The 51,147-nt window shown below is 43.2% G+C and overlaps 1 protein-coding gene across 1 annotated transcript; it reads left to right on the top strand.

The window, feature by feature from the left end:
- The first annotated feature begins 494 nt into the window (after window positions 1–494).
- On the top strand, window positions 495–30,059 carry DERL1 (derlin 1). The gene is made up of 8 exons (XM_003903124.4): window positions 495–1,238; window positions 12,696–12,807; window positions 17,546–17,610; window positions 18,859–18,885; window positions 20,599–20,694; window positions 21,876–21,928; window positions 24,075–24,185; window positions 27,819–30,059. Exons 1-8 carry the CDS (start codon window positions 1,086–1,088, stop codon window positions 27,955–27,957), a joined length of 756 nt encoding a protein of 251 aa, XP_003903173.1. The 5' UTR covers window positions 495–1,085; the 3' UTR covers window positions 27,958–30,059.
- Window positions 30,060–51,147: the final 21,088 nt, after the last annotated feature.

The raw sequence follows: 51,147 nt of genomic DNA, 5'->3' as shown, positions 1-51,147 counted from the left end.
GGTTCAAGCGATTCTCCAGCCTCAGCCTCCTAAGTAGCTGGGACTACAGGCGCCCGCCACCACGCCCGGCTCATTTTTGTATTTTTAGTGGAGACGGGGTTTCATCATGTTGGTCAGGCTGGTCTCAACCTCCTGACCTCGTGATCCGCCAGCCTCGGCCTCCCTTAGTGCTGGGATTACAAGCCTGAGCCACTGCGCCCGGCCAGTATCTTTTCTTAAAGATTCCTTTTTATACAAGATGAATTAGACAAGATGGATCATTTTGGCTTTTAGTTTTTCCAACGTTCCAACCTAGTTAGAGCGGCTGTTTTCTGTGCACGGAAAATTCTTTCCGCAGATCTTTGCCCGGCTGGCCCAGTTCACACCTAAAGTGGCCATCTGTCCTCACACTGCCGCACCCCGACCCCGTCACTCTACCTCATCATCTCATTTCATTTTCCTATTTTTCCAATCACTCTCTGAGATTATCTTACTTCATTATCTATTTGTTTATAAATTATCCCAATGAAGATGCAGGATCAGGAGAGAGGGTACCACGACAGCGCTGACAGCCGCAGCTGCCCGGTGTCTAGAACTGTGCCCGACGAACACTTGTGGAATGAGTGAGTAGACGAGGAACTAGACACTTCGTTTGCCTTCGTCCCCTTTAAATACCCTCCAAGTGGATCCAGCCGTATTAAAACTCTGAGAAATAAGTGAATGGCATTTGGCCTCGCCATTGGCTGGAACTTTTGCCGTTGCTCCTGGCAACCACTGTTTTCCCACCAGTCGTGTCGTCGCCCTACCTGGCTCCGCCCCTCAGGGCGCCGAGCCTCGACCGGGCGGTAAAAATCGGCCCTTGCCCTTTAAGCGGCGGGACTTCTGGTCACGTCGTCCGCGGCCGCCGGAAGGGGAAGTTTCGCCTCAGAAGGCTGTCTCGCTGGTCCGAATTCGGTGGCGCCACGTCCTCCCGTCTCCGCCTTCTGCATCGCGGCTTCGGCGGCTTCCACCTCGATACCTAACAGTCGCGGAGCCGGCCGCGTCGTGAGGGGGTCGGCACGGGGAGTCGGGCGGTCGTGTACATCTTGGCTACCTGTGGGTCGAAGATGTCGGACATCGGAGACTGGTTCAGGAGCATCCCGGCGATCACGCGCTATTGGTTCGCCGCCACCGTCGCGGTGCCCTTGGTCGGCAAACTCGGCCTCATCAGCCCGGCATACCTCTTCCTCTGGCCGGAAGCTTTCCTTTATCGGTTTCAGGTACTTACCAGAGACGGGGGGACGTGGAGACTACAGGCCCCAGGAGGATCCGCGGCGGCGGAGCGTAGGCCGGCATGTTGCGGACGAGCGGTGCCTGCTGGGATTTGTAGTGCGTCCGGAGCCGGCGGTTTAGGGCGGGGTCCTTTGGGCCGGGGGAGGCTTTGGGAGCCGGGTCCTGGATAGCTGGAGTTGTGGGCTTAGCCTGGTGGGGAGGGGTTGACTTAACTAGTTTAGTGAGATTGTGCTTCCCGCTCTTCGCACTCATGAAGGAAGCAGTGAGATTAGTCGGCGGTAGTTGTCAATCTGTTGGACGCTGGCAATTAGGTCTGCCTGGAGCATTGCCCTCTGACCTCCCTCTGGTCACCCACGTGGGTGGCCTGTAGGTGTCAACTTCACCAACTTCTAGCTGAGTTCCTTTCACGTTAATGGAGTTTTTTTGTTTTGTTTTGTTTTTCCTATAGGAATGATTTAAAGTCAGAGATACAAAGAATTAGTGTATTTTTCTGCATTTCCCTCTAGCCCTAATTTAGTATCCCCCACGTAGTAATAGAATGTACGAAGGAGTGGGGCAAAGAGTAAATTTGTCCAGAAATGGAAGGCCTTGTTATTTTCTTAAGCATGAAGGAAACGGTCCAGAGTAACATTTGTGTCAAGAGAGTGCTAGTTTTCAGAAGGTTATTTGTATTCACCAATTTCTGATTTAAAACTTTAATCAGCGGCAGGTCAGATAGCAAGATCTGGCATTAATTTCAGCCCTTTGCTTGGCCTGTGGATAACGTTTTCTTGTCTTTCTCTCTCTTCACTGGGTATTATTTCTTGGTTTCCTTTGCTGGTTCCTTATCCTCCTGACTTTTAAATGTTAGGATGTTCCTTAGGAAACAGTTATAGGACTTTCTCTATAGACTCTCCCTAGCTTTAGATGGTCTCATTCATTCAGCCTCAGGGCTTTATGTTCTTTCTGTAAACTGGAGATTCTGAAATGTCAATATAAATATCTTCAGTCCAGATCTGTCTCCCTATTTCCAGATTTGTACATCCAACAGTTACTTGAAATCACGACTTGGATGACTAAGAGTCATCTTCATCTTAACGTGTCCAAAACTGAATCCCCTTTCCCCCTTTGCCTTAGAAGTGAATAGCAACTCCATTATTAGAGGAGCTGAAGTTAATTGTCAGAGTCATCTTTTATTTTTCTTGTTTTTCTCACACGCCGCAATCTGTCAGTAAATCCTGTTGACTCTATTTGAGACATATATCCAGAATACAATCCCTTGTCATTCTCCATTGCAGATCATTATCACTGCAATCTGGTTCCTTTCTGTCTTTTCTCTAGACAGCTAGAGTGATCCTTTTAAAACCTAAATCAAGCGCTGTCATTCCTCTGTCCAGAATCCTACCATGCCTTCTTAATGAGTAAAATCCAAGTTCTTTCAGTGGCCTGCAAGGCCCCTGCTGCCTCTCTGACCTCATCTCCTACTGCTCTCCAAAGTGTACCTTAGGCTCCACAATGAGATCCTTGCTGTTACTTCAGTGCTTATCTGGATCTCTTCTTAGGGCCTTTGCACATGTTGTTTCTCTGCCTGAGGAAGATAACCGTGGCTCACTTGTTTACCTTCTATCATTCTTCAGGTCTGTACCCAAATGCCCTCTTATTGACAAGGCCTTCTCTGATGGCCCTATATAAAATAGCCCCTCCTTCACTCCACTCCCTTATCCTTCATTTTTCTTTTCTTTCTTTTTCTTTTTTTTTTTGGAGACGGAGTCTCGCTCTGTTGCCCAGGCTGGAGTGTATATGGTGCAATCTTGGTTCACTGCAACCTCTGCCTCCTGGGTTCAAGCGGTTCTCCTGTCTCAGCCTCCCAAGTAGCTGGAATTATAGGCGCACACCACCATGCCCAGCGTATTTTTGTATTTTAGTAGAGACAGGGTTTTGCCATGTTGGCCAGGCTGGTCTTGAACTCCTGACCTCAGGTGATCCACCTGCCTCAGCCTCCCAAAGTGCTGGGATTAGAGGTGTGAGCCACCACACCCGGCCTTATCCTTCATTTTTCTTGCTGCATGTTACCCTTTGGTATTTGTCTGCTTCCCCTCAGAGAATAAGGCTCCATGAGAGCTGGATCTTTACCTTGTTCACCACTGTCCTTGTTACCTAGAATAGTGCCTGGCACATAGTAGGTGCTTGTATATTAACTGAGTTGTTGGAAGTAATTGTTCACTTGCTGTATGTGGGCACTGGGGTACAATAGTAAATAGGACTGAAAAGGTTTCAGATCCTGTGAAGACATAGAGGCACGTGATTTAAGGGGTATAATATTTGATAGGGTGTTGCACCCAGAAAGGTCTCAGAGAAGACATTTGAAGAAATTGGAATACTGAGGAACCAGCCAGCTTTGAGTGGATCTGGCTCTGGAGACAGCCAACCAATTCTGTGACTCAGCCTGGTGCTTATATTTGCCAAGCTTTTGCTTACATATCACATTTAACCTGATGACAGTACCTTAGGAGACTGACTTAAGAATGTATTGGGGAAGAGAGACATTTCAATATAGCAGGGAGGAGAATGAACTTGGACTATAGGCTGAGCGTAGAAGTTCTATATCCATCACTAGTAGTTCTAGATTCTTTCACTAGTAAGTGAAAGACTCAGAGGTAGGAGCTGGGAACAGGAAGAAGACTGGGTTGCCAGCTGGCACAGGGTCAGCTGTAGGATGAGGATTGGTAGATGAAGGCAGGGAGATAGCCAGAGCTGGGTGCAGTAAAGCTCAGATGGAAAGGTGGGTGAAAGCTAGATCATAGTTGAGCCTTGTATGTCATGTTAAGAGGTTTGAACTTTATTTTGAGGGCACTACGAAGTCTTTGGAGCCTTGTGAACAAAGGACTGACAGATTGCCCCGACTACTCTGTGGAGTGGACTTTGTGTGTGTATGGAGGGGGTTGAAGGAGGAAGGGCTAGGTGATGAGATCAGAGAGGTGAATCCAGTTAGGAGGCCAGAGAGATGGTGGTTTGAAACTGTGGCTGTGAAGATAGAGAAAAGGGCATAGACTTGGCAGAGGGGACAAGATTACAGCTGAACGGATATGAAGAGTGAATGGCTGAAGCAAGCAGGACTGAAAGATACTACTGTTTTCACAGGAGCAGCTGAGTGGATGGCGGAGCCCTTGACTGAGATGGGGAATGGTCAGGGATGCCTAGGTTGGGAGTGGGGGCTGGTATGGATGAAGAGTTGGGTTTTGGCCATGCTAAGTCTTGAGATGCTTTTTAGGCATCCATGTGGAGAGTCCCAGGGAGCAGTTGGAAATAAAAATATGATTCTGGAGTGCAGCCGGAATTGCATACTGTTCTGGGTTTATTACTTTAGTAAATATTTGTTGGCTGAGTTAATGTTGTGCACTTTGTTCCTTGTGGCTTGTTGGGTAATGTGTGGTCATGGGGAGCAATGGTGGCATATTAATGTGTGAGAAGGAGCTGGTCAAAACCGGCTCGTTGTCCTTGTTTGCAAAATCCTCACTTGTGTGGTGATACTAGTGACTACATGACGTAAATAAGCACGTTGTAAAGAAGTAATGTAAATAAGCCTCTCTAACAGGCTGTGAGTGTATAATGTTAAAAGTGGTGAACTGATTAGAAAAAGTCATTGTTCTTGTCACATCTTCCACGATTTTATCATCTTCCCTGTATTATTTCTTCTCAGCTTGTTATCCCCAGGCTGGGAGAAGCTACCGCAGGAGGCAGGACAGTGGACTGCCCAGGTGTGGAAAGACCAACAGCTGTACCTTGTCTTTTTTTCTTGTTACTCTGATTCTTGCCTATTTTGGACACATGTAACTTTTAGACCCACCTGGAGGAACTCATTTGCAAATGAAGCAGTCAAGGAAAAACTGCATTTGAAGGCTGCTGTGCACGGACAGCGTGAGGTGTGTTTTAGCAGAATTCTGCTAGAAAGCTCCTCTTTTCCTTAGAAGCTGAATCTTTCACAGCTTACAAAAATAGGGGAGTGATTGATTTAGAATTGTGTGCTTATGTTGGAAGTGACAAGTTATTTTTCCTCCTAAGCTATCGATTCCTGTGTGTAGCTTGTTGGTTTGAAACTCTGAGGTTTATAATGTTATTTCTTTAGGTTGGATAGGTTGAAACAGGTGTGTGTCAAGACTCATTATACTGTTGTCTATGATTTCTCCCTCTTCTGAGTCCCTCAGATTTACATTCATCAATCAAATAGTTCACAATAATGAAATGTCTTCATATTAATCCTTGATTACACAAGAGGTGGCAATTCCTGCTGCCTTTGTGTTTTCTAAGGTTATGTCTCCCAGGGCTGCCTGCTTGGTGGTATTTCTTCATTTCTTTGGCCAAAATAACATCGCCCTGTTACAACTTCTCTGAGGTTATGTCATTGAACTCCGACAATCATCCTGAGATAAGTGTTACCCCCATTTTGTAGACAGCTTCAGTTTCAGTTTCTATTTCATTGAGTCAGAGATAGTTCTAAGCTGTCTTGTTTAACTCCTTTGCATAATATCTACGAAAAAAATAAGTATGTAGCAAAACATTTTTGAAGGTGATTTCTTCCAAATCAATCATAGCAAATTATTTTTCCTTTTCTATTAGAGTAGAAAGACTGTTAGATTTCAAGTAGTTGAATCATGGTCTCAAGGCCTGGCTCAGCCCCCTGCTAGTTGTGTATCCTTAGGCAAGTTATTTATCCTGTCTGAGCCTCAATTTCTTTAGGATCTGAGGATAATATAATAGCATATTAACTTTGTTCTAAGACTCCATTGATTATACAATGCACCATCAATTTAATGCAACTTTTTTGGGGGACAGGTTTGGTTTAATGTAATTTGTAGAAATTACATTAAACCAGTGTATTGATTGTAAGACACTCTAATTTCAGAAACACAAGAATGAGTACCTTCAAACTGAGGAAATATGTTATCTACTTCTTGCCTGTAATATGTAGAACACATAGAAAAATGTTTGTAATACCCAGTAAATAGCCTGATAAATAGGCTATTCAAAAATAGTTGCCTTGTTTGTAGTTAATGTGGGGAAAAAAAAGTTGCCAATTTTTATTTATCAGCCAATACTTTATGCCTTATTTCCTTCTCTCCTGGACAGTAAGATTCTAATTTTAATTAGTAATTGAAATGTAACTGCTGGATGATTATTCTGCTTTGTCTCCTTAAAAGCATCCTGACTTGAAATGGGAAGATGTGAACTCTTGATTTCTCTAATTTGTTTCCAGGGATAAGAAATGGTACCGACCAATTCTGTGACTCAGCCTGGTGCTTATATTTGCCAAGCTTTTGCTTACATATCACATTTAACCTGATGACAGCAACCTTAGGAGACTGATTTAAGAGTGGATTGGGGAAGAGAGACATTTCAACTTAGCAGGGAGGAGAATGAACTTGGGCTATAGGCTGAGCATCGAAGTTCTATATCCATCAAGGTTTGGCTATAGAACTCTAGTGGCAAGTGTTTTGGTATGTATAGTTGAAAATCTTTCCTTAGTAGTCCTGTCCACGTTGAACAGTTCAGCTGTGGTCTATAATAACGTTGCCCATTGGATTGTGGCTTTTTAAAAAACTTTTTATTGAGTTATAATATATAAGCAGGAGAGTGTATGTATAATAAGTTTATAGCTGAGTTTTTAAAAATTCAAAACATGTGCATAGCCAGCATTCAGATCAAGAAACAGAATCCCTAAAACCTTCCTCCTGCTTCCTTCTGGTCACTGTCCTCTCTAAGGGTGACTGTGCTCTGGATTTTTAATACCATGTATTGTTTTTGCCAGTCTTTATGCTTTCTATAGATGGAATTATGAAGTATGTTCTCTTTTGTGTCTAGCTGCTTTTATCAACATTATGTTTGAGAGTCACCCATGTTGTTGCATGTGGTTATAGATTGCTCATTGTGAGACCATGCCACAATCTATTTACTCATTCAGCTATTAATGGACCTTTTGGGCAGTTTCCAGTTTGGCTGTTATGAATGGTGCTGCTATGAACATTCTAGTACATGTCTTGGTGAACATATGTATTTCTGGGTGAGCATGAATAGTCATTTCTGTTGCTTATATATCTAGGAGTAGATTTGATGGCTTCTAATTGCTCTTTTTAAAGATTAAGTGCGTTTCATTTGTTTAAATGAGTGGAAGGGGCCTTTTCTTGCCTACTCGTCGTGTCCCCCCCACCCAGCAAAAAAGGCTACAGTTTGCTAAACCAGCATTTGTCACACAGGTGCTCATCATCTTTCTTGTTTGGTGGCTGATACATACTTAAGTTCAAATCAAGTGATCCTTATTTCAGACAAATCTTCACTTTTCATACTTTAAAAAAAAAAAACAACGAAACACTCTAGACTCTGGATGGCAAATTATTTCAGTAGCAGATTGTTTAGAAGATTTTAGTTAAAGGATGGCTGCAACCTACACTCTCAAGTTGTTGGACTAATAACTGAGGAACAATGTCTTACATCTTCTTGAAGAGTGTGTATAGCAGTGAGCACATGGGCTACATGTCCTTGTTAAGTGAGGAACTCTGGGTGGATTACCGGAACTCTAATTAGGGCCCAGCTTTCCTCTTGAAAAAAACTAGGATCATTATGGGCCTAGTCTTGGGGTTGCTGTGGACTTAAAATGAGATACTCCCCAATGAGTCCTCTCAGTAAGTGTGAGGCAGGCAGTCCTCTGTCTGCAAGTTTTGGCTCTCTGTGCTGCAGCTGGCAGCCTCTTAGGCTCTCCAGGGTTGAAAATGGGCCTCTTTACTCCTGGCGCTGAACATAAAGCCAATTCCTTCTCCTTACTGTTTACATATCTGGTAGAGGAAAAAATGGGATTTAGTTGGATACTTACAACGGGGATTTCCGAAATATGTTACACTGTATCCTTCTAAAGAGATAAGCTGTCTTCTGGTGTTTTTAGATTATAATTTTAAAGTAAAACAAAAATAATATTAAGTCTTTTAGATCAATGAAAGCAAGTATAACTCAAGGGTAGGCTTAATGAACAGGGAAAAGAAGTGAGATATTTTGACAGACACTGATTTCCAAAGAACAGGTGCGCACAGTGACTAAAAATAGTCTTGTGTCATCAGCATTAGAGAAAATGTAGTCAGACAAAAACGAGGTTTCTTTTCCACACCAGGCCTTGAGTAACTTATAGGAATATGGGGGTAGTTGAAATATGAATTTATAAAAACCGGTTAGCAGGTGTTTCCGAAAAGATGGTGATAATACAATTAATACACCCACACATATTAATTCTTTTTACAAAGCATCTTTTTAATTCACTGTCTTAATTCCAACCTTTTACAAACCCTGTAAGATAAGGAAGGCAGAAGTCATAGGATAATGTCATTGGGTAGATGATGAAGCCAATTTGACGTCCATACGTTTCTAAGGTTCCAGGGCTACTTAGGAGGTTTTGCTTCTGGTCTTTACTCCCAGTGCTTTTCTGAAGCACAGAGAATGAATTAGTAGGTTTATTCTGAGTCCATTTCAGGATTATACATGTCTTAGTAGTGAACACTTACACTAATTATAGTTGTACCTCATAATACTGATGCCATTTGTGAGAGGGATTGTAAAAATAGGGGCTTAATATCACAAACTCTGGAGTCAGACTGTCTGGGATAAAGTTCTAGCTTCACCACTTACTGGCTGATACTTAACCTTTTCTCATCCTGTTTCCTCATCTATGAAATCCATCTCCTGAATCAGTGCATGTAAATAAGCAGAGTAGCACACTAATTTAATGATTTATTTAAAAAAACCATTAACTATGGAAATTGAGGCTCAGAAGTGGTGACTTGTAAGCAAAAACTGAAACCCAGGCCTTCTCAAATCATCTCCAGTTTCTTTCCAACAAACTATCCTGTTTCTGTGATAAAGTTGTGAATAAATCAAAACAAATGTTAACCTATTTTATTTTTCTGGTTTAATACAAGTTTCTTGGAAAGTCACTTTTTCGGTATGCACATCGTGCTTCCCTCTGCAAGGTATTAAGCTCTGAGGGTTACATTCCCATACTTGGAGAATGGAGCTGGCCAGTCTGTATGTGGCCAGTCCCCGTGACTGATGTCCTCCGTTCCAACCACACTCGAATTGTTAGCAGTACTCGTTCAGTTATTGTGCTCTTGCAATTCTTGGGGCCTTTGTAACAAGTCCACATGTCCCCTCCCTTCTGCCAACTCTTTCTTCTTTTGACAGCCTTCCCCACTACTCTGAGGAATTCAGGGGGCATATCTTTTGTGCTTGGTATATGCTAGTGTGCAATGAGATAGACATATAGCTCTCATACCAAAAGCCAGCATTTCGCTGCCATTTCCAAAAGTTTAGGAAGGCCGTCTATTTCAATCATTATTTAACATTGTTCTGGTGGGGGTGCCAGCCAGTGAATTAAACAAGAATGAAATAAGATACAAAAGTTGATTTACAGCTAGGGTTGTATGCTTAGAAAGCCCAAGAAGCTCAATTTTCTTTTTTGTTGAGACAGAGTTTCACTCTTGTTGCCCAGGCTTCAGTGCAATGGCGTGATCTCGGCTCACTGCAACCTCTGCCTCCTGGGTTCAAGCGATTCTTCTGCCTCAGCCTCCCGAGTAGCTGGGATTACAGGCATGCGCCACCATGCCCGGCTAATTTTGTGTTTTTAGGAGAGACGAGGTTTCTCCATGTTGGTCAGGCTGGTCTTGAACTCCCAACCTCAGGTGATCTGCTCGCCTTGGCCTCCCAAAGTGCTGGGATTACAGGCATGAGCCACTGCACCTGGTCGAAGCTCAATTTTCAATATTGTAGGCAGTAAGATACTCAACTTTTGTGGTTAGATATAAAAAGATAGAAAGAGATAGCTCTATAGACAACTCTAAGAGCTATGAAAAACTTTTTGGCTGGGAATTATATCAATATCACATGGATATAATGAAATAATGGTTCTAATTCATTTAGAAAAATAAAATATTGAGACTAACCAAGAAAATTGTGACAATTGTTGAAGAAAAAACAGGTGGGGGGATATCATTTAGCTATTTAACTTCACCAGGTATTAAAATATATTATAAAAGTAATAGAAATTAGGCTAGACACAGTGGCTCATGCCTATAATCCCAGCACTTTGGGAGGCTGAGGTGGGAGGATCATTTGAGGCTGGCAGTTTGAGACCAGCCTGGACAACGTAGGGAGAGCCCGTCTCAAAAAAAAAAAAAAAAAAAAAAAAAAAATTAAACAGGTGCGATGGTACATGCCTGTAGTCCTAGCCACTTGGGAGGCTGAGTGGAGAATTGCTTGAACCCAGAAATTTGAGGTTACAGTGAGCTGTGGTCATGACACTGCACTCCAACCTGAGCAACAGACTGAGACCTTGTCTCAAAAAAAAAAAAAAAAAAAAAAAAAGAAATTAAAATAACTTGATATTGGCATAGGAATCAATTCCAAACAGAATGGTGTTAAAATAGACCTTAATATAAAAGAAGCTAGAGTATAAATGTTCAATGAAAGTAGTTTTACAAATAATTGGAAAAAATGAGGGTTACTCTGTAAATGGCATTGGGAAAACAGGGCGACCATTTAGAAAAACAGTTGGATCTCTTCCTCATTCCTTGGATGCACCTTGAAAGTGCTAAAATAAAACCGTAAACACTTACATTCTTGGAGCAAAAAGACTTTCTAAACATGACATATCGTGGACACATTTGCTTACATTTAATTAAACCTTTGTATGCCAAAATATGGCAAAAATACCATGAAAGTCGAATGACTGATCAGAAAATGCTTGCAATGATGGGAAAGAGAAATACATAATGTCTGAAGAAATACAGCCAGGTGCGATGGCTCATGCCTGTAATCCCAGCACTTTGGGAGGCCAGGGCAGGTGGATTGCTTGAGCTCAGGAGTTTGAGACGAGCCTGGGCGACATCATGAGACCCTGTATCTACAAAAAATATAAAAATTAGCCAGGTGTGGTGGTGCGTGCTAGTAGTCCCAGCTACTCGGGAGGCTGAGGTGGGAGAATCACCTGAGTGTGGGAGGTGGAGGTTGTGGTGAGCTAAGATCATGCCACTGCACGCCAGCCTGGGCATCAGAGCAAGATCCTATCTCGGGGAAAAAAAAAAAAAAAAAAAGAAATGTAAATCCAGAAGAACAGATGAATAAAGGAAATGCTCAGGTTTTTAAAACATGAGAAGGTGCTTGACTTCTCATAATGCAAATAAAAATTAGTTTTCAGATTGGTGAATATATAATACATGAAATGGTGAGAGTATGGAGAGAAGACAGGCAGTCATCTACTTTTTAGGAGGAAGTATAAATCGAGCAGACATTTTTGTAGGCATTTGGCAGTATCTACCAAAATAAATGCTTATGTCTGTTGCTCTAGCAGATTTATTGACAGGAACTTATTCTGTATATGCACATATAAAGAGGATTTACAGGAATATTCATTGTGGCATTGTAACAGTTTAAACAAAAGTTTAGACATTCACATACAAGGAATACTGTGAAACCAATTAAAATATTTTGTCGGGAATGAACCAAGGTATAAAACAGTGCCATATAGAGTAGAATAAAGAAGAATGAGTAATAGTAACATGTGTTTCTTAGAGGAAATACAGGACACTGGTCAGCTGTTGTTGGAACTGGGAGACTGGAAGTTGGGAATGAGGCTTACTTGTTACTTTATTATTTAATTTAATTTAATTTAATTTTTTTGAGATGGAGCGATTCTCCTGCCTCAGCCTCCCAAGTAACTGAGATTACAGGCGCCTGCCACCACACTGGGCTAATTTTTATATTTTTAGTAGAGATGTAGTTTCACCATGTTGGCCAGGCTGGTCTTGAACTTTTCATCTCAGGTGATCTGCCTGCCTCGTCTTTCTAAAGTGCTGTGATTACAGGGCATGAGCCACTGAACCTGGCCTACTTATTACTTTAGACCCTTCTTATGTTTTGTTTTTTCAGGGAAATGTTTTTAAAGAAAAAGTGCCCCTATTGCCTATTTAGTGCATTGGTTTGAATAAAAAATTGTTGTTTTACTTCTGCCTTTGTGGCATTTTTGGACAAGGTTTGTCATTCTAGAATATTCTTTCCCTAAATAGAGGCATTACTGTACTGTTGGAAATTAAGCCTTTGTAATTCATTTTTTGATGTAGGCTTACTTGTATGCCTGATCTTAGTAAAGACTGATCATGTACTCATATAGTATTGATTTTGTTTCAACTTGTTTAGAAATATTTGTTGCTTATTTTATGATGTCGTTTTATTCCATTGATTTGCAGATTGATGTGATCGTAACTGGTGTGAACACTTTTCTTCAGCTGTTTTCTTGAATTGTGTTGGTAGTATCACTTTCATACCTCTCATTGAGGAGGATGCTTTGCAGGGGTTAATTTTGTTTAGTTAAAAGGGAAAAAAATAACCAGGCTTACAGAAACTAACAGCTGTGTTTATTTTGATCTGGACAGATTTGGAGGCCAATCACTGCCACCTTTTATTTCCCTGTGGGTCCAGGAACTGGATTTCTTTATTTGGTCAATTTGTATTTCTTATATCAGTATTCTACACGACTTGAAACAGGTATGTTACCCATAGTTGTTTTAAGTATTGTTTCTTTCTCATTTACTAATCTATGTGTTTTCTTTGGAGGAATTTGGAGGGCAGTTAGCATTACAAAAAGAAACTGGGTATTGATAGTAAATGCTCAGTGACTGTGCTGGGACTGCACCAGGCACTTAGCTTATTCAATTTTTAATCCTCACAACATCCTGAGGTATAAGTAGCAGTGTTACCATTTTATAGATGCAAAAAGTAGCAGATCAGAGGTTGACATGTCTTGTCCATCTCCTTAGTGGCTAAGCTGTATGCCTCTCATTTATTTTGGCAGTCTCACTCATTTCTTTTGCAGCAGTCCTTGTCCTTCAGTGCAGAATTGGGCTGGAGTATATATGTCTCCTAGATTGGGGTTGAAGAACACTAATTTATGTAATTAAAAGCCTAGATTTGTTCTCCAATTGAAAAACTCAACTCTAAAGTACAGTATATAACCAAGATTTAATGATATATAATAGTTTATCAGGTATGAATACCAATGTAATATTTTATTTATTTATTTATTTTTTGAGGCAGTCTTGCTCTGTTGCCTAGGCTGGAGTGCAGTGGTGCCATCTCAGTTCACTGCAGCCTCTGCCTCTCGGGATCACACAATTCTCGTGCCTCAGCCTCCTGAGTAGCTGAGATTATAGGCACCTGCCACCATACCTGGCTAATTTTTGTATTTTTAGTAGAGACGGGGTTTCACCCTGTTGGCCAGGCTGATCTCAAACTCCTGACCTCAAGTGATCTGCCTGCCTCGGCCTCCCAAAGTGCTGGGATTACAGGTGTGAGCCAACGCGCCCAGCCAACCTACGTAATATTATGGATAAATTCGAAAAATCTTACTGAATTGTCATTTATTTCCTACAATACCTTATATGCTTTTCTGAGTTGCTTACACTAAAGAAACAATGCATCAGTACGCTGTGTTACAGTATGGATATAATTTTGTTAAATTCAAATGATTTTGAGAAGGCTGACTGACTTCAGAGACTTTATAAACTTGCTGGCTGTTACCTCAGGGTAGAGAACTCTGAACCACCCTTAAATGTAAGTCAGTGTTCATGTGGTTGAGAATTGTGAATCAGCCTCATCACTGCAGGGAAATAGTAGGATGGCTATTTGATGTCAAGTAACATTTTTCCTTAAATTGGCATTTGCTACTAGGTTCTTTTTCAAAATAAAGAAATTGTATTAATACAAAGTATAAGGTCATAGACTATTATATTACTATTGGGAGAAACCTAGTTTATTTCCTGAGTTTTACCAAAAGATGAATAGGAGATTCAAGGAAGTGAAGTAACTTGGCAGAAGTGAAACTGACGACCAGTCCTCTCACCACCATGTCAGGGGTTTGATCTTTAAATCTACCAGAATATGTGATTTTTATTCTCCTTTGTTCCAGTTGGACCCATTGTGATACTGAGTGCTTAGCAGTCTACCTTTCTGGTATAACTTAATTGAGGATTAATTTGTTAGAGTAATTTTTTTTTTGTTTGTTTGTTTTGAGACAGGGTCTTATTCTGTCACCCAGGCTGGAGTATAGTGGCACGGTCGTGGCTCCCTGCAGCCTTGACTGCCTGGGTTCAAGTGATCCTCCCACCTTAGCCTCCCTAGTAGCTACAAGTATGGGTGTTAAACTGCCACACCTGGCTGACTTTTGTATTTTTGTAGAGATGGGGTTTCACTATGTTGCCCAGCCTGGTCTTGAACTCCTGGGCTTGAGAGATCTGCCCACCTTGGCCTCCCAAAGTGCTGGGATTACAGGTGTGAGCCACTGTGTCCAGCTGGAGTAATTTTTTTATATTGATAGTAAATGTTATCTCAGTAGTAAAATAGATTAAGTGTGGATGATCTATGATCAGTTATTTAAAATTTTATTCTGGAAAATTTTCAAACATATGAAAAAGTGGAGGGAAAAGTCAATGAACCTTTTTTCTTTTTGTTGAGACCAAATTCGCATAACATAAAATTCGTCATTTTAACCATTTTAAGGTGTACAATTCAGTGATCTTTAGTATATTCACAATGTTATGCAGCTGTCACCACAATCTAATTCTAGAACATTTTCATTACTTCCTAAAAAAGCCAAAGCAGTCACAGTTTACCCTCCTCTTTCCCTCCTCCCAGCCTCTGGCAACCACTAAACTACTTTCTGTGTCTATGGATTCACCTATTCAGGACATTTCATATGTCCTCTGGTGACTGACTTCTTTCACTTATCACAATGTTTTTAAGGTTCATCCCTGTTGTAGTGTATGTCAGTACGAACCCTGCTTAACCATCTAATGGTTATCACCTCTAATAGTTACCTCATAGCCAATCTTGTTTTATTTATATCTATGACTGTCCTCCACCCCTGATTTTTTGAAGCAAAATGCCAGACATTTCATTGGTAAATATTTCAGAATTTAACTCTGAACTATAAGGACTTGAAAAATAATTCTAATGCTATTTTTAAACCTAAATTGTAATAATTCCATGGCCACTCTTTTTTTTTTTTTTTTGAGATACAGTTTTACTCTGTCACCCAGGTTGGAGTGCAGTGGCATGATCTCAGCTGACTGCAACCTCTGCCTCCTGGGTTCAAGCGATTCTCGTGCCTCAGGCTCCTGAGTAGCTGGGACTCCAGGTACGTGCCACCACGCCCAGCTAATTTTTGTATTTTTAGTAGACAGGGTTTCACCATGTTGGCCAGGCTGGTCTCAAACTCCTGACCTCAAGTGATTCGCCCACCTCAGCCTCCCAAAGTGCTGGGATTATAGGTGTGAGCCACTGTACCCGACCAAAACCACTGATCTTATTGACTCTTTAGATTTGCCTGTTCTGGGCATTTCTTAAAATCATTTTGTTGCCTTTTGTGACTTATGTCTTTTACATAGCATAATGTTTTCAAGATTCTTCCATATAGCATGTGTCAGTACTTCATTCCATTATATCGCCAATTAAGATTCCATTGTATGGACATACCTCATTTTGTTTATTCAGGCGTCAGTTGATAGACATTTGACTTGGTTTCATTTTTTGGCCATTATGAATAATAGCTGCTATGAACTTATGGAGGGGAGCTTTTGAGATCATTCTACTTAATGCTCTTATTTTATAGATAAGAAAACAGTGATCTGGAGTGGTGGTGACATGTCTCAAAAGTCGCAAAGCTTTTTGAGTTAATGCAGTTAGGACTGGAACCTAGGTTCACGGATCCCCAGTTTTCTCTCAGCCACATAGCTTTAAGTTAACATCTTGACAAAATGTTTGCCACCTGCATATTTTCCCTCCTGGCTAAATTGTTAGGTATATAGCAGAGTTGACTTATTTATGAGGTTTCTGATTTGAACTGGAAGACTGTAATTTGAAACCAGTTAATTTGTAAATTCTGAGTTGCAAGCATGTCAGATAATATAGTACTGTAATTTATATGATTACAATATTTTAAGTACTCAGTCTAAAGACTCCTTAGGAATCAGACAGCCAAAGCCACATCAAAAGAAGCACAGCTATTATTAAAATTCAGAAATTGTGTTAGAATTTCAGCTCTGATTCATCATTGTGATCCTCTAGCATTAGGCCTGCTTAACACTGTGACTGAAGTGTGCTTTGAGGTATCAAGGGAGAAATAAAGGAGAGTAGAAGACACTTTTGCTGGAAACCTATTTTGTTTTAGATATATCTTTCTGCCTTGCTGACACTTGTTGGGTTTCTTTTTTTAAATTGACTAGCTATATCATGTAACTGTGAGGGGGTGTGGAGTGGGGAGGGAAAGTAACTTTCAAGCTAGAGTGATCTTACAGTCATTTCTGTTTTTTTTTTGTTTTTTTTTTGCTTCTCTTAAAGTCTTCTAACCGAAGGCATTAGGAATCATGCTTATAAGAGAGCCCGTTGTTGATTATTCTGCCCAGTAAGGCATATGGCGCAGTGACAGCAGCACTGTGCTAGTAATTTGATGTCACTCTGCTTCTAACAAGCTCTGTGACTCTGGTCATGTGACTTTAACTCCACATCTGTAAGAAGCAGGTCATAGGTCTTTCCGTTCTCCCTTCCAGATGCAGTATGAGGACTGAGTCAGAGGCTATGGAAAGGTTTTGGGACGCTTTATTCCCTCCTTCCCCCACATTGTTTTCCCGTGGTAGAATGTTTTCAGTATCTAAGGCCAGTGTGGTACAGGGGGTTGTGTGTGTGTGTTTGTGTTTCTAATAATAATGGTAAGTACCTCCCAGCATAGCCATGCTGGAGGAGACACAACAGGAGACAAAACAGCCATGGTTCCTCCTCTGACAGAGCTTACAGTCTAGTGGAGGAGGACAGGGATCAAGCATGTCATCCTGAATGCGGCCTTCAGGTCACGGTGAGAGCCAAGAAGGAAAGGCTGACAGGCTGGGAAGGAGCTTGGGGGGCCTCACTGGTCTTTGGGATGCAGGGCTCAGTAGCCGTGGAATTGACTGTACTTTCTCTGCATCTGTTTTAGCCTGTGGTAGTCAGAGCATGTCACTTACTGGAATTCAGTTAGGAGAGCATAGATTAACCTTATTCAGGTAACTTTGATTCAGGGCTTTATTGGGGACATTGTTTAGATATTTTAAAAAATTCACTTTTCTAGAGACGAGTGGTTTTTAAAATGTTCTCATTTTGGCTTTTTCTATAACTTTTTGAAGTGTTTCTCTATGTAGATGTTACTTTGTTCTGAAATTCTGAACCATGACATTTGGCTTGTTTTTGTTTCCAGGAGCTTTTGATGGGAGGCCAGCAGACTATTTATTCATGCTCCTCTTTAACTGGATTTGCATCGTGGTATCCTTCAGTCTGTGATTTTGGGCCAGAAATAAAACCAGTTTTTTCCAGGTTTGGGGAAATAGACCGTATTATGTAAACATTTCAAATTACAATATTTGCATCTTGGTTGACTGCAGTTAATAAGAATAATTAAAGTTTTTTTGAAAAAAAGCTGTAGTAAATCATATAGCCCTTGAGTTATGCGTTGTCTTACCATTTGTGGGATTTTTTTTTCCCACCTTTGGTTGAGTAGTTTTATGACTGTTCCCTCTTCTTGTTCCCAGTTCTTTGTGTTCTCATGTGTGACAGCTTGTTGACTGAGGCACAAAGAGAGTCCGTGCCATGAAACAGCTTTTGAAATCTGTGGTCCTTATCAGAAAATTAATTTACAACCAGCATCCTTTTCTGACTTCATTTTTGTCCTTCTCTGGGGTCCTACATAGTAATTCAGTCCCTCTATAAAGTACCCAGCTCTGGGAAGGGACACAGTACGTTTCTCTGCTTTGTATCAATAGCAGTTGTCAGCCGCCCTCCAACTGCAGGACTCTTACAGATGGTGAGAGCACAGCAGCTCTTGATGTCTCAGGTCCTGTGCAAAATTGGTGAGCTCAAAATTGCCTTTGGGCTCAGCTTCCATTTAAACTTGGCCAAGGGCCAGAAAATGTGGTACTGTGGATGCCCTTTGCCCTCCTTTAAGGCAAGGAAAAAAATGTTTTGGACTTTAACCATGCTATAGAGCCCTGAGAATGTAAGTAGAATGATTATTTCCTTCAAAGGCTACAGACATCTTTATCCTTTATTTGAAGGAGAGACGTTAAAATGCAATAGCAGAGGAAAAGAATGCCGGGTGACCAGACTAAGTCATAGGCTGAAGCTGTCGATTTCTACTGTGTTCTTGTCATGGTATCGTCGAATGAAATATGCATAATGAAGATTAGATACCTTTGTGTTGTGGACCATTTTAAGCAATCTGAACTATAGAAAAGTATTTTCCTTCAGAACACTGGAATTAACTTAAAAATTTTTTAAATAAAAAAATATGTATATAAATTAGAGATGGGGTCTTGCTGTGTTGCCCAGGCTGGTTTGGAACTCCTGGCCTCAAGCAATCCTCCCATCTTGGCCTTCCAAAGTACAGAGATTACAGGCATAAGCCAAATTACACCTGGCCAAGTGAACTTTTAAGTGGGGGGAAAATAAACACATCAGTCTTGACTAGGTACAGAATGCTTCTTTTATGTCTGATCTTTAACTTTATAAACCAAGATTACTGGCTTAACAATGGATATGCAGGTAAGTGTCCCTTTAAACTATCTATTTGCCCTTTTATATGTTTCAAATCATCAGTCGCCATCAGAGAAATGCAAATCAAAACCACAATGAGATACCATCTCACACCAGTTAGAATGGCAATCATTAAAAAAATCAGGAAACAACAGGTGCTGGAGAGGATGTGGAGAAATAGGAACACTTTTACACTGTTGGTGGGACTGTAAACTAGTTCAACCATTGTGGAAAACAGTGTGGCGATTGCTCAAGGATCTAGAACTAGAAATACCATATGACCCAGCCACCCCACTACTGGGGATATACCCAAAGGATTATAAGTCATGCTGCTATAAAGACACATGCACACGTATGTTTATTGCAGCACTATTCACAATAGCAAAGACTTGGAATCAACCCAATTGTCCATCAGTGACAGACTGGATTAACAAAATGTGGCACATATACACCATGGAATACTATGCAGCCATAAAAATGGATGAGTTCGCGTCCTTTGTAGGGACATGGATGCAGCTGGAAACCATTCTCAGCAAACTATTGCAAGAACAGAAAACCAAATTCTGCATGTTCTCACTCATAGGTAGGAATTGAACAATGAGAACACTTGGACACAGGAAGGGGATCATCACATACCAGGTCCTATTGTGGGGAGGGACGGTGGAGGGAGAGCATTAGGAGATATACCTAATGTAAACGACGAGTTAATGGGTACAGCACACCAACATGGCACATGTATACATATGTAACAAGCCTGCACATTGTGCACATGTACCCTAGAACTTCAAGTATAATTAAAAAAAAAAAAAAAAATATATATATATATATATATATATATATATATACTGTTAGTGGCCTTTGTCAGAAGTTGAAATTGCATTAACTATGGGGTTAATTACATGGTATTTTGAAATTATAGAATTACAACTGTTTTATTTATTTGTTTATTTTTGACACAGAGTCTTGCTCTGTTGCCCAGGCTGGAGTGCAGTGGCTCGATCTCGGCTCACTGCAGCCTCCGCCTCCCGGATTCAAGCGATTCTCCTGCCTCAGCTTCCCAAGTAGCTGGGATTACAGATGTGTGTCACCACGCCCGGCTAATTTTTGTGTTTTTAGTAGAGATGGGATTTCACCATGTTGGTCAGGCTGGTCTTGAACTCCTGACCTCATGATCTGCCTGCCTTGGCCTCCCAAAGTGCTAGGATTACAGGCGTGAGCCACTGTGCCTGGCCTACAGCTGTTTTATTTTGAAGATCTTAAGTCAGCTAAATCTTTGAAGCTCTTACATGAGTTATCTAAATCATTGCTTTCCTTGCTCATTTCTGGCCTCTTTTTGGTGTTTGAACATTGACAATAATGGTTGTCTAGTATTTTCTAGGCATGTGACGGTAATGGTTGTCTAGTATTTCTAGGCATGTATATGGATGTTTTTTAAAAATTGAGATTATATGGTAATGCTTTGTTGCTTTTTGTAAATAACAGAGCTTGACTCTTACATTTCTGAATCCATCTAAAATGATGTAGTTTTGTTGTATTTTATTATAGGATTTTGTAGTATTCATTGTATGATAAATAATAGGATCAATTTATAGTTCTGATCGGTTGAGTTTCCCTTTACCCAGGTGAGGATTGTTGTGAAGAGGAGGGGTAAAAAGCATAGTAGATGTACACGGTTTTACATGCCTCTGGAGCTTGGTTTTTACATGTCGACTTCTTTTGCAGTTGCTGATGATTCCTCTGATCATGTCAGTACTTTATGTCTGGGCCCAGCTGAACAGAGACATGATTGTATCATTTTGGTTTGGAACACGATTTAAGGTACTTTACCTTGGTTGGAAAAGTGTCCTTTTCATTTGTCTTTGCAGAAATCCCTCTTCAGTCCAGAGATGTACTTTCTGACTCACCCAGAAGAGGTCACTGCAGAGCAGTGTACCATAGGCAAGCCCCTTTCTGCCCTCCTCAATCCCAGCTCTATTTAATTAGCCAACCTGGAATCTGTTGCTGGCCTTTGTTTCTTCACTCCCTCTCTACCTCAGGCCCCTCAGGGATATGTCCCTGAGTGATCTTATGTGTCTGTGTTAGAGAGAAGGAGAGAGAACTCATGTGAAACCCTGCCTTTACAAATCAGTTCTTATCACTCCCTCATTCCCTGTTATTTGCTTTATACTGTAGCTGAAACAGACTGTTTTTGCCCCCAAACACTTCTCTTTGTACATTCTTTCACAGTTTTCCACCTGTAACATCTTGATTCTCTTTTTCGTATAAATCGTACCCATTCTTAATTTGAATTGGAACTGAACATATTTCCTGAGTCTCCTGCCTAGAATTCATCTTACCTTTGGGCTTTTTCAATACTTTGTGTTTCTCTTTAGTACTTACCACATGTAGCTGTAAAGTTATTTAAGTATAACCCTCTCTTTCCTAGTTTGTGAAGTTTCTTGCAACTCCTTTAGCTCTTGATATGATGGCTTGGATTTGGTAAGGGGCTCAAATGTTCATCTGGAGAGCTTTCTTATTTGGGACAGTATTAGTTTAAGATATCAATATGTGATGAGATAAAAATTCAGAGTGATTTGCAAGATATATAAAAGAAGGACTTGAAAAGACGGGGTATGTTTATTTTATTTGTAACAATTTGTTGGCTGGAATCTTAGTGTGATTCTCTCATGGGCCTTGCTTTTAGTAGCATCTGTGGGACACTCATCTGCTTTTTGAAGCTGTTTGTTAATAGCAATTCAGCAGGGCCTGTATTGCAGCAGACCTGTGGGCAAAGTACTGTGTCCTTCCAGTTACAAATACACAAGTAAGTCTAGTTTTAGATAGGAAGGTTTAAGTATAGTGAGAATAATGCTAGATTGATCTGAGAAATTTTGCAGTGACCTTCCAGAGGATTTATATAAAGCCCTTGTCAGTGTATCCTTACCCATATTAGTCCCAGTAGTAGCTGTGTCCTCGTCAGGTGTGGCTACTCACATTTGCATATATTTATTCCATCCTAGGCCTGCTATTTACCCTGGGTTATCCTTGGATTCAACTATATCATCGGAGGCTCGTAAGTGATATTAAATTTATTTAATTGGAAACTAATCCTTGGGAAATTTCCATTAGTTTTTATCTTTCTCTAACCTTTATACAACTTTAAAGAATCCCAACATTGATGCATTAGAACCTTGTACTTATGGGATAATTTTACTTCGATGGAATTGATTAGATTGCGGGGCTTTAAGCACATTTAACATTGAATGGTTGTGATTTTGTTAACTTATTGTTACACACAGTGTGTTCCTATGTGTATATAGGAATAAATATGTATTTCTGGATTCACTATTCAGATTGACAGAGACCTAATTTTTGTCTGAGTTGACTCCTCTAAGAGCTATGTATAAAATTACTATGTCTTATATTCTTAAGGCATTTCCAGAATGCCTTGGAGACTGCCGATCAGTCATAGAAATCCAGATTCTTAGATAGGATATAATTTTGCAAGTGGTTTCATAATATAGAACCTTTTTTTAAAATTTTTTTTGAGATGTAGTTTCACTTCTGTCGCCCAGGCTGGAGTGCAATGGTGCGATCTTGGCTCATTGTAACCTTTGCCTCATGGTTCAAGCGATTCTCCTGCCTCAGCCTCCTGAGTGGCTGGGATTACAGGCACCCGCCTCCACGCCCGGCTATTTTTTTTTTTTTTATTTTTTTTTTTATTTTTAGTAGAGACGGGCTTTCACTGTGTTTGCCAGGCTGTTCTCAAAATCCTAACCTCAAATGATCTGCCTGCCTTGGCCTCCCAAAGTGCTGGAATTACAGGCATGAGCCACCGTGCCTAGCTGATAATACAGAGCTTTTGGCCAACCAGGGTCAAATATCTAGTCTATTGGTCAGGAATTAGAACTAGACCTAGGAATACCTTTAATTCATCCAGTCAGAATTTTAAAGGGAGGATACTAAGATGGAGCTTCTCTAAGAACTCCCATTTCTTCATATTTTCTGTTTATTTATTTACTTATTTATTTATTTTTTTTGAGATGGGGTCTCGCTCTGTCACCGAGGTTGAAGTTCAGTGGCACGATCTTGGCTCACTGCAACCTCTGCTTCCCAGGTTCAAGCAATTCTCATGCCTCAGCCTCCCGAGTAGCTGGGATTACAGGCGTGCACCACCACACCCAGCTAATTTTTGTATTTTTTGTAGAGATGAGGTTTCGCTATATTGCCCAGGCTGGTCTCAAATTCCTGACCTCAAATGATCCTCCCGCCTTGGCCTCCCAAAGTGCTGGGATTGCAGGCATGAGCCACTGCACCCCACCAGAACTCCCATTTCTTATACTACAAACTACTTTTTAATATTTCAATCGATTTTTATAGTGCTGGTTCTTCATGTATCTGACATACTTGCTCTGTGTGATCCTGACTTCTTCTGCATATTGTTGGGGAGAAGAGAATGAATGGAGCGGACTGTTCAGAGCAAAGCATGTTCTGAACTTGGTAAAGCTGCTCTTCCAGCCAGGAAGGCGAAGTCTAAAGTAGTTGCAGGTGTTGATTTGTCCCTGACAGGAATCATGTTGCAGGTGAAGACAAACAGGATATGTAATAGTAATAGTAGATCTATACACTCTTGAGGTGACCTGTGTGTAAGCCATGGGAAAACTGAAGAAGGTCAGCGTTGATTTCAGGGTGCAAGTCAGCTTTCCTAAGTGATCTCTGTGGTGTCTTACACTCAAGGGTACAAGACGCAAGAGAGAAGTGCTTAATAGTTCCAGGAAAGGGGGAACAGGCATTTATTGTTCCTCTTTTCCTTACTCCCACGCTTCTCTCTTGGTAGCCTTCATGTTTGCCCACATTTTATCAATACAGTATTCATGACTGAAAGCATTCAGAAGCATGCTTTACAACTTCCCCAACTCTTGAGGCAGGAAGTAGCAAAAACAATATTTTGAGGATGGGCTGGTGCTTGAAAGAGATGTCGGAGGGGCTGCTGGCCTTGAAGAGTGGCAGGCCTCATTGGTTCAGCAGGACTGATTTCCCGTTTCCCTCAGAATGCATTTGCCACTCGGACTACAAAAGGGCTCATTGTCAGCTCTCACAGACTCCCAGGGACTAAATGGTCTGCCTTGAAGGCTCTCTTCTTTATGATATTAGTTAAAACTTGGTTCGTTTCACTATATTGCTTGAATGTCTTTAAACTCATTTGGCTCTCTTTGCAGGGTAATCAATGAGCTTATTGGAAATCTGGTTGGACATCTTTATTTTTTCCTAATGTTCAGATACCCAATGGACTTGGGAGGAAGAAATTTTCTATCCACACCTCAGTTTTTGTAAGTGTTTTTGTCCTGTCTCATCTAACATTTTAGTGCCTGTGTTCTTAATGCATCCTAATAAGAGCTCCATGAGGAGTATGATTTAGCCCCATGCCCCATCTGATGGAGTAACCTAAGGCAACAAATGACTTATCCTCGTCACATAGTCACAGGAAGTCAGGCATTAAAGCCTTGGCTCCATTGCCCTCTTGTTACTCTTTTAGCCAGGGACCACTGACAGCTAGGTTCCAGCATTACAGGAGGCTTCTCAGCCCACCGAGCCTGCCGAGGGACCCGATGCAGCTCCAGAGTGCGAAGCAGTGGGCTGGGGAATGGGCAGAGTCATAGGATAGTGGGGTGTCTTTTCTTGGCCCATCAGTTTTTTACCCATGATTTTGCCCAAGGAAGGGTAAGTTAGCTTGTTAGTCAGCAATTTTAAGCATTTTTATATTAAATACTATGGAGTAGCCATTTTACAGGACTGTTCAGAGTTAAAATGAGAGCCTTGAGGTTTGTATGGTCCCAACCCCCTGGGAGTTTGTGCTCTTTGTCTGCTTTTAGGGTTTACTGAAGTAGGATGCTAAGGGCAACAGCTTTGATTTTTGAGACAAACTTGGGTTTGAATCTCAGTCCCCTCAGATAGCAGTTTTTATACTGGGAAAGTTACTTAATCAAGCCTCCAGGTTTCAGTCTGCAAGTCTGTAAATTGTGGGGGAAACCACTGTCTCACAAGACTGCATGAGGTAAGATGCACCGTTGGGAAGCACATAGTGGGTTCTCCATAAGTAAAGCTAGCTGCCATATTCCTGAAGGTGGGGGTAGGAGAGCAGGATTTTGATGAGCTGAGAGGAGATGCGCACACACATAGAAGCATGTAATAGTCGTGTGACCATTCTGTCAGTGAGGCAAAAAGGCTGTCGAAGAAGGGACCAGTTAAATCACCATCTGGGTGTCACAGCCTGCCTGACAATCACGCCTAATCTCATATCAGGGATATGCAGTAATAGCTTGCATTTAAAAGCTTTAAAAAAACAAACAAACCAAACCCTTTCACATCTTGCTAATTTTAATGTTTTGCAGTTCTGTCATTCTTCTAAGGGATCAATGAGGGCAGTAAAACTTGAGCAGGCCTCCTCTTTCTCCCCCTCCTTTTATAGGGTAGGGGTATGTTTTTCAAAGACTTTTCAAATTGTGAACTGTAATTTACAGAGATATACCATATTGGTGGTTGTGGTGTGTGTGTTTTTCTTTAAGAGAATAAAAGGAAACTTGTTTCTCTTCTGAGCCTTGAATTGCCTTCAGGCTAAAAAAACAAATGACCAATCTGGTTTCTAATTATCAAAGGACATAATAACAGCAGGTTTGGCTTTCTGATCTAGGTTTATCAAGTAGGATGGCAGATGCATCAATTAAAAAAAGCTTGGTGCTTTTGGGGGGCAGCCAACAGTTACTTTACTTTAAATGGCCATATTCTAACTTAACGGCTTGTAGCTACTTCTCAGTTGTGGGCAACACAGGATACAAGATTCTAGTGGCAAAATCAGCAGAGCCCTGGAGCCTGCCTTCCACTTGAACTTTCTCTGTTGGTGGAAGTCCTTCTGCTAAATTTTGCATAAAGATCAGATGACAAAATATAGCTCCTTGCAAAAGCAATAACTGCTTTGAAATTACCATAAATTTTTGTTGATTATGTATAATTGGGTATCTTTTTATACTAATTATTTGCATTTAATTTCACTATCTACTTAATCAGTGGAGATGGCTTCCATATTGTCTTAGAGTGAGTAGCAAAGCAAGACAGCCCTAGCATTGCCTTCTGTAAGTGTTCTATTTTATCATGTACTTTGGAGGAATATTATTGTACCAGAAGGCATGGATGTTGAGAAACCAGCACTTGGAAAATACATTTTGATTTAATGGTAAAGCTGTATTTGTTTAAAATGGAGGAGGTGAGTATAAGAAGGTATAACTACCTTTCTAAATGGAATGCTGATACATTTGTATCACCATTTTCCATTCCATTTAGAGTACTTATATCTTCCCTGTACACATTAAATTTTGTGTTTAAAGGGGGTTGTTGGCCGGGCGTGGTTGCTCACGCCGGTAATCCCAGCATTTTGGGAGGCCAACAGGGGCGGATCATGAGGTCAGGAGATCGAGACCATCCTGGCCAACATGGTGAAACGCTGGCTCTACTAAAAATACAAAAATTAGCTGGGCATGGTGGTGGGCGCCCGTAATCCTAGCTACTCGGGAGGCTGAGGCAGGAGAATCACTTGAACCCAGGACGGGGAGAGGTTGCAGTGAGCTGAGATCGTGCTACTGACTCCAGCCTGGTGACAGAGTGAGACTCCGTCTCAAAATAAATAAATAAATAGATAAATAAATAAATAAATAAAGCGGGTTGTTTTCTGTTTTGGGAAGAGGCATGAAGGTATTGAGTATGATGTAAACAGACTCCAGTCACTGACTGCTGTCCCTTCCCAGGCAGGAGGCATGTAGTATAACAAGTAGTGCAGGGTGCAGGCTCTGGAGCCAGGCTCACTGGGTTGGAATCCTGTCACTTTTGAAGCGCTTCACTCAGTGTTGGCTCAATTTTCTTGTTTATAAAACAGGAGTAATAGTAATGCCTACCTCATGGGGTTGTTGTGAAGATCAAATGAATTGATAAGCAGGCAGCACCTGGTGTAAGGTAATGCTCGCTGAGTAAGTTCACAGAGTAGCTGCTCTTGTATGAGGTCAAGTATAAAGCCTGTCCTCTTCAGGGTTTCTGCTGTGGACAAGTCACTTGTCATGACTTACTCTTGCTGCCAGGAAGGGTTTAAGCAGAGGTATCAGATCATCCTCTCTGCCTTCAAGCAAAATTTTAAACATTAGGATCTGCTAAGTGGAATAGGTTTAAACACATTCTCAGTTCAGTAATAAAAGAGTCAAGGATGGGAAATAGTTGGAAAATACTACTGAGAGTGTAGGCTTGAGTTTAAATTCTCTTAGCTGTTCTGTGAACTCTTAGTTTATTAATTTTAAGGTGGGAAATCATGTAACCTTCTGGGGCCCCAGCTCTCCCACCATCCGTGAGAAGGGAAGAATGTACCTGGAAGGCAGATTCTGAATACATTTTAAAACATACCCATACTTCCAACATAGAAAGCCTTCTTCCCCCGTCTCCTTTGATGGGCTCAGCTGAGAGCCTTTTAGAAATGCTGTGCAAGGCTCAAACACGCAGGCTGTGGATTTGGCCTTTGAAAGTGAATGTATTTTGTATCCTTTGATCCAGTTTGAGCCGTATTTAGATATACCAAGATGCTATCAGTCATTCTTTGGTTGCTGGGCTTGTGGGTGTAATATTTTTGTTTCCATACTGTTCTGCATGGATTACTTTTATAAGCGGAGAAAAAAACGTTCAGAGTGTGAATTTAGCTGAAATCTGAATACATTTAAGAAACATGAAAAATGAATGCCTTCTGTGGTCAGGTCATGGAGCTGAGTACTGAAAACACAAAGTTAAATAAGACATTGTCCCTCATCGCCTTCAACATGACAAGTGCCATGGGAACAGCAGGAGAGGGAGGTGTTCTCGGAGGTCAGATAACTATGTGGAAGTGACTTTGTTCTCTTCTCTCCCTTTGTGTCCCCGTCTTTCTGCACCAGGTACCGCTGGCTGCCCAGTAGGAGAGGAGGAGTATCAGGATTTGGTGTGCCCCCTGCTAGCATGAGGCGAGCTGCTGATCAGAATGGCGGAGGCGGGAGACACAACTGGGGCCAGGGCTTTCGACTTGGAGACCAGTGAAGGGGCGGCCTCAGGCAGCCGCTCCTCTCAAGCCACATTTTCTCCCAGTGCTGGGTGCGCTTAACAACTGCGTTCTAGCTAACACTGTTGGACCTGACCCACACTGAATGTAGTCTTTCAGTACGAGACAAAGTTTTTTAAATCCTGAAGACAAATACAAGTGTTCCACAAGTTTCCCGATTCTCATTCAAGTCCTTACTGCTGTGAAGAACAAATACCAACTGTGCAAATTGCAAAACTGACATTTTTTGGTGTCTTCTCTTCTCCCCTTTCCGTCTGAATAATGGGTTTTAGCGGGTCCTCGTCTGCTGGCATTGAGCTGGGGAGCTGGGGCTGGGTCACCAAACGCTTCTCAAAAGGACCCTTATCTCTTTCTTGCACACATGCCTCCCTCCCACTTTTCCCAGCCCCCACATGTGCAACTAGAAGAGGTTGCCCATAAAATTGTTCTGCCCTTGACAGGCTCTCTTATTTATTGACTTTTGCCAAGGCTTGATCACAACAATCATATTCACGCAATCTTCCCCTTTTGGTGGCAGAACTGTAGCAATAGGGGGAGAAGACTGAAGCAGCGGATGAAGCGCTTTCTCAGCTTTTGGAATTGCTTCGACCTGACATCCGTTGTAACCATTTGCCACCTCTTCAGATGTTTTTATGAAAAAGTACCACTGAGTCAGTGAGGGCCACAGATGATATTAATGAGATATGAGGGTTGTTGCTGGGTGTTTTTTTCCTGAGTTAAGTGATCAAGACTAGTGGAGTTGTGTCTAATGCAGGGGTTAGGTTTCAACCATGGGGGATGCAACCCCTTTGCGTTTCATATGTAAGGCATACTGGCTTTGTGTACCCAGAGTAGTTGGGTTGCTTTGTGTTAGGAGGATCCAGATCATGTCGGCTACAGGGAGATGCTCTCTTTGAGAGGCTCCTGGGCATTGATTCCATTTCATTCTCATTCTGGATATGTGTTCGTTGAGTAAAGGAGGAGAGACCCTCATACGCTATTTAAATGTCATTTTTTTGCCTATCCCCCATTTTTTGGTCATGTTTCAGTTAACTGTGAGGAAGGTGCAGCTCCTCTCTGCACGGAGATCATTTTTTAAAGTTAATATAAGCACAGCTAAGGGAATAATATGATTTAAGGTTGAAATGGCTTTAGAATCATTTGGGTTTGAGGGTCTGTTATTTTGAGTCATGAATGTACAAGCTCTGAATCAACCAGCTTAAATACCCACAACTTTTTTTTCATAGGTGGGCTTTTCCTATCAGAGCTTGGCTCATAACCAAATAAAGTTTTTTGAAGGCCGTGGCTTTTCACACAGTTATTTTATTTTTTGACGTTATCTGAAAGCAGACTGTTAGGAGCAGTATTGGGTGGCCGTCATACTTTGAGGCAACTAAAAAGGCTTCAAACGTTTTGATCAGTTTCTTTTCAGGAAACATTGTGCTCTAACAGTATGCCTATTCTTTCCCCTGCTCTTAAACAGTGTGATGTGTGTTATCCTAGGAAATGAGAGTTGGCAAACAGCTTCTCATTTTGAATAGAGTTTGTGTGTACCTCTCCATATTTAATTTATATGATAAAATAGGTGGGGAGAGTTTGACCCTTAACTGTCATATGTTTTGTTGTTGATCTGTGGCCACAATAAAGTTTACTTGTAAAATTTTAGAGGCCATTATTCCAATTATGTTGCATGTACACTCATTGTACAGGCGTGCAGACTCACTGTATGTATAAGAATATTCTGACGGTGGGTGACCCGGAGTCTCCGGTGTACCATCTTACCAGTCAGCTGCCTGCGAGCAGTCAGTTTTTTCCTAAAGGTTTACAAGTATTTAGAACTCTTCAGTTCAGGGCAAAATGTTCATGAAGTTATTCCTCTTAAACCCATGGTCAGGAAGCTGATGACATTATTGATTTTGTCTGGATTATCTTTCTGGAATAATAACAAGCTATTTGAGTTTTGACTTGGCAAGGCAAAACATGACAGTGGATTCTCTTTACAAATGGAAAAAAAAATCCTTATTTTGTATAAAGGACTTCCCTTTTTGTAAACTAATTCTTTTTATTGGTAAAAATTGTAAATTAAAATGTGCAACTTGAAGGTTGTCTGTGTTAAGTTTCCATGTCCGTGCTCTGCTGTCTGTTAGATATCACATAATTTGTGTAACCAGTTATCTCTTGAAGAGCATTTAGGAAGTACCCAATATTTTTTGCTGGATTAATTTCTGGATGCAGAATTCCTGGGTTTTCATTTTAATGAAGGAGGATGCTTCCTAACTTTGAGTGGGGAGTCATACCTGCTTGTAGCATGCTTTATGGCATTTTTATAGCTTCTACTTATGAACCTGAGCCCTGGAACTTTATAAAATTAGATTAATCCCATTTCCTCATGAGGCACACACAGACTAGACAGCAAGTGCCATGACATTCCTGACCCCCCCTTTTTTTTTTCTCGAAGGTGAACTCCCAGTCTGTATCTTGGGCCTTCGGCAGGCCAACTTCACTCATCACAAGGTGAGGTGACAGGAATCAGGCTGTATGTATGTCCCTCTTCTATTACTGGGCAAATACTGAAGCAATAGAAAAAGATCCTGCTTATTTAGAAGGACACGTTGCCAGTATCACTGTGTTCTAAGCTACCTTTTGAATGACACTGATCTAATAATAGGCAATGTTGCAGTTGCCAACATCTTCGTTTATTGCCAACTCTGTTTCTGAGGTCCCTGCCCCTCTTACACTTTCAGCAGTAACTTAACACTCTGAATAACTAACCTTTGGAAGAAGTTACTCCTTTCTGGCCTTTATACTGTTTGTATCTTAGAAGGCTGGGCTGAGCAAATGGGTTTATTGGCAGTTCACTTGTTCGCCTTCCAGAGTGACTGGTGATCAAAATTGGCCAGAAATACCATGTCCCGTGTTTACTTCTTTCTTCAGTCCTTCATACCCTTCCCTCCCTCCCTACTTTCCATCCCTGTCCCTCCCTCCCCCTCCCTCCCTGCCTCTCTCCCTCTCTCTCTCTCTCCTTCCTTTCTTTTTTGAGATGGGATCTCACTCTGTCACCCAGCTTGGAGTCCAGTGGCATGATCTCAGCTCGCTGCAACCTCTGCCTCCCAGGTTCAAATGATCCTCCCACCTCAGCCTGCCGAGTAGCTGGGACCACAGCTGTGTGCCACCACACTCGGCTAATTTTTTGTATTTTTGATCGATACGGAGTTTCACCATGTTGCTCAGGCTGGTCTCAAACTCCTGAGCTCAGGCAAGCCACCTGCCTCGGCCTCCCAAAGTGCTGGGATTATAGGCCTGAGCCATGGTGCCCAGCCTTTCCCATGATTTATATGTGTGGTTTAAGCCTAGGCTCCTTCCTGTATGGTCCCCTTATCTCACATCAGCTCTGCTTGTTCCAGTAGGAACCCCATGTTCAGGGGCACACCTGGGCACTGAGCAGTAATGTGCCAGGTACTTTGTGAAAAAGCCTCCAACTTACGGTTTTTAAAATCTGGCTATACACAAGCATTAAACTTGAGATTTTTAAAAAAATGCAGTTATCTTGGCTCATTCCCATTCTACGTATTTTTGAGGTTCCTAGTGATTCTGATGTTCACTTGGATTTGGGAACTTGTGTTTAAACAAACTTGTGAAATAGCATTATCCCCGTTTTCCAGATAAGGAAACGTAAGCTTCAAATCTCTTGATTAAAATCAGGCAGCAACCAGGTGTGGTGGCTCACGTCTGTAATCCCAGCTGTTTGGGAGGCCGAGGTGGGTGGACCTCCTGAGGTTGGGAGTTTGAGACCAGCCTGACCAACATGGAGAAACCCCGTATCTACTAAAAATACAAAAATTAGCTGTGCGTGGTGGCATTTACCTGTAATCCCAGCTACTCGGGAGGCTGAGGCAGGGGAATCACTTGAACCCGAGAGGTGGAGGTTGCGGTGAGCTGAGATTGTGCCATTGCACTCCAGTCTGGGCAACAAGAGCAAAACTCCGTATCAAAACAAAAACAAAAAAAACAACAACAAAACAAATAAGCTAGAAGGTGCCAAAGACAGGATATGAACCCAACTCTTGAGTAGAGACCTCTGTTGCGGCTTTTCAGTGAAGGAAGCCAAAACAGATGCAAATAGACAATGTCTCTGTCTTCATGACGTGTCCTTTCTACTGAGGCAGTCAGCTGGGCCCATTGTAGGGACTCATACTTGTTGAATAAGCAAACAAGTCATTATAATACAATTTCACCAAACTACCAGAATAAAAGGAAGTAAATTTCTTGGATGAGAGGCCAGGTCTTGAAAGATTGATGGAGAGTTCTGGTCAAGATGGGGGAAGTCACTCATTCTAGCTGGATTTAGAAACAGCAGCAGCAAGAGCAGGAACTTTGGGGAAGACAGAACTGTGTGCCTGGACCTGTAGAATACAGGTAGGGAGTGGCAGGGAAAGGGGCTAGAAAGATAGATGGGGGCTTGTATCAGGAAAACTTTTGTGTGATTGCTTGAACTTCAATCTGTGGGCAGTGGGGAACGTTGAAAAGCCTTCATGTTTGGTCTTTAAAAAGTAGCTGGCAGGCCAGGTGCGGTGGCTCATGCCTGTAATCCCAGCACTTTGGGAGGCCGAGGCGGGCAGATCACAAGGTCAGGAGATCGAGACCAACCTGGCTAACACGGTGAAACTCCATCTCTACTAAAAATACAAAAAAAATAAATAAATAAAAAAATTAGCTGGGCGTGGTGGCGGGCGCCTGTAGTCCCAGCTACTTGGGAGGCTGAGGCAGGAGGATGGCGTGAACCCAGGAGGCGGAGCTTGCAGTGAGCCGAGATAGCGCCACTGCACTCCAGCCTGGGCGACAGAGTGAAACTCTGTCTCCAAAAAAAAAAGTAGCTGGCAGCCAGGTGTGGTGGCTCACGCCTGTAATTCCAGCACTTTGGGAGGCCGAGGCGGGTGAATCACCTGAGGTCAGGAGTTTGAGACCAGCCTGGCCAACATGGCGAAACCCTGTCTCTACTAAAAACACCAAAATTTAGCTGGGCCTGATGGCAGATGCCTGCAATCCCAGCTACTCGGGAGGCTGAGGCAGGAAAATTGCTTGAACCTAGAAGACGGAGGTTGCAGTGAGCCGAGATCGCACCATTGCACTCCAGCCTGGATGATAAGAGTGAAACTTCCTCTCAAAACAAAAAACAAAAAAAGTAGCTGGCTGCCCCTGGGGAGTAGAGGGAGAAGGCTGGGAAGAGGAGAAACGAGGTAAGACGACCACGTTTTGTACTGGTTGCTGTGATGCAGGTTTAAGGGAAGAGTTGGTTTAAACCAAGGCAGTGGGATTGGGGACTGGATCAGAGGGACCTCCCTGACAGAGAATTACTGGCACTCAATGAGGAAGAGGAGGGTTTTCTTGAAGGGGTTTCCATTGGCGACCAGGGCTTGGATCTGTGTTTCACACACAAGCTGGGTAAAATGCTATTTCTGGCTGTTGGTGCCACAGCCATTGTAGATAATTAGGTGCTGGCATCCTAACCTGGAAACCTAGCCACTATTCACAAGTATATTTCTGTGGAAAAAAACATTATGAGCTCCAAATCCATACACTTGAATGAAAATGAACTTTTGAAATATGACATCTTCCTGAAATGGGAACAGCTTTGCAGAAGGCCCCAGTGAGGAAGAAGCAATTCTCTTGATTGTATCACCAGCCTTTAGGGCCCAGTTTAAATGTCATTTCATCAAGGAGAGGGCTATTAGACCTGCAGGCAAGGTGAAATGTCTCCTCACATAGCCACTGGCACCCTGATCTCTGCTTTTGACACTTGTCCCACCTGTGATCATTTGCTTAATATCCCTCCCATGGTTTGTAACCATCCTCAGGACAGGGACTGCAGCTTATTTACAGCTGTTTCCCAGTGCATAGCACAGGCCTGCCACATACAGGTGCTTAAGTGTTTCTTGCACTGAACTGAAATTTGGCCTGCGTAGGAATTTGTCCTGCTTAGGGAGAGAGCTAATAATGGCCAAGTCTCCCAGGATCATTGAATGATTTTTTTGTTGTTCATCTAAGGGAATCATAATCCTCTGAAACAGGATATTAGAACAGGTTTTAGAGACAATGGAAAGAACGGACTCAAAATTAAAATACTTAAAAAAAATGAGCAGCAAAGCAGCTTCTATCTGCAGTGTGTAATCTGCTAATGGGTATGAGTACTGGGGTGATTTGGGCAAAAGGAGACTTGGTACAGAGTGAAGGCAGGCAAGAACACTTGGGAAGATTAATTGAAGATGTAAATTTAGCTTTCTCTCCCCCGAGGAATTCCCCAGTGGCTTGTACAAATTCACATGTATTTGGAGAGAAGGAGAAACCCCTGCCATGTCATCACGGCCAGAGAGACCCACAGGGAGTGCAGAATTAAATCTAGGTGCTAAGCGTAAGGATTGCTTAGGAAATGAGCTCAGTGTGTCATTTGAAGCCTTAACCTGACCCAGATGAATCTGATCTCTCTTTTCTCTCTGTCAGTGTGTTGGCCTTTTCCTGAGGGCTGGCACTCATCTTCTAAGTGTCCTTGTTGGTTAAGGGCAGTCACTGTTAGCTTAAGGGAGCCTTTGGATTTTGATCATTACTGTCTTAATGTCGAAGTAGGCTCTAAGGATGTAATAAGATGCCTCTGTCTCTACAGCCAGGCCCTCGTCTGCTCTAAGCCAGTTTTCTCTTGGAGGTGCCCAGACCCCTTACTGGGGAGGAGGGATTGGAACTTTTCATGATCACAGGCATCAGGTAGGGTTTTCTGACTGCGGGTACCCAAAAAGGACCCTCGCTAAGTTAAGCCAAAGATGATTTATTGGAAGGATATAAAATAGCACACAGATTCTAAGGGCCTGCTGAGAACCCTCACATGGATGGGGGACCAGGGAGCCAGGCAATAGGCATTGATCTCATCACATCTCTTGCTGGGCTAAACCAGCTTCATCTTTGATTCTATTCTTGTATCTCTCCCTTTTAGGATTTGACTCCCAAGACTCACTGACCCAGCTTGGACCTGGTGCCTCTCCTGTGGCTAGGAATTCAGGGAAAAACATTTGACTGACAGTCCCATTATGGCTACCCTCAACAGGAGAGAGGAAATTTTCCAAAAGCGAATCAAAGTTCTCTTGCCATAAGAAGGAGGACATGGATGCTGGCTGCCTAAGGAGCCCTACCTGGCCCACTAGAGCATGCAAGCCCCATGTTGGGCCTCCTGTGAGGAGCCTCTGGCTTTGTTTCCTTCCAACCCAGGACAAGACAGCATTTCCTTATGTCTCCTCACTCTAGCTCGTCTACCAAGCATTTGCGAGCAATGTGTGCTTTGCTGAAGATTTTGGGGGAGAGGGTGGAGAGCGTTGACATTGGACATCACAGGGAAAGGGACTTCCCACGCTTGAGGGCAGGTGCTGTGTCTGTCCCATTCATCATTACATCCTCAACACCTAGCAGAAAGTTTGGCATGAGAGAGCTTTTTGAGATAAATATTTGTTGAAGAAATGAATACATTTTACAACCTAAATTCCTTTTAGCTATCAACTGGCTCCCTCCCTTTCTTCTCCAAATCCTTCTCTCATGTGGCCTCGCCATCTAATGTCTTGGTCAGTTTAGCTCTCTGGCCCCAAACCTCTATACTCAGTGAAACAAAAGCCTTGCAGTGAGTCGGAACTACCCACCATAGAAAGGCTCATCAGAGTTCTTCACCAGATACAAAGCAAGACTCTAGGTCAGGGAAGCAGGTGGATTTTGTTTTAAAAAAATTAAGGGCCGGGAGCGGTGGCTCACACCTGTAATCTCAGCACTTTGGGAAGCCAAGGCGGGAGGACCATGGAGTCAGGAGTTTGAGACAAGCCTGGCCAACATAGTGAAACACCGTCTCTACTAAAAATACAAATATTAGCTGGGCGTGGTGGCAGGTGCCTATAATCCTAGCTACTTGGGAGGCTGAGGCAGGAGAATTGTTTGAATCTGGGAGGCAGAGGGTGGTGAGCTGAGATCCTGTCACTGCACACCAGCCTGGGTGACCCGCGAGACTCCATCTCAAAAAAAAAAAAAGACTATTTCCTATGTACCTACTACTCAGATTCTGATAAACCCTCTCTAGTGTGTTGAATGGAGGACCAAAATGATATACAGGCTGGGCACAGTGGCTCATGCCTGTAATCCCATCACTTTAAAGAAGAGGGCAGATCACTTGAGCTCAGGAGTTCAAGAGCAGCCTGGGCAACATGGAGAAACCTCAGCTCTACAAAAAATACAAAAAATTAGCCAGGCTTGGTGGTGCGCACCTGTGGTCCCAGCTACTCAGGAGGCTGAGGTGGGAGATTGCTTCATTCCAGGAGGTCAAGACTGCAGTGAGCTGTGATCGTGCCACTGCTCTCCAGTCTGGGTGAAAGAGTGAGGTTCTGTCAAAAAAAAAAAAAAAAAAAAAAAAAAAAAGACATATACATGTCCTAATTCCCAGAACCTATGAATGTGACCTTATTTGGAAAACAAAAGGTCTTTGCAGATGTCATTCAGGTAAGGATTTTGAGATGAATAGGTCATCCTGGATTATCCGGGAGGGCCCCGAGTCCAATGACAAGTTTCCTACAAGAGATTTGACAGAAGAGGAGAAAACACAGGCGCATAGAGAGGAGAAGGTGATGTGGCCAAGGAGGCAGAGACTGGAGTGACGTGACCACAAGCCGAGCAAGTCAAACAACACCCGGGGCCACTAGAAGTTGGAAGAGGCAAGGCACAGACTCTTCCCTCGAGCCTTTGGAGGACATGTGGTCTTGCTGACATCTTGAGCTCAGACTACTGGCCTCCAGAACTGGAGAACTCCAGAACCGTAGAACAATTTCTATTGTTTTACATCATCAAGTTTGTGGTAATTTGCTACAGCAGCCTAGGAAACTAATACACCCTTTTTTTTTTTTTTTTTTTTTTTTTTTTCTGGGACGGAGTCTCGCTCTGTCACCCAGGCTGGAATGCAGTGGCCGAATCTCAGCCCACTGCAAGCTCCACCTCCCGGGTTTTTGCCATTCTCCTGCCTCAGCCTCCCGAGTAGCTGGGACTACAGGCACCCGCCACCTCGCCCGGCTAGTTTTTTTGTATTTTTTTTAGTGGAGACGGGGTTTCACCGTGTTAGCCAGGATGGTCTCGATCTTCTGACCTCGTGATCCACCCGTCTCGGCCTCCCAAAGTGCTGGGATTACAGGCTTGAGCCACCGCACCCGGCCAATACACCCCTTAAAGTAGTGTACTAACCTCCTCACCATCTTCTCTCTGCTCCATCAATGCAACGTGCCCCTTTCTGCCTTTCAGACATGGCACACTCTCAACTCTATCTCTGGCAAGGGACATTGGCAGTCACATTTCATCGCTTCAGGTGAGCCATTCACACTGTGCCCAGCACAGAAACATGCATGCCTGGGCGCAGTGGCTCACGCCTGTAATCCCAGCACTTTGGGAGGCCGAGGTGGGTGGATCACTTGAGGCCAGGAGTTTGAGACCAGCCTGGCCAACATGGTGAAACCCTGTCTCTACTAAAAACACAAAAATGAGCAAGTCTTATAACCCAGTCTCAAAATAAATAAAGAGATTAAAAATAAAATTTAAAGAATTAAAAAAAAGGGTTGAGCACCATCACTCTACCACTGAAGATAGCCTGGCTGCATCTCTTCTTTGCTCCCTGAAGAAGCTTTAACTAATTTAGAAGCTGACCATTAGGCCTCTCTGTACATCCCAATATTGGTCTACTTTTGTTATAGACCACTGTCATTGGCAAAACTTTGCAAAAATAAAATTTTGGATTTCTTATATAAGTGCAAAGATCCTTTAGGCCAGAGGGTACCAAAAAGATGATCTAAATCAGAGATTTTCAAACTATTTTTAGACACAGTACTCTTTGCTTGAATGAAATTTTAAATCCTAACAGGTAAAAGACAAGTGAAGCTGATCTAAATTGGGAAGGAAGAGAGGGGTCATGGCTAGTGCTGTTTCAACTCCATCCCAACCCTCATTTCAGTCGCTTTATGCCCCCGTTCTTGAACAAATCCTGTGAAACACTCCTGACTTCTCTTGTTAAAAAGGATTCTTTCAAGCTGGGTGTGGTGTTGCGCACCCATTGTCCAAGCTTCTCAGGAAGCTGAAGCGGGAGGATTGTGTGAGCCCAGAGGAGTTTGAAGCCGCAGTGGCCTATGACTGCACCTGTGAATAGCCACTGAACTTTAGCCTGGGCAACATAGCAAGACCCTCTCTCTCTCAAAAAAAAAAAAAAAAAAAGAAAGAAAAAAAAGGATTCTTTCTAATTTGTCCTAGTTTCTCGGCCTCTGCTGCAGGGAACAGCGTCTTTCCTAGTCTTTGTTGGTTTTTTAGGAGCCAATAATCCCCCTTTTTGTCTGAGTTTGGAATCAACTGAGAGATAAGCACAATTATTAGACAGATAAAACATGTTAGCGCTATTTCTGAGAAAGTCTGGATTGGAAGATAATAACTTAGGGGTGTAGCCATGTGGACTTTCTAAGACTGAACCCCAGAATTTGAAAGACTCTCCTGGCCACTGGCACAGCGAGGCAAGGACAGTGTCTACTGCAGCAGGCTCACCATGGGGAAAAGCAGAGCAGGCAGCTTCTGGAGGCCTAGCTGGCTTTATACAGTCTGAGCTCAGTTCTTTCATCGACTCACCCATTACATAGGCCTCCCCTTGGGACAAAAATTAAGACCTTCTTATTACTTTTTCTTTTCAGGAAATTGCCTCTCTTTGGAAACCCAAGGAGTAAGGAATATGTATTTCTCTCTAAGAATGTTCACTTCCATTCCCATTTACGAGGCAGAGAAGGTTCCACTTGGAGACCCAGGACCCAAGTCAGGCATATTAGGTATTAGTCAGATAGTCAAGTTAGGCTAATAACTATAACAAACAATCCCCTCTCCATTGCATATTATAACAGAGATATATTTCTTGTTTAAATCAGAGTCCAAAGCCTGTCATGGTGGCTCACACCTGTAATCCCAGCCTTTGGGAGGCCAAGGCAGGCAGATTACTTGAGGCCAAGAGTTTGAGCTCAGCCTCACCAACATGACGAAATCCCCTCTCTACTAAAAATACAAAACTTAGTGGGGCATGGCAGCTCATGGCTGTAATCCCAGCTACTCAAGAGGCTGAGGTGGGAGGATCGCTTAAACCTGGGAGCTGGAGGTTGCAGTGAGCTGAGATTGTGCCACTGCACTCCAGCCTGGGTGACAGATTGAGACTCTGTTTCAAAACCAATCAATCACAATCAATCAATCAATCACAGTCCAATGTGGATAGGCAGGTGGGGTGGTGCAATCAGGAGGAGGCTCTCTCTGCTCCATGCAGTTATTCAGGGACTCAGGCTGCTTTCATTTTTCTTTTTATTATTTTTTTCTTTTATTATTTATTTATTTATTTATTTATTTATTTATTTTTTTGAGATGGAGTCTTGCTCTTTTGCCCAGGCTGGAATGCAGTGGCATGATCATGGCTCATTGTAGCCTTGACCTCCCGGGCTCAGTTAATCCTCCTGCATCAGCCTCCCAAATAGCTGGGACTACAGGCACCCGCCACCATGCCTGGCTAATTATTTGAATTTTCGTAGAGACAGGGTTTCACAATATTGGCCAGGCTGGTCTTGAACTCATGGGCTCAAGTGATCCACCTGCCTCAGCCTCCCAAAATGCTGGGATTACAGGTGTGAGCCACCACGCCCAGCTCTCCTTTCATTTATTGCAGAGAATTTTTTTTAAAAAACTCTTGTGTGCCGTAATAAGAACTATCAATTGCTCCATCATCTCCCAGGACCTCAGAGTCTCCACTGACTTTTTTGCAGGTGGTGAACAGAATGAGAAAGATTAAGTGGAGGATTGTGCAGGAGACTGAAGGGGCCAGGCTGAAAGTAGCATACATCATTTCTGCCCACACGCTATTGACCAGCACTCATCACATGGTTCCACGAACCACAGGGAAGCCCCGAAACGTGTCTTTCTGCATGCATAGGAGGAAAATTAAGTTTGGAAAACACAAAGTATTGTCCCAGTATAGTATCACATTCACATAGATACAGCCCAGTCAACAAAACCAATTATACAGCAATTCATATCTTTACTCGGAGAAGTCTAAAGAACAGATCAACAGCTTGATGAATTTTTACAAAGAGAGCGCACCTGTACAACTAGCACCCTGATCAGAATAGGTGACATTGGCCAGGTGTGGTGGCTCACACCTGTAATCCCAGCACTTTGGGAGGCCGAGGCGGGTGGATCACTTGAGGTCAGGAGTTCAAGACCAGCCTGGCCAACACGATGAAACCCCGTCTCTACTAAAAATACAAAAATCAGCAGGGCGTGGTGGTGAGCACCTGTAATCCCAGCTACTCAGGAGGCTGTGCAGGAGAATTGCTTGAACCTGGGAGGACAGAGGTTGCAGTGACCCGAGATCATGTCATTGCATTCCAGCCTGGGTGACAGAGTGAGACTCCATCTCAGGAAAAAGAATAGGTGACATTATCAGCCCTGAAGAAGCCTCTTGAACCCCCTTCTAATCATCAACCCCCCAAGTGAGCACCTATCCTGACTTGTACCCATATAGATTAGTTTTTAAATATTCTACAAATAGACTCATACCATATGTATTCTTTTGTGTTTGGCTTCTTTTGTTCATATTGAACATCATGTTTGTGGGAGTCACCCACGTTGTTGTATGTAATTGCAGTGCTTTCATTCTTGTTGCTGTATCGTCTTTTATGGTATGAATATGACATTATTTACCCATTCTAATGTTGATGTGCATTTGGGTAGTTTGTTGTGTTTTTGTTTTGTTTTTTGTTTTTTTTTTGATATGGAGTCTTGCTCTGTAGCCCAGGCTGGAGTGCAATGGTGCGATCTCCACTCACTGCAACCTCCACCTCCCGGGTTCAAGCAATTCTCCTGCCTCAGCCACCCGAATAGCTGGGATTACAGGTGCCCGTCACCACACCCGGCTCTTTTTTTTTTTTTTTTTTTGTATTTTTAGTAGAGATGGGGTTTTACCATGTTGGCCAGGCTGGTCTGGAACTCGTGACCTCAGGTGATCCGTCCTCCTTGACCTCCCAAACTGCTGGGATTACAGGCATGAGCCACCGTGCCTGGCTGGGTAGTTTTAAGATACAACGGATAGTGCTGCTATGAACATTCTAGCATACATCTTTAGTGAGAATATGGATGCACATCTGGTGGGGATATACGAATTGTACCTAATTCCTAGAAGTGGGGATTTCTGGGTCACAGAGTATCAACATGTTCAGCCGTAGTAGAAGCTATCAGCTTTCAAAGTGGTGGTATGATCTGAGGATGCAAGTATTACGTGGCGAAAATTGCAATGACTTTCGCACCAATGTAATACTTTGTGTTTTCCTAAAATCTTAATTTTCCTAAAATCTTAATTCTGCTTTGTTTCATTTTTCCCTCACACCTGAGGCTGTGCTAGAGCTCCTTATTCCTCACTGCCAAGAAAACTCTCCCTCACACCCAATTTTTTGAATTTGAGCTTTTCTCTCCCTTTACCTGCTACTTCCTCACCTCTAGCTTGGTTACTGTCAGTCCCATTGTCTGGATTCTTCATCACTCAAACTTGAAATAGGCCTGGCCAGAAGGGAGCTCTTCTCAGAAGGAAGTGGAGGCTGTGGGGGACACGGAATATGCAAAGATCAAATTTCCTGTAGAGACAGCGTGTGTGGGAGAAGCTGGGAACATTCACTCATTAATAATTTTTGTATCTGCCACACAGAGAAAGGGAATTAAGGAAAAACCCTTAAAAATCATTAAGATGAACTATCAGGAGGAGTGCGGGATCTTATTAATATTCAAGTCGTCGTGGGGAGAGGCAGGCAGCAGGAGGGGGAGGAAGCTCCCTCAGTCCCCACCCCGGCCCTTTGTGGGAGTCCGGGAGTGGGGCCACTGCAGGGGGACCCGGGGTGCTCCCATGCTGGGGATTCCGCGTGCTCTTGCGAAAAGGTTAATGGTCACGGCTCTAACTCCACCCGCGGCCGATCCTGATTAATGGCGCATCTTGGGAGGGTGCTGAGGCGAGAGACGAGTTGAGTTCCCAACTCTCATGAGAAATACGTAATCATTAATCAACATTACTGGGCCCCACTCAGACTAAGTGGCCTCTTGTGATTAAGAATCGGCCCTTGAAAAATAAAAACGCAGTCTTTTAGCATTTCGAGTATTTGACAATGGCTTTCTTAATAGCAGGTGGTGGGGAGTTGGTTGGGGAGCTTGCTGTGCAGGGTGCACGTGTGTGTATGTGCGTATATGTGTGCGTGCATGCCTGAGTGTGCATGCGTGTGTGTGCATGGGTGTGTGTGCCTGTGTGCGCCTGTGTGTGCGCTTGCATGTGCCTGTGTGCCTGTGTGTGCATGCGTGTTTTTGTGTGCCTGTGTGTGAATGCATGTGTGTTTGTGTGCTTGTGTGCATGTGTGTGTGCATGCATGTGTTTGTGTGAATGCGTGTGTGTACCTGTGTGCCTGTGTGTGTGCATGTGTGCGTGTGCATGCGTTTGCCTGTGTGCCTGTGTGTGTGTGTGTCTTTGTGGGTGCCTATGCATCTTTGTGTGTGCATGTGTGTATGTGCCTGTGTGTGCATATGTGTGTGTGTGTGCCAGTGTGTCTTTGTGTGTGCATGTGTGTATATGCGGCTGTGTGCCTGTGTGTTTACGTGTGTGTGTGTCTGTGTGTATGAACAAAGACAATGTGATGTGTTGAGAGCTGGCCTGAAGGTAGGCCGACCAGGCCTCCTCATCCACTTTGCAGGGTGATTCTGACGGGGCTGCCTTTCTCTGGCCAGGAACTGGAACCTCCAGGAGGGGTGAGGGCAGCTGGGGACTGGATTCCCTCTGAGTCTTCTGTGTTACAGATTCATAACGCACCCAGAAAGCCAGAATTAGAAGGAAAAAATCCAGCCCTCACTTCCAAATGGGAAGCGCAGCTCCCACCTACAAGGCTACTGTGAGAATTAAATCAGGTCATACCTGTAAATCACTGGACTCTCCCCAGAGATGTTAGTTCTCCTTCCCTTCACAACCAGGAACTCATTCAGTCCTCACAGTCACCCTGTGAGGGTTCTGTTTTCCCCATGTTGTTGAAGACTTTGAGCTCAGGGGCGGCCACGGGCTCCCCTAACCAGGTAGTTCCAGAACCTAAACCCTGACCTTCTCTCTTCAGCGTGGCTGAGGGAGTCCAATAGACCTGGGTGACGTGGACACCGCCCTTTCCCAGCTCTGTAACTTCCAGCAGGCTTGGTCAGCCTCAGCTTCCTCAAATCTAGAAGGAGGGGAACCACCTCGTAAGATTCTCATGAGAATGTAAGATTCTCATGAGAACTCAGCGAGCTAGTGCTGGGAAGCATTTGGCACAGACCATCCCCAGCACATTAGTTTCTTTGCCTCCTTCCCCTTTCCTCAGACCAGTCATCAGCTTGATTCCCGCAGCAGCCTGTGAGGTTGGTGTGGTTGTTGCAGATGAGGGAACTGAGGCTCAGGGAGGCAGTGACTGCTCACTCTGCCTTGTCCCAGGGCAATGAAGGACCAGTGGCCTCACTCACCACCAGCCTGAACTGCATGTGGCGTTCATTATAGGGGATGCTATGGGCCCAGGGAAGCAGCCTCCAAGGCCACTGTGAGAAATGATTCTTTCTCTTCCCTCCCCTCCCCTCCCTTCTCCTCCCCTCTCCTCCCTTCTCCTCTCTTCCCATCCCCTCCCCTCCTCTCCTTTCTTTTTTGATGGAGTCTGACTTTGTAGCCCAGGCTGGAGTGCAGTGGCGTGATCTTGGATCACTGCCACCTCCATCTCCTGGGTTCAAGCTACTCTCCTGCCTCAGCCTCCTGAGTAGATGGGATTACAGGCACGCACTACCACGCCTGGCTTACTTTTGTATTTTTAGTAGTTATGGAGTTTCACCATGTTGACCAGGCTGGTCTCAAACTCCTGACCTCAAGTGATCCACCTGCCTTGACCTCAAGTAATCCACCAAAGTGCTGGGATTACAGGCATGAGCCACTGTGCCTGGTCCTTCCCTCCCTTTTCTTTCCTTTCCTTTTCTCTTCCCTTCCCTTCCCTTCCCTTGCCTTCCCTTCCCTTGCCTTCCCTTCCCTTCTTTTCTTTTCTTTTCTTTTCTTTTTTTTTTCTTTTCTTTCTGCTAGGGTCCCACTCTGTTCCCCAGGCTGCAGGGCAGTGGCATGATCATGGTTCACTGCAGACTTGACCTCCTGGACCCAGGTGATTCTCCCACCTCAGCCTCCTGGACTACAAGCATGTGCCACCACTCCTGGGTAATTTTTTTTGTATTTTTTATAGAGATGGGGTTTCCCCATGTTGTCCAGGCTAGTCGCAAACTCTTAGGCTCGAGTGATTGGTCTCCCAAAGCACTAGGATTACAGGTATGAGCCACTGCACTCAGCTTCTACTTGCTTTAAAGCTAGTTTGAGGAAACATTTGTCCCCAAATCACCTTTTTTATTCCCTAACATTTCCTAAGTTTCTTTGCAGAATTAGAAAAAACTACTTTAAATTTCACATGGAACCAAAAAAGAGCCCATGTAGCCAAGACAATCCTAAGCAAAAAGAATAAAACTGGAGGCATCATGTTACCTGACTTCAAACTATACTACAAGGCTACAGTAACCAAAGCAGCATGGTACTGGTACCAAAACAGATATATAGACCAATGGAACAGAACAGAGACCTCAGAAATAATACCACACATCTACAGCCATCTGATCTTTGACAAACCTGACAAAAACAAGCAATGGGTAAAGGATCCCCTATTTAATAAATGGTGCTGGGAAAACTGGCTAGCCACATGCAGAAAACTGATACTGGACCCCTTCCTTACATATTATACAAAAATTAACTCAAGATGGATTAAAGACTTAAATGTAAAACCCAGAACCATAAAAACCCTAGAAGAAAACCTAGGCAATACCATTCAGGACATAGGCATGGGCAAAGACTTCATGACTAAAACACCAAAAACAATTGCAACAAAAGCCAAAATAGACAAATGGGATCTAATTAAACTAAAAAGCTTCTGCACAGCAAAAGAAACTAGCATCAGAGTGAACGGACAGCCTACAGAATGGGAGAAATTTTTGCAATCGACCCACTGACAAAGGTCTAATATCCAAAATCTGCAAGGAATTTAAACAAATTTACAAAAAAACAAAACAAAACAAAACAAAACAAAACAAAAAAAACAAAAACAAAAACAAAAAAACAAGCCCATCAAAACATAGGTGAAGGATATAAACAGGCACGTCTCAAAAGAAGACATTTATGCAGTCAACAAACATATGGAAAAAAACTCATCATCACTGATCATTAGACAAATGTAAATCAAAACCACAATGAGATGCCATCTCACGTCAGTCAGATGGCGATTATTAAAAAGCTAGGAAACAATAGATGCTGGTGAGGCTATGGAGAAATAGGAATGCTTTTACACTGTTGGTGGGCATGTAAATTAGTTCTACCATTGTGGAAGACAGTGTGGTGATTCCTAAAGGATCAAGAACCAGAAATGCCATTTGATCTAGCAATCCCATTACTGGTTATATACCCAAGGGATTACAAATCATTCTACTATAAAGACACATGCACACGTATGTTTATTGCAGCACTAATTACAATAGCAAAGACTTGCAACCAACCCAAATGCCCATCAGTGATAGACTGGATAAAGAAAATGTGGCACATATACACCATGGAATACTATGCAGCCATAAAAAGAATGAGATAATGTCCTTTGCAAGGACATGGATGCAGCTGGAAGTCATAATTCTCAGTAAACTAACACAGGAATAGAAAACCAAACACTGCATGTTCTCATTCATAAATGGGAGTTGAACAATGAGAACACATGGGCACAGGGCGGGGAACATCTCACACTGGGGTCTTTTGGGGCATTGGGGGCAAGGGGAGGGAGAGCATTAAGACAAATTCCTAATGTATGTAGAGCTTAAAACCTATATGATGGGTTGATAGATACAGTAAACCACCATGGCACATGTATACTTATGTAACAAATGGGCACGTTCTGCACATGTATCCTAGAACTTAAAGTTAAAAAAAAAAAATCTGAATTAGCCCCAGTTTTACCTCCCCTCACATGACTGTCCAACAATCTAATGTTCAAAAAGGACATATGTAAGAATGCAAATAGCAGCATTATTTGTAATAAGCCTAAATAGAAACAATCCAATGTCTGACAACAATAGGATGGGTAAATTGCAGCTTACTCATACAGTGGTATACTATACAGTTATGAATATGAACAAAGTACTGCCACTGATAGCAACACTGGCAAGTAGCAGAAACATAATGATGAGTGAAATAAGCCATCTGTAAAAGAGTATACCATATACTGCATGATTCCATTTATATAAAATTCAAGAATAGGCAAAATAAGTCTAAGGCATTAGAAGTTATATTAGCAATTACATTTAGAGAGTTACTGGAAGAGGTCAATGTGGGTGCATATCTGGGGTACTGGTTCTGCTTATTGACATGCGTGATGATTGTATGAAAATGTATTGAGTTGTATGCTCATGATGTGCCTACTTTTCTGTAAGGACATTATACTTTAGTTTTAATGTTTGTTTAAAGATTTTTGGGTAACTCAGAGAATCACTGGGAAGGCTGGAGAATCAGGCTCATAACTCTGCTGCAGAATTGATCTGATGAAGAAACTGCCACCACTGAGTATTAAATGGAATAGTTGTACCCTCATGACCACTTTTGCAGCAGGGACTCAATGAGACTGAGATGTGAATGCTGCCCCAGCCCCACCACCCCTTCATTTTCCAGTAAGAACGCAGCTTTGCAGCCACAGCCACCTCCCAGAACATGGATGTTGCATGGTGCTTCTTTCCTCACATGCTCATTTCCATTCCAGCAGCTCCTGCTTGTGTGCTTGATTCATGGAGTTGATGCCCATTCCTAGCTGCAAAGGAGGCTGGCAAAGTGAAATCATAGTCTCCCTTTGGGATAGAAGGCAGGAACTCCTCAAGTGCATAAAGACTGTCAAAAGGTGCAGCACAACTAGAAAACATGACAAAGGTCCATGGTGCTTATGTTTATTAAAAAGGGCCTATTGAGGATATCACCTTATACTCTAGTGGCCCTAATGTTGTATTAGTTGTTGTCTGTTGGTGTTCAGCTCCATACCCGCCATTTTATCCTTTTTCCTGTACCATTGCCACTGAGAAACTGTATTTTCTAGACTCCTTTGTCAGTTGGGTTCCAGTTAATTTTTGCAAATGAAAGGCACTGGGTCGGTGCAGTGGCTCACATCTGTAATCTCAGCACTTTGGGAGGCAAGGCAGGTGGATCACTTGAGCTCAGGAGTTCAAGACCAGCCTAGGCAACATAGTAAAACCCCCTCTCTATAAAAAAAATATAAAAATTAGCTGGGAGAGGTGGTGCCTGTAGTCCCAGCTGCTTGTAAGGCTGAGGTGGGAGGATTGCTTGAGCCCTGGAGGAGGAGGTTGCAGTGAGCCGAGATCGTGCCACTGTACGTGCCTAGGCAACAGAGCCAGACCTTATCTAAAATAAAATAAAATAAAATAATAAAATAAAACAAAACAAAATAAGACACCTGTGTGCAATGATATCAGAAGTGGGGAAGATCGTAGAAGTCATGGTCATTCTTCCCCTAGCAGCAGCGTCAGTGGCGCTCATGGTCTCTGGCCAATGCCACTTTTCCCCACTTGCTCCTTCAGCCCTCCTGACACTTGCAAGGAATTCTCTGTCATCATCCCTATCCTGTTTTCCTGATGGACATGGACTGATATCCACAGGCATTCTGAGAGCCACGGGGTGTGAGTTTAGATATATGTGTATGTGGAGGGCTGTGGGAGAATTGAGCATCTCACGCCATGCTAAGAAGGCAGACCAGACAGCCCCTAAGGGTCCCTCGTGGAGTGGTTAACCTGTCACTGGAGGGCTCTGAGCAGCAACTGCATGTTCGAATCTCTGGCTAGCGGGCTCCAGTCAGTGATCCCAGAAGTCTGAGCCCTGTGATGGAAGAGCAAAGGAGCCAGGAAGAATAGTGCTGAGCTTGGAGGCAGACAGCCCCAGGGGCCAGTGGTCTCTCTGCCATCTCCCAGTGTGCATGCTCGGGCAGCGCACCTGGCCTCTCTGGGCCTCAGGTTCCCCATCTGTAAAGTGGACAGACTGATACCTACCTTGGGGGTGGTGGGAAAGTGGAATGGACAGGTTTGTGAAAGCCCTTTGCGACTATAAGGGCATGGTTTTCTGTATAGAGGAAGTACTCTTGGCCCCCAAAGGAAGACCGAGGTGCAGCCTTGGTTCCTCTCTGTCCTGATCAGTTGATCTCTCAATGGCTCCCGTAAGAGGGAGAACATTCATTTGCTCCTTTAGCCTGGCACAGTCACACGGGCCTGTCACTGCACTAGGTGCTGGGGATGGAAGGATGAAAAAGACATGGCTTCTGCCCAGAGGGAGCCCCAGTGCAGGACAGGGGCATGTATTGAGACAATTAACATTCAGTGTGAGGGGCACTGAAGAGGAGGCAGAGGATGCGATGGGAGCTTGAAGGAGAGGCAGCTCATTTGGAGGTGGCTCATTCCTGCAGGTGGAATCATGGGCACTTCTGGAAGCAGAGAATTCTAAGCTGAGAACTAGAAGAGGAGCAGGGGTCAGCCACATAAAGGAGCAGGGCTAGGGGAATGTCTGAGGTGGAGGGGACAGCCATGCAGAGGTCTGGAGGAAGAGAAATGGGGTGTTTGGGGAACTGGAGGCGAGTGTAGATGAAGACTGAGGAGCGGGGAAAGATGGAGCTGGAGGGTAGGTGGAGGCCACTCACGTTATACTGAGGGGTTTGGATTTGTCCTGAACAGTGAGGAGCACATGCTCTGCTCCAGGAGAGATGCAGCTGGACCTGAGCCCAGCTCCAGGCTGATTTACAGGCGCCGGGTGCCAAGAGTGGCTGCGTCACCTGCTCTGAAATCCGAGGCACGTAAGGCTTGGTGCCTTTGTCCAATGTTAACCTGAGCCCAGAGGAGAGGCTGTCTCTGGGACTCTGTGGACTCTGCCCCTGGCCCTGTACTTCTCACAGAGTGCATGCAGGAACGGGAGCTGCTTCTGCCCGCAGTCTCTCCACCTTCTCTTGCTCTCTGGTCCTTGCTCTTTGTCGGCATCTGATGCCCTCTTTCTTCTTGGCTTGTCAAGCCTGCAGCGAGGCCCACCATCATTTCCTACCTGCCTTCCATACAGGAAACCAGAGCAGGCTTCACAGTGATGTTTCTGTGGCATTCAGTGAAGCTTGTTTTCCCATTGGAGAACAAAACCCTCATCCATTGTGCAGGGAGAGGCAGGTGGAAGTTAAGTAGAAGAGAAAGCCAGAAGAGAGAAAAAGCTGAGTTTGCATTAAATGGCTTTCTGCCAACTTCTGTCCCCTCCACCTCATTTTTCTTGTGGTTTATCCTTGTTTGTCTCAGAATTCAGCTTAGCTGCCACCTCCCCTAGGGAGCTGATCTGAGCTCTGTTTTGCAGTAGGTGCCCTCTCCCTCTGTTTTCCCAGTTTTCTCTAAAGTTGTTGATAACTTGTCTGCTTCCCCCATGAGACTAACATCCATCAGTTCAACAGAAGTGAACTGAGCACCTCCCATGTGCTGACATTGTGCTGGGCCCTGGGTGACTGGATGAAGTCCTGGAGTGCCTACAACCTCCTGAGGGCACAGACCAGCGGGGTCAATTGAGGGTAGGAGCCAGTATCATTCAATTTTGTTTCCCCAGCAATGACAGTGCTTGACACAAAGTAAGCATTCATTAAGTAAGTATTGAATGACTGTTTTGGCACTGCAGATGTGTTTCTCAGATATCTAAGACAATAAATACAAGAGTACTTCAGAAAGTAACTCATCAGTGAAGGCTTTTCCGCCCACATTGCTCTGATGCACCCTCCCCGAGTCATCCCCCTGCTTTTCTTCATAAGAGTGGGCTCAGGTCCCACAGGCACAGCTGCTGCAGACAATGACCGAATCCTGGGAAGGGGAAAGATGAAGTGCTTGCAGTAGATGGGCCCGCCTCTAGTCTAGGGAACTGGGAATGCTGAGACTGGAGGATTTGGGTCTAGAATGGCAAAGCTCAATGGGAAAGACACTATATTTCTACCTTATGGACACTGGCCAGATGACAACCACCTATATTATCCATCATTGTCACCATTCTCATCACCATAATTGCTCGCTGTGACAAAGCACTATCACATCTATTAGTACATTATCTCATTTAATTATCACAATAACCACCAGGTTTTTTAGGGTAGTGTCTACTGTATTACCCTCATTTTAGTACTGAATAGAGGGTAGCCCACAGAGGTTAAGAATTTGTTCAAGTTAGACAAAAGTAAGAAATGGGGAAAGGATTCCCTATTTAATAAATGGTGCTGGGAAAACTGGTTAGCCATATGTAGAAAGCTGAAACTGGATCCCTTCCTTACACCTTATACCAAAATTAATTCAAGATGGATTAAAGATTTAAATGTTAGACCTAAAACTGTAAAAACCCTAGAAGAAAACCTAGGCAAAACCATACAGGACATAGGCATGGGCAAGGACTTCATGACTAAAACACCAAAAGCAATGGCAACAAAAGCCAAAATAGACAAATGGGATCTAATTAAACTGAAGAGCTTCTGCACAGCAAAAGAAACTACTATCAGAGTGAACAGGCCACCTACAGAATGGGAGAAAATTTTTGCAATCTACCCATCTGACAAAGGGCTAATATCCAGAATCTACAAAGAACTTAAACAAATTTACAAGAAAAAAAAACAAACAACCCCATCAAAAAGTGGGCAAAGGGTATGAACAGACACTTTTCAAAATAAGACATTTATGCAGCCAACAGACACATGGGAAAATGCTCATCATCACTGGTCATTAGAGAAATGCAAATCAAAACCACAATAAGATGCCATCTCACACCAGTTAGAATGGCGGTCATTAAAAAGTCAGGAAACAACAGGTGCTGGAGAGGATGTGGAGAAATAGGAACACTTCTACACTGTTGGTGGGACTGTAAACTAGTTCAACCATTGTGGAAGACAGTGTGGCGATTCCTCAAGGATCTAGAACTAGAAATACTATTTGATCCAGCAATCCCATTACTGGTTATATACCCA

Source organism: Papio anubis, chromosome 8 (genome assembly GCF_008728515.1).
Source record: "Papio anubis isolate 15944 chromosome 8, Panubis1.0, whole genome shotgun sequence".
Taxonomy (NCBI): domain Eukaryota; kingdom Metazoa; phylum Chordata; class Mammalia; order Primates; family Cercopithecidae; genus Papio; species Papio anubis.
The sequence above is the reverse complement of the archived record's forward strand: the minus strand, read 5'-3'. Positions and strand labels throughout refer to the sequence as shown.

Bases quoted from the DNA above. Each gene is read 5' to 3' on its own strand.
- DERL1 (XM_003903124.4), top strand. From the start codon at position 1,086: ATGTCGGACATCGGAGACTGGTTCAGGAGCATCCCGGCGATCACGCGC. The intron at 20,695-21,875 runs GTACTTTACCTT...ATTCCATCCTAG, and splicing joins GGTTTGGAACACGATTTAAG to GCCTGCTATTTACCCTGGGT. The intron at 21,929-24,074 runs GTAAGTGATATT...CTCTCTTTGCAG, and splicing joins AACTATATCATCGGAGGCTC to GGTAATCAATGAGCTTATTG.